The sequence below is a fragment of the Sphaerodactylus townsendi genome, linkage group LG06 (assembly GCF_021028975.2).
Source record: "Sphaerodactylus townsendi isolate TG3544 linkage group LG06, MPM_Stown_v2.3, whole genome shotgun sequence".
Classification (NCBI taxonomy): Eukaryota; Metazoa; Chordata; class Lepidosauria; order Squamata; family Sphaerodactylidae; genus Sphaerodactylus; species Sphaerodactylus townsendi.
Window position 1 is genome coordinate 131,901,008 of NC_059430.1, and position 60,948 is coordinate 131,961,955.

The following is a 60,948-nucleotide window of genomic DNA, read 5'->3' on the forward strand; positions in this document are numbered from 1 at the left end:
GGAGATTGCTAGGAAGGGAAGAGGAAAACAGGAAAACAATGCAAATCACACACGCCAAGACATTAAGATACTGACAGGCATGGTCCTGACATTCCGCCCCCCTTAAGACCTCCCCCCCATTTCGGTCAATCAGGTTAAGCCCGGTGAAACGCCTTCACCAAGCGAGGGGCTCCGACATGTTCGGAATCGACCCATTCATTGTCCCCAGCCGGTAAATGGGTCCAAGCGATCAAATACTGTAGCCGGCCACAATGCACCCGGGAGTCTAAAACCTTTTCCACCTCGTGGTGAGGCTTGCCCCTCACCGCAACAGGGGCTGGCGCCGCCGGACGAGGGTGCCAGTCATCTGGGGGAGGCGCCTTCTTGAGGAGGCTGCAACGAAAAACAGGATGTACCGACTTCAAGTTTTTAGGCAACTGTAACTTGGCTGTCACATCATTAATCAAATACATCCAATCCCCAACCGCAAGGTTGAACGGCTGCCGTTACTTATCGGCCTGCCACTTGTACTCCTGCTTAGTCTTCTCCAGGGCTTTCTGCATCGGCCCCCATGCTTGCTGGATGGTCTGCACCCATTCCTGCATTTCCACAGGCCCCTGCTGGACCTCCCCCAGGAAAGGAAACGGCTTAACCGACTGTCCCAAAACAACTTCAAAGGGTTTCCCCCCGTGCTGCTATGCACCGCATTGTTGTAGGCAAACTAAGCAAAAGGCAACAGGTCAACCCAATCGTCCTGATGGAAATTAATGTAGCACCGTAAATATTGTTCAAGAGTCGCGTTCGTACGTTCGCTCTGACCATCGGTCGCCGCATGAAATGCTGATGAAAGAGCTTGTTCCGTGCCCAGCAGCTTCAGAAAGTGCTGCCAGAACTGCGAAATGAACTGTCCACCACGGTCGGATATGATCTTATCAGGGGCAGCGTGTAGCTGGTAGACATGGGTTACAAACATGCGGGCCAACTTGCTCGCTGTCAGCAACAATGCGCAAGGGACGAAGCACGCCTGCTTCGAAAACAAGTCCACGACCATCCAGATCACCGACTTCCCTCTGCTGGATGGGAGATCGGTAATGAAATCCATGGAGATCACCTTCCAGGGTGCAGAGGGTGCTGGCAGGGGCTGGAGGAGGCCCACACCTTCCCTTGCACCCTCTTGGCCATTGCACACATGGGGCAACCTTTAACATAAGCCTCCACATCCCCCCTCAATGTCCTCCACCAAAACTGTCTACGGGCCAAATGCAACGTTTTCACAAACCCAAAGTGACCTGCTGATTTTACATCATGACAACCCTGCAAAGCTAGAAGGCGCGCCGCTGGAGGCACATAGAGTCGATCCCCCTTCCACCAGAACTCCCCCCCCCATTTCTCCAGTTGGTCGCCACCCTCATCCTGCGGCACTTCAAGGGCCCCCGCCCCCCCGAAGTCCTCCTCCAGTGATGCGGGCATGGGGGACTGGGGTGACCCGCCGCTTGACTACGTGTGATGACCACCAAGCCCAGTTGGGATGGGGGAAGGATCGGGCAACCGAGACAGGGCGTCGGTCAAGCAATTCGACTTCCCGGGGAGGAAGCGCAGCGTGAAGTTGAAACGGGAGAAAAAGTCAGCCCAACGAAGTTGCTTGGCGGACAATTTCCCCGGCGCACAAAGCACTGCCAAGTTCCTATGGTCCACACCTCGAAAGGGAGGGCCGTGTCCTCCAGCCAATGGCGCCAGGCAGTCAAAGCACATTTGATTGCCCCGTCTCCTTGTCCCCAACCATCCAGTGATGCTCTGCCCCCGAAAACTTGCGGGATATATAGGCACAGGGATACAACCTTCCATCCTCTCTCTTCTGCAGCAGGGCAGTGCCCATAGCATTGTCCAAAGCATCAACATGAACAATAAAGGGTTTGGAAGGGTCGCCATGGCATAGGATAGGTTCCAATGTGAAGCCGCGCTTAAGCGCCTGGAAGGCTGCCCTGCACTCTGGGGACCACAGCAGCGGAGCCGAAGGCTTGGTTGCCACCGGCGCCTTCTCCTTCATGCGCAGCAAATTAGTGAGGGGGAGAGCCAGCCGGGCAAAGTTAGGAATAAAGTCCCGATAGAAATTGGCAAAGCCCAGGAACGACTGCAACTGACGTCTGAAATTGGCAAAGCCCAGGAACGACTGCAACTGACGTCTGCCACTGCAACACATCCTGCACCTTACCCAGGTCCATCTCTAACCCCTGGCTGGAGATCCGGTAACCCAGAAAGTCCAGCCGCTCCTTATGAAAGTCACCACCTCTGAACATCTCTGTCTTTACCTAGCCTGATGTCATCAGATTTTAGAAGCTAAGCAAGGTTGGTCCTGGCTAGCACTTGGATGGGAGACAACCAAAGAAACCCAGGGTTGCAATGCAGAGGCAGGCAATGGCACGCCATTGGGGAGAGGCGAGAGAGAAGCTGGAATGAATGCGCAGTGCTCCCAAGCATCGTGTGTGTGGCTGAATGTGCGAACCTGACCCAATCTCCTGCAGCTGAGCTCTGTACTAGTTTCCCCCTGACCAAATGCAAGAGGTGCCTACCCCACCCTGAGCAGAAGAGGGTCAGGATGCCTGTGTGCCCCCCAACCAGAGGGGTGCAAGGGAATGCTGCCCACGGATCTGAAGGACGCATGTGCTCACCCAGGGAGTGGGTGGGGGGTGGACACACACACACACACACACACACACACACACACACACACACACACAACTGGCATGGTGGCATGTTCCCAGTTCAAATCTCACCCAGCGCTCACGAAGGCTACAGCCACAAGTCTATCTACTTTGAGTAGGTCCCATGAAACCGAGTGCATTCATTTGGCAATCAGGCAGAGGATCGGGCCCCACGCCCCACCATAAATCTCCCTCAGCCTTGAGCTATAACGTGGGCTTAACGACTATGGCCTGCCTTACAGGACTGTTGTTAGGAGAGAACTGAGGTAACACCTGCGACACCCCCTGAGCACAGAAGGGGAAAGTGCTGGGGGACTACCGGGTTGGGCTTGTGGCATTCCGAAGGCCCCACCACGCCCCTCCCCTTTGCCAAGTCGGAGAGCAGCCCCGTTTTCCTCATCTGCTCAATGGGTTTGGAGAGACCCCAGTCCAGACATCACTCTGGGGGGGGGGGGAATTCAGCAGCAGGCCCCACCCACCTGCTCTGGGCCCCCTCCCTGTGTCCCAGCTTCAGGAGACCCAGCCCTTCTCCTTGGTACTCAAGTGGGCAGAGCAAACGCCAGCTCAAGCACTCTTCTTGGTAGTCAGGTTCTCCAACGGACAGACGTGGCCTCTCCTCCCTCTTCCAGTAACTCAGAGTCCCGCTTGGTCCCTCCGGACAGCAGGTAAGCTGGGTGGGAAACCCCCTGGGGGGGCGGGCAGATTCTGGTCAGAGCAACTATGGTAGGGGGCAACGCGTCACTTCTTGGCCTGACAGATCTCCCCACCCCAGGCCACTCCGAAACTGCACCACCTTTCTTCCCCTCATCACAGGAATCAACAACAGACAAACAGGTCAGCAGATTATCACCACACTCCACAAATCCATAGAGGTCAACTAGAGTCCTTTGCATAAGAACATAAGAACTAGCCTGCTGGATCAGACCAGAGTCCATCTAATCCAGCCCTCTGCTACTCGCAGTGGCCCACCAGGTGCCTTTGGGAGCTCACATGCAGGAGGTGAAAGCATAAGAACACAAGCCAGCTGGATCAGACCAGAGTCCATCTAGTTCAGCACCAGGTGCCTTTGGGAGCTCACATGCAGGAGGTGAAAGCAATGGTCTTCTGCGGCTGCTGCTCCTGAGCACCTGGTCTGCTAAGGCATTTGCAATCTCACATCAAGGAGGATCAAGATTGGTAGCCAGAGATCGACTTCTCCTCCATCAATCTGTCCAAGCCCCTTTTAAAGCTATCCAGGTGAGTGGCCATCACCACCTCCTGTGACAGCATATTCCAAACACCAATCACATGTTGCGTGAAGAAGTGTTTCCTTTAATTACTCCTAATTCTTCCCCCCAGCATTTTCAATGAATGCCCCCTGGTTCTAGTATTGTGAGAAAGAGAGAGAAATTTCTCTCTGTCAACATTTTCTACCCCGTGCATAATTTGATAGACTTCAGGGTCAGGGGGAGTGAAAGTGTGTGTGTGCATGAGTGTTACATTTTTGCACCCTGCTGCCCAAGGGTTCTGGTGTCCATTGCAAAGCCCAGAAGCAGTGTTGGATAGTAACACAGAAACATAGAGCTTGGAGGAACTTCAAGGGTCGTCTAGTCCAACCCTCTGCACAGCACAGGAACTTTACGATGACTACCTCCCCTTCCCTAGTGACCCCTGCTGTATGCCCAGAGGAAGGCAAAGAATCCTGGATGCCAGGCCAATCTGGCCTAGAGGAAAATTCCTTCCTGGCCCCAAATGGTGATTGGCATTTTTCTCTCTTTCTCACAATACTAGAACCAGGGGGCATACATTGAAAATGCTGGGGGGAAGAATTAGGACTAATAAAAGGAAACACTTCTTCACACAATGCATGATTGGTGTTTGGAATATGCTGCCACAGGAGGTGGTGATGGCCACTCACCTGGATAGCTTCAAAAGGGGCTTGGACAGATTTATGGAGGAGAAGTCGATCTATGGCTCCCAATCTTGATCCTCCTTGATCTGAGGTTGCAAATGCCTTAACAGACCAGGTGCTCAGGAGCAGCAGCAGCAGCAGCAGCAGCAGCAGAAGGCCCTTGCTTTCACCTCCTGCATGTGAGCTCCCAAAGGCACCTATTGGGCCACTGTGAGTAGCCGAGTGCTGGACTAGATGGACTCTGGTCTGATCCAGCTGGCTCGTTCTTATGTTCTTATGTTCTTATTACCCTGGGCATGTCAGACATAGTGGCACAAGCAGACCCCTGGCTCGTCCCTCCCTGCTTTCAAACCTCCAAAGAAGGAGAGCCCACCCCGTCCTGAAGAAGCCTCTTCCAGGTTATGGACCAGGGGGTCCTGAGCGTGGCTCCTGTGGGCACTTGCTGACCCCTCCCTGAGTGCCCACCACATGTTTTTAGAAGGTGGGTGGGGGTCAGGTGCAACTTTTGCCCAGCAAGGCTTCTGATTGATTGGCTGTGCAGATTTAAAAAAAAAACGTTGCTGCAGCAGCCGTGGGCCACTGTCACGCCAGGAGCTTCCCTGTGGGGCGGAAGAGGTCAAGCAGGCCGTGGCTCGGCCCCCTGCAGCAAAATGCAACAGGTAAATTCACACTGAAGAGAACAAACCGGGTTTCAAGTCTGGGTCAGGATAAAACAGAGACCGCAACACTGGACTGGGCTCAAACACTCAACAGAAAAGGAGGTTTGGAAGACATCAGCTACAACTCAAAAGGGATGCGGGGGGAGGGGGGCGGATGGACATCCTGCAGGGAGTTCCAAGTCACGGCACCACCACTGAAAAGACCCCATCGCTAGTGCCCCCCCTCCCAGTCAGCCTCTGCAGGCAGCCGGATTGAGGGAGGGAGGCCTTTCCAGCAGACACGAGAATCGGAGCGAGTTATACCAGAGGAGCCGGTCCTTCCTTGGATTGTGGCCTTCATTCACGCATTGCTGGCGTCGCAACTTTATTTCCTGCGTGCCAAGTGGTGATGCCATTCATACTCCCCACCCGAGCCTCTTTCCCACACGGCCCCCAAGTCTGTCACTTCTGAGCCACCATCACTCGATACTGACAATGCTGCAGAAATCAGGCTGGCGATGAAGCACAGTCAGGTCACCGAGCGAGAGCTGCCCCCGCAGACCTCTTGCAGCACTGCCGAGGGTGACAGAGGGCAGCTTTTGGGTTACACAGTGTGTCACAAAACACATGAACGTGTGAAGCAACCTTATGCTGAATCAGACCCTTGGCCAATCAAAATCTGTCTGCGCCTCAGAGACGTTCATATCACCTGCCAGTGTGGTGTAGCCAGAGGTTGGATCCAGCAGGTTCTCACCGAGAGTGGGTTACTACTTATTTGTGTGTGCCGAGAGGGGGTTACTCATTGGGTCCGCTTTTCCACCTCCACGCCCTCGCCTCCCCGAGAGGCCTCCTGCCTTTGAACGTGAAGGTTCCATATAGCAATTGCGACTAATAATGTAACTCCCTGAACTGGGTTAATCCCTTTCAGGTCCTGCAATTCATGGATTCTCAGCCTTTCGTCCCTTTTATCTCGCCAGTCTCTATCAAAGAACCTGTGTGTTTCACCATTGCTGTGTTCAGATTCGTGAGTTGGGGCATTTTTTATAATGTGTGATGATTTAGAAACGACCTGGTGCAAAAAAATTTGGGGGGGTCGTGGTGGGGTGGCTGCCCGTGGGGGGGGGGCATCCAACAGGTTTTGCCCAGGGCTCAGGTTTGCCTAGGTACGCCTCTGCCCCCTTTGCTGAGGCAGGACTGGCGAGGGAACCTGTTACTAAAAAATTTTGATCCCACTACTGGGTGTAGCTGTTAAGAATGGGAGGACTCTAATCTAGTGAACCAGGTTTGTTTTCCCGCTCCTACACATGAAGCCTACTGGGTGACCTTGGGCCAGTCACAGTTCTCTGCGAACTCTCTCAGCCCCACCTGCCTCTCAAGGTGTCTGTTGTGGGGAGAGGAAGGGGAAGGAGCTTGTCGGCCACCTCGAGACTCCTGACTGTGAAGAAAAACAGGGTATAAATCCAAACTTTTCTTCCTTCTGTTGCTTGATCACTTCAACTGGAGATGCCATAGATTGAACGTGGGACTTTCTGCATACCAAACAGAGACTCTACCACTGAGCCACAACCTCTCCTCAGTCTGAGACACACTTCTGGAACTGTACACCACAGCCATGTAGAGCAGACCACGTTTCTTATCCCAGGTCAGTTCATGGCTGGGCTAAGATTTGAACCAGTCTGCCTCTGGCTGATCCGACCTCACTCTCTCTGCCTCCAGGCAACACCCAGTGGGGGCAAGGAGGTACGTGGCACTGACAAGGGGTAGAAGATGGGCCCTTCTCCTCTTTCAACAACCTCTCCTGGCAGTTGCCTTGACAGGGCAGGGGAGCATTCAAGGGGCGAATCACACAAATCCTTTTAATTGGGGCTGTTCCTGGCTGGATTTGTGTGAGCCTGTGGGACAGACAAGTCTCCTCATTTCAACCTGCCCTGAGATGCTTTCAAGGGCGGGAGAGAAATCAAATAAATAAGAGTTCAAACTCAGTATGAAAACAAAAGAACCACAACCCCAAAATAAACTTGGCCACGGAAGCTCCTGCTTGAAGAAGAACTCGTTCGTCTTCTATGAAGCCACCGGGCCTGGGATTATTTTCACTGCAACTGGTTACTCCTCTGTGACAGGCACAGTCAAATATGCTACGATAACCCAAACAAGGCTTTGCATACAGAGTGGCAGCAGCAGGTCAGACTCGATCAGGGATGACATTAAACCACCCAGCTCCACGCTGACAGCAGGAACCTCCCAAAACAAACTGAGCCAATGTGCAACTCTGGGGTGGGGTGGGGTGAAGCAGCTAGCCCACACTGTGACTGCCTGCCCTGCAGGGGCAAACAAAGGTTGTGTGCCATTTCAGCCATGCAGAAGTTCGGGGCACATGTTGTTCTGGTAGCCTTTTTGATTGAGAGACCAGCCGCTGAGGGTGCCCCAGCCCCCCCCCCCTTTGCCCCCATGGCCCCTAATACCATCAGGGCCCATGATTCTTCATTAGGAGGGTTTCGTAAGGACGTGGGACGATGCTTTAAGAGACGACTGTTGTTTTAATTATAAGTATGTTTTTAGATGACGTTTTACCTGTGCACCGCCCTGAGCCCTTCGGGGATAGGGCGGTATACTAAATTTAATAAATAATGATGATGATGATGATGATGATGATGATGATGATGATGATGATGATGATGATGATGATGATGATGATGATGATGATGATGATGATGATGATAGGTTACAGTTGAGAGACCGGCTGATAGGGAAGGGAGGGTTAACCCTTTCTGCCCTGGAACATTCTCCCCCAACCCCAAAACATCCCATTCAGATTTGGATTTGCTGGTAAGGTCAGAACGGGCCATGTCAGTAATTTATTTATTCATTAGATTTGTAGGACACCCTCGTACAACATTCAAAATAATCCATCTGCAGTCCATTTGCTAATGGGACGTAGGAGAAGCTGGATGAGGCCAGGTGGGCAAAGCCTCACTGCCATGCTCTGGGCGCACCTCTTGCTCATTTCAGCAAGGAGAACTTCCCCACGAAGAGTGTCCTCTGGGGCAGATGTCTTTGCCTCCCACTCTGATGTCAGCCACAATGTTCTGAGTCCTGGGCAGGCCAGCTATCCTTTCCCCAAGAAACATAAGGTGGTTTACACAATCTTACCTTCATCCATTTTATCCTCACAACAACCCTACAAAAACAAGAAGAGTTGGATTTATATTCCCTTTCTCTCCTGTAAGGAGACTCAAAGGCAGTGGTGGGATTCAGGTTCGCACCATTTTGGCAGAACCAGTTGTTAAAATGGTGCTTGTAAACAACCAGTTGTTAAATTATTGGAATCCCACCACTGCTCAAAGAGGCTTACAAACTCCTTTCCCTTCCCCCCACCCCCAACAAACCCCCTGTGAGGTAGGTGGGGCTGAGAGAGCTCCAGAGAACTGTGACTAGCCCAAGGTCTCCCAGCTGCCATGTGTTGGAGTGCACGAGCTAATCTAGTTCACCAGATAAACCTCCACAGTTCAAGTGGCAGAGCAGGTGTAAAGGTTTCAATGGTGTTGATGGGAAGGGCAGCCGCCTAACCTTGAGTACATTCCACAGCCCGGGCGATGGGCCAGCTTCATCGGCGGAGACTTTATCTCTGCGCGGGAGATGAGGTCTCCGTTCCCATGGGAAGCCGGGAGGGGGATGGGATGGATAGAGTTATAACCTGTGCTTCTGGCGGGAAGTGTCATTCCTGCCACTGCGTGTACTTGAGCTTTCTAAGATGTCTGAATAAACGGTCTTTTTCACCAAAGAGCCTTTTATTTCTGCTTCTATGGAATTCCTTACATTGTGGCAGGAATCTTAATTCATCTATATCCCTAGTGCAGTGGACCCTGGTGTCTCGGCATGGACGAGGTTGAATGTTTCCTGGGGAATGGGTGCGTAGCCCCCCAAAGAGGGCTCCAACCTTTCCCTTCTGGATCTGGAGGAACCGGCGGGAGAACGGGCCTCAGCTGGGTGGTTCTTCATTCCGCCCTCGTGATCAGCACGAAGTCTTCCTTTACTCCGCTGGAACGTAGGGACGGACGCACGGCCTCATGGGGATTTACATGAGTCGCTTAGCGCTGTCTATGGATCGAGCCTGTGGATCGGATTCTCACCCGCTGCAGATGGATTACAAACCTCAGATGCAACCTGTCATGGAGGAGACGCGCCTGACCACCTTTCATGCGGCAACCCAGGGAGTTCCATTGAACGATTCCTGGACTCGTATTTTGGTGATGCTCCCAAAGAACCAATCGCGTGGCACGTTAAGCACTGTGGCCCATCCGGCGCGACACTGGGACTAAACCTGGGATTGGGAGGGGTATCCGTACATTCTTCCCGATCGGACCCCCCTGATCCCGGTCAGCTGCTGCACCTGAGGTGCTCCCAGGGAGCCAACACGGTAATACGGTGTCTCCGATGTCTCGCTTCCAGACCTCCACTTTAAGAGTCCGAAGAAAGCCTGCACTCCCAGCCGGATCTGTTCCCTCTCCCATCGAAAAGAGAACTGGGATGAGGAAGTGGGCCGACTGCTAGATGCCTCAAGAAGCATTGGATCCGCGAACGCCAGCTATGGAGGAGGAGGAACGGCACAGCTGCAGCAAGAGCGCGAAAACCTGCAGAGGGACCGGGAAACAGCAACGCCAGAAAGAAGTCCAACCTCGAAGTTGGACTGCGTGCATAAAGATGCGCCCAACGCATACAATATATGCGCAGAATCTAAGTCAGTCCATGATAAGGTCCTGGAACACTCCAAACTGGATTACTTTACAGCTGCAACCGCTGCAAGCCTGCTTCAGGCCTTTAACACGCGAAAGTGAGCTTACTGCAGCTATTAAACGGACCTTAATTGGCTAAAATTCGAACGAGAAAAGCAGCTCTGCATGCTAATTCAGGATGCATTGACCCGCTAAGGAGAGAGAGAGCTGGCTGCCTTGGAGAGGGAACTGCGAGGAAGCAGCAGACCAGGAAGCCCCAAGTTGGAGTCTACGCTGTCATCACTGGATACTGCCGGGCTTCAGAGGGGCAACGCTGTTGGGCCCCGCCACCTTCCAAGCGACCAGCTCCCACCGGAACGCCAGCGGCACCGGCATTTTCAATACCCGCCACCGCATTCCCGCCCTCGCGTGCAACCGCTGCCCTTCAAACCTGCTCAACTCTGGCGCGATCCGCCGCCCCTGCAGGCGCCAAGAGCCATGGAAAGGGGTTACTACAGGCCCCCGATACCTGCCCGTTTCGATGGGACCGCTTCCAAACTCCCCTACTTCATCTTACAACTCGATGCCCACATGGAGGACTATGATGATTTATACCACCGGGTCTGAGCGCCTTAAAAAATGACGGACATCGGCTCAGTCCTGGATGGGCGCAGCAGCCGACTGGTTTGTGACTCTTTTTGGGATTTGCAAGATGAAGACTCTCGCGACGGTGCCCAAGGTGATTCCTCCAAGCCTTTAAGAGTTGCTTCCAAGATCCGGGCCGGAAAATGAAGCTATCCGCACCATCAAACTATCCAGCAGGGCAACCGCTCGTTTGCAGAATTTGCCCGTGAATTTCGTGCGGCGGCTGCTCGACTCCCTCCTGAGTGGCCTGAACGCATGAAATGCGAATACTCAAAACACATGAACGTGTGAAGCAACCTTATGCTGAATCAGACCCTTGGCCAATCAAAATCTGTCTGCGCCTCAGAGACGTTCATATCACCTGCCAGTGTGGTGTAGCCAGAGGTTGGATCCAGCAGGTTCTCACCGAGAGTGGGTTACTACTTATTTGTGTGTGCCGAGAGGGGGTTACTCATTGGGTCCGCTTTTCCACCTCCACGCCCTCGCCTCCCCGAGAGGCCTCCTGCCTTTGAACGTGAAGGTTCCATATAGCAATTGCGACTAATAATGTAACTCCCTGAACTGGGTTAATCCCTTTCAGGTCCTGCAATTCATGGATTCTCAGCCTTTCGTCCCTTTTATCTCGCCAGTCTCTATCAAAGAACCTGTGTGTTTCACCATTGCTGTGTTCAGATTCGTGAGTTGGGGCATTTTTTATAATGTGTGATGATTTAGAAACGACCTGGTGCAAAAAAATTTGGGGGGGTCGTGGTGGGGTGGCTGCCCGTGGGGGGGGGCATCCAACAGGTTTTGCCCAGGGCTCAGGTTTGCCTAGGTACGCCTCTGCCCCCTTTGCTGAGGCAGGACTGGCGAGGGAACCTGTTACTAAAAAATTTTGATCCCACTACTGGGTGTAGCTGTTAAGAATGGGAGGACTCTAATCTAGTGAACCAGGTTTGTTTTCCGCCTCTACACATGAAGCTTCCACAGTACCTTGGCCAGTCACAGTTCTTTCATGAACTCTCTCTCAGCCCCACCTGCCTCTCAAGGTGTCTGTTGTGGGGAGAGGAAGGGGAAGGAGCTTGTTGGCCACCTCGAGACTCCTGACTGTGAAGAAAAACAGGGTATAAATCCAAACTTTTCTTCCTTCTGTTGCTTGATCACTTCAACTGGAGATGCCATAGATTGAACGTGGGACTTTCTGCATACCAAACAGAGACTCTACCACTGAGCCACAACCTCTCCTCAGTCTGAGACACACAGGGAGGGAGGTTGCTTTAGTAACCCCTTCTCGGCACTCAGGAAAAATTAGTAACCACTTCTAGAGAAGTGCTGAGAACTGGTTGGATCCCACCTCTGCCTACATCTCTCCATTGTGAGAACTTCCCATTTATACCCACCCTTTGTTTCCTGTTCCTCAACCAGTTTTTAATCCATAGGAGGACCTCCCCTCTTATTCCTTCATTGCTGAGTTTTCTGAACAGTCTCTGGTGAGGAACTTTGTCAAAAGCCTTTTGGAAATCCAAGTAGACAATGTCCACTGGTTCCCCCTTATCCACATGCCTGTTTATACCCTCAAAGAACTCTAGTAAGTTTGTAAGACAGGACTTGCCTCTGCAAAAGCCATGCTGACTCTTCCTCAGCAGGTCTTGCTTTTCTACATGTTTAATAATTTTATTTTTAATGATAGAGTCTACTAATTTACCAGGAACAGATGTCAAACTGAAAGCCTGTAATTTCCTGGATCCCCTCTAGACCCTTTCTTAAAGATAATCCTAACAGTCATCCTCACTCCTTTTGGAAGCTGGTGCTATCTCAGATGTCTCCTCCCCTCTACGGTGGGAGCTTGTTGTGGGCTAATATCTCCCAGTGGCTTCTGGTCTTCTGTAAATTAGTTTGTCATACCACTATGTGCCCCTAGAGCATTAGATCTACCTGACTTCACTCTTCTAGTTTAGTGCAAAAAATTCCACATGCTTGTGGCAAATGGCATAGTTATGTTTTCTTCATAGTTTTAAAAATGTTTCTTTTGCTGTCAACTCACATTGGACTTATGGCAAACCCTGGTTGAGTTTTCGAGGTAGGAGACATTCGGAGGTGGTTTGCCATTGCCTGCCTCTCCGGCACTGCCCTGGTATTCCTTGAAGGCCTTTTATCCATGTACTAGCCAGGACTGGCCTTGCTTGGCTTCAGAGATGGCTGGGTGTGGTTGGGGGGGGGGTGTAATCAGGCTAGCCTGAGGCTGTCCAAGTCTAGGTGTTACCATAGTGATGACAGTAAACAATCTTGCATCACAATACTTCTGTTGGGTCATCCTCACTGGCCATTTGGTCTGTTCTTACTGTTCATTTGAGTTCATCACGAGAGGTAGGAAAGTCCTCAAATGGATATTAGCAGCAAAGACTCCAGCCTCAAGCCCTCCTGCCACATCGGGGGGTGGGGGTGGGGGGGTGGGAGTGAACCACATTAGCCAAACCTGCTGTTGTGTGAAGTGTGGAGGTCAAGGGTGGGAGCCCTCCCAGCTGCAAGGGATTCAGGCGGCTTGGTCTTTATTTGTCAGCTGAGTGTTGCTGAGGGTCCTTTGAAGGTACACCACTTCAATGTCCCACCCATCCATTTTCTTTTCCCTTTATAGATGAAGCGCATCTTACAGACAGGGACTTTCAAGACCACTCCCAGGAAGAGGGCTCTAACCCCTCCTCCAGCCTATCCAGGGTGGCACAAAAACTGAAACAGCTGGCTCGTGGGAGGTTTGCACCCATTCCCCCTCGAAACTTTTACAACTTTTTTTTAGCACACCTCTTGACATTGTCCATCCAAGTACTAGCCAGGACTGGCCCCTGTTTGGACCTTTTTCCAGAGAACAGAGGAGATCAGGCTTAGCCCTCAAGCTACTGTGTTCTGGGCGTTTCCATAGGAGTAAACAATCTTGGCAGTAAACAATCTCTTGCATCACAACACCCTCTGTTGGCAATCATCCCTCACTGGCCATTTATTCATAGTTAGGACTCTTCCATTTGAGCTCATCTTGGCAGTGGTAGGAAAGTCCTCCAAGGAGAGGTTCATGGACTTTCCTCTGCCCCTTCCTGCAGACAGTCCCTCTGCCGTTGGGGTGGAAGCCAGAGACACAAAATCCAGCATTCCTCCTTGTATGGGATTATGTCTTGGCTTTCTTTGCAGAATGCAAAAGCCGCACTTAAAAAGGCCCATGTTTGCCTGCTCTTGTTGTTTTCCCCCTCTCGCTTCCAGGCCAACCCTTTTATACTGGATGGAGTTTTCCTTTGGCCTTCTTGGAGCGCAGCCCCTTATTTCCCAAAAGTGTTAGCTTTTTTGGCTTCCACGGTTGCCATTTCTGGTATTTTACATGCGTACAGGTGACACCATAAGAGAATTTCATTTTTGAGATGTTGCGACCAGAACTGAACACAGTACTCCTGCGCGGTCGCTAATCTTCACTGCTTTTATATAAGGGCATGACAATCCTTGCAGTTCTGTTCTCAACTCCTTTCCTAACTATCCCCAGCATAGAGTTTGCCTTTTTCACAGCTGCCATGCATTGAGTTGACATTCCCATGGAACTATCAACTAAGACTCCCAAATCCCTTTCTGGTCTGTGACTGATAGCACTGACCCCTTGTAGCATATGGAATGTGAAGTTTGGATTTTTTGCCCCTATGTGCATCACTTTGCATTTTGCTACATTGAACTGCATTTGCCATTTCTTAGTCCAATCACCTAATTTATCAAGGTCCGCTTGGAGCTCTTCACAATCCTTTGTGGTTCTCACCACCCTACATAATTCTGGTATCATCTGCTAACTTTGGCCACCACACTACCCACCCCTACTTCCCAGGTCATTTATGAATAAGTTAAAGAGCACTGGTCCCACACGGGATCCTTGGGGACACCACTCCCTACATCTCTCTCCATTGTGAGAACTTCCCATTTATACCTCCACCCTTTGTTTCCTGTTCCTCAACCAGTTTTTAATCCATAGGGAGGACTTCCCTCTTATTCCTTCATTAAGCTGAGTTTTCTCAACAGTCTCTGGTGAGGAAATTTGTCAAAAGCCTTTTTGGAAATCCAAGTAGACAATGTCCACTGGTTCCCCTTATCCACATGCCTGTTTATACCCTCAAAGAACTCTTAGCAAGTTTGTAAGACAGGACTCTGTTGCCTCTGCAAAAGCCACATGCTGACTCTTTCCTCAGCAGGTCTTGCTTTTCTACATGTTTAATAATTTTTATCTTTAATGATAGATTCTACTAATTTACTCAGGAACAGATGTCAAACTGACTGGCCTGTAATTTCCTGGGTCCCCCCCTAGATCCTTTCTTTTAAAGATTGGTGTGACATTGGCCACCCTTCCAGTCTTCAGGGATGGGAGGCAGATTCTCAGGATAAGTTGCATTATTAAAAGTAAGAACATCAGTAGTTTCCCCTATGGCTTGAGCTCTTTTAAGAACTCTTCCTATGGGTGAATGCACCCATCTGGGCCAGGGGATTGGTGGTAGCATTTCTTGAAGGAATTATCAATCGGCTTCGCCAGAACTTCTCTCTTCCCTTTGTTCTACTTCCAATTTATCTCTTTGGCGTAGGTTCCTCGGATTCACCCTCCTAAGAAGCTTGGTTCCAGGTGCATGGAATTTTCTACCCACCTCCTCTTGGGTGAAGACAGATGCAAAGAATTCATTCAGCTTCTCTGCAATCTCCCTGTCATCTTTTAGCACACCTTTTGTTCCTTCGTCATCTAATGGGCCTACCGCTTCCCTCAGCTGGCTCTTCTGCTTTTGATGTACTTGAAGAACTGTTTGTTGCTGGTCTTGATGTTCGCAGCCATGCATTCCTCATAATCCTTTTTTGCCTCCCTTACAGCTAACTTGCTTCTCTTTTGCCACCATTTGTGTTCTTTCTGGTATTCTTCATCAGTTGGACTTCCATTTTCTAAAAGACATCTTTTTTTTCCTAATAATTTCCTCAACCTCTCTTGTTAACCATGGTGGCTTTCTTTTGGACTGGGCACTGCCTTTCCTAACCTGCGGAACACATTCCAGCTGAGCTTTTAAGACTGTGTTTTTTTTGTCCATCCAAGTACTAGCCAGGACTGGCCCTTTCATGGGGGTCTCCAAAGACTCTCTGCATCAGTGTTCTCCAACTGTAAAATGGATAAATGTTAGGGTTGGGGGTCACCTCAACATGAGGAACTGTATTAAAGGGTCGTGGCATTAGGAAGATGAGAACCACTGGCCTAACCCCTCCTCCAAACAATCTAGGGTGGCGCAAAAAACTGTCAGCTGGCTTGGGAGGCTTGTTCCCATTCCCCCTCGAAACTTTACACCTTTAGTACACTTGACATTGTCCATCCAAGTACTAGGCAGGACTGGCCCTGCTTGGCTCCAGACATCAGAGGAGAGCAGGCTAGCCCGGGACTACTGAAGTCTGCGCATTTCCGTAGCGATGGCAGTAAACAATCTTGCATCACAACACCTCTGTTGGGTCATCCTCACTGGCCATTTGGTCTGGTTAGGACTTTCCATACTGTTCATTTGAGCTCATCTTGGCAGGTAGGAAAGTCCTCCAAGGAAAGGTTCATGGACTTCTCTGCCCTTCCTGCAGACAGTCCCTCTGCCATTGGGGGTGGAAGCCAGAGACAGAAATCCAGTATTCCTCCTTGTATGGGATTATGTCTTGGCTTTCTTGCAGAATGCAAAGCGATGAAAGAGGCCCATGTTTGCCAGCTCTGTTGTTTTCCTCTGCTTCCAGGCCAACCCTTTTTTATACTGGATGGAGTTTTCCTTGGCCTTCTTTCAGTGAGATCTTGGCTCTCAAAACTGTTAGCTTTTTTGGCTTCGACGGTTGCCATTTCTGGTATTTTTACATGCATATAGGTAACACCGTGAGATAATTTCATTTTAGGTGTCCATGTCACCCTTCGGGGGTGTCCGGATTATTTTTCTTTCTTCCTGAGACAGAGCGAATGTGCATCATTCCAGTTGCCTACGTGCTGCATTTTTCTTAATGTGCCCCTTGGGAATCTGAGCCTCCTTTTTGAAGCTGGTGCTATCTCAGATGCCTCCTCCCCTCTACGGTGGGACCTTGCTGTGAACTGGTATCTATTAGCCTCGGGCTAGCCCAGGGGTAGGGAACCTGTGGCTCTCCAGATGTTCAGGAACTACAATTCCCATCAGCCCCTACCAGCATGGCCAATCTCCTCTGATCTCTGGAGCCAAGCAGGGCCAGTCCTGGCTAGTACTTGGATCGACAATGTCAAGCGTGCTAAAGTTGTGCAGTTGCGAGGGGGAATGGGTGCAAGCCTCCCAAGCCAGCTGACAGTTTTTTGTGCCACCCTAGGTAGGCTGGAGGAGGGGTTAGGCCAGTGATTCTCAACCTTCCTAATGCCGCAACCCTTTCATACAGTTCCTCATGTTGTGGTGACCCCCAACCCTAACATTTATCCATTGTACAGATGGAGAACACTGATGCAGAGAGTCTTAGGAGACCCCTGTGAAAGGGTCGTTCGACCCCCAAAGGGGTCCCGACCCACCAGCCCTATCCAACACTATTGAACACCTACAAAAACTGAGTGCAACATGCAGTACCTCAAAACCAAAACAAACTGTTGCACTCAAGCTGATGTGAAATAAAATGTTTTTTACTATTATGTATCCAGTTTTGTCATCTTATTTCATTTCATATATCATCATATTACATACATAAATCCATAATCCATAATTCATAAAGGATATCCATCCATATTTCATACTTCCAAATTCATAATTCATAAGAACAAAAATCTATTTTTTCAGTCATATATGTTCTATTCCATCATTATCCAATTTTTTGGCAGTCCACTTAAAGTACCATATCAAAACAAACAGGAAACACTTTGCGCATAAGCAGCGTTTTTCGACTACTTCTTCAGCAATATATGATAATATATATAATTTTTATAGGCTTCCTACGAGTAATAATCTCTCCTCAGTGCTGTCACTCCCATCCTGCCTTCGGTTCTGTTCATTTGAGCTCATCATGGCAGGTAGGAAAGTCCTCCAAGGAAAGGTTCATGGACTTCTCTGACCAGTGGTCTAAACACTGCATTTTTCTTAAGGTGCCCCTTTGGAATCTGAGCCTCCTTTTGGAAGCTGGTGCTATCTCAGATGCCTCCTCCTCTCTACGGTGGGACCTTGTTGTGGGCTAATATCTCTTAGTGCAGGGGTAGGGAACCTTTAACACTCAAAGAGCCATTTGGACCCGTTTTCCATGGGAAAAGAAAACACTTGGAGCCGCAAATAATTTTTGACATTTAAAATAAAGATAACACTGTATATATTGGTTTTTTTTTACCTTTTACTCCGCTCATTCTGAGAAGCGCATGGATGCATCCGCCCTGCTGCCTGCAGGGTGGGCAAGGATGGGGCCAGCTGCTCGGCCTCGCTGGCCGCCGAGAAAGCGCCCACCCCGCTCCAATGGGGCAGGCGAGAGGGAAAACCCGCGCCGCAGCCCAGCCGGCTGCAGGCAGTTGGTGCACCTGCCCTGCTGCCTGCAGGGCGGGCAAGGATGGGACCAGCGGCTCGGCTCGTGGAGCCACAGTGCAAGGGCAGAAGAGCCGCATGCGGCTCTCGAGCCGCAGGTTCCCTACCCCTGTCTTAGTGGCTTCTGGTCTTCTGTAAATTAGTTTGTCATACCACTAGGTGCCTCCAGAGCATTAGATCTACCTTGCTTTTCTCTTTTATTTCAGTGCAAAAAATTCCACATGCTTGTGCCATACGGCATAGTTATGTTTTCTTCACAGCTTTTAAAAATTTTCTTTTGCTGTCAATTACATTTGACTTATGGCAAACCCTGGTTGAGTTTTCAAGGTAAGAGACATTTGGAGGTGGTTTGCCATCGCCTGCCTCTCCGGCACTGCCCTGGTATTCTTTGAAAGCCTTTCATCCAAGTACTAGCCAGGACCGGCCCTGCTTGGCTTCAGAGATGGCTGGGTGTGGTTGGGGGGGAATCAGGCTAACCTGAGGCTATCCAAGTCTAGGTGTTACCATAACGATGACAGTAAACAATCTTGCATCACAATACTTCTGTTGGGTCATCCTCACTGGCCATTTGGTCTGGTTAGGACTGGTCTTACTGTTCATTTGAGTTTATCATGGCAGGTAGGAAAGTCCTCAAATGGATATTAGCAGCAAAGACTCCAACCTCAAGCCCTCCTGCCACATCATGGGGGGATGAACCACATTAGCCAAATCTGCTGTTGTGTGAGAGCCCTCCCAGCTGCAAGGGATTCAGGCGGTCTTTATTTGCCAGCTGAGTGTTGCTGAGGGTCCTTTGAAGGTTCACCACCTCAATGTCCCACCCATCCATTTTCTTTTCTCTTTGTAGATGAAGCATATCTTACAGACAGGACTTTCAAGACCACCCCAGGAAGAGGGCCTAACCCCTCCTCCAGCCTATCCAGGGTGGCACAAAAAACTGTCAGCTGGCTTGGGAGGCTTGCACCCATTCCCCCTCGAAACTTTACACCTTTAGTACACTTGACATTGTCCATCCAAGTACTAGGCAGGACTGGCCCTGCTTGGCTCCAGACATCAGAGGAGAGCAGGCTAGCCCGGGACTACTGAAGTCTAGGCGTTTCCATAGCAATGGCAGTAAACAATCTTGCATCACAACACCTCTGTTGGGTCATCCTCACTGGCCATTTGGTCTGGTTAGGACTTTCCATACTGTTCATTTGAGCTCATCATGGCAGGTAGGAAAGCCCTCCGAGGAAAGGTTCATGGATTTCTCTGACCTTCCTGCAGAGAGTCCCTCTGCCGTTGGGGGTGGAAGAGACACAGACACAAATCCAGGATTTGTCCCCATTTGTGATTATGCCTTGGGTTTTTTTTATAGAACACAAGGCAATTAGGGAAGCCCATGTTTGCCTGCTCAGTTCCCCCGCCCCCCGTTTTGTTTATAGCTGGTTGTTGATCCTTTCCTGGCCAATCTCAGTGGTGGGATCCAAAAATTTTAGTAACAGGTTCCCATGGTGGTGGGATTCAAGCAGTGGCGTAGCCCCAATGGGGCTGGGTGGGGCATGACGGGGGCGTGGCCGGGCATTCCGGGGGTGGGGCGTTCTTGGGCGGGGCTGTGGCAAGGGCACAGGGCATGTGCCCCCCAGGTGCAGTTCGCTTTAAGGAGTCTCCAAACAGCTAACAAACGCCCCCCCTCCTTTGCCTCTCCCCACAACAAACACCTTATGGGGCAGCAGGTGGGACAGAGAAAGTGGGGAATCAAACTCAGTTCTCCAGATTACAGCCCACAGCAAAAGTTAAGAAGCCAGGTGCTTCATGCCCCCCCCCCCCCAACAAGGCCATTCACAACTGCAAACAAGATTTTAGGGCTAGAAGTGCAGTTTGGATTTGCACATTACCTTTAAGGAGTCTCCAAAGAGCTAACAATGCCCCCCTTTCCCTCACCCCACAATAAACACCTTGCAGGTGGGGCAGAGATTGCCTCCCTAGCCGGCCTATGGACCTCCTGTGCTGTCCGGCGCCCGTCTTCTGGGGAGAAGGCTTGAGACTGAGAGCAATGGCAAGGACTTAGTGGAGAATAAGGCACTGCACTCTGGGTGAGAGGGAGGGGAGGCGGAGCTCCCCAGTCCTCCTCCTGGGAGCACAGTGGTATTTCTCCCCCGCCCTCTGGACACTCAGGCTTCCTTAATTCTTGCAGCAGCCAGCTTCCTCAATTCCAGGCTTGCTGGGGCTTGCGAAATCAGTCTGTGTGGGGGGACATTTTGGCGCCCCCCACGTGACTGCAATGGATGGGGTACCCCTTATCCCTAGGCAAATACGCCACTGCCTCAGAGCCGAACCAATTAGTAACCCCTTCTCGGCACACACAAATAATTAGTAACCCACTCTCGGGAACCTGTGAGAACCGGCTGGATCCCACTTCTGATTGCAAGGTAGGATAGGCTGAGAGCGAGTCACTTGGAGGTCTCCAACAGGGTGCCCAGGGGCGCCAGAGTGCCTTTAGGCAGTCGGTTGGGCTAAGCAGGGTCTTTTGCCCCACAAAGCTTCTCACTGACTATTGGAGATTTTTTTTAAAAAAAGTTGCTTTGGCAGCAGCTGCCAGCACAGCAAGAGGACCTTCGCAGCGTTAGTGTGAGGTTGTGGTTTAGTTGACAGGTTGGTTTGGCCTTGGAGGAGGTTCCTCAGCTGCGTTGGGATGACTGCCCAGTATTATTCTTATCATTTGCTAACCTTGCTTTCTGTCTGTGTGAAGCTGCTTCTGTCTTGTGGGAATGAGTAAGTGTTTATGTCCCGTTCTGGGCGGGAAGGAGAGACCTGCATAAGCGGTTGCCCGGCGGAGGGGGGGTTAGATTCTGCATGTCCTGTAGTGTGATCATGAAAGCCAGCTATTAAAATGAACTGTTAAAGTTACTTTTGGTCTGGACCGTGCTGATTCCTTACAGTTACTGAAGCTAAGCGGTGGCAATCATGCCGTGCCGGGCTCAACCTCCTGCGTCACCTATTTTGTTGCTGCGTCCACCACATCATGGCAGAATTCCCAATGTGCCTGCAGGCTCAAAAACGTTGGGGGCGCCTGCAGAAACCTATGATTCAAGGTCATCCAGTGAATGCTTTTTTTTTTGACTGATTAGGAATTTAAACCTGGGTCTCCTGGACCTAGTCTGACTCTCTAACCACTACACCATACAGTCTTTAGGTCCAGGATGTTTGCAGCTGAGCCTGCCAAGCTGCAGTATTGTCCCAGCAGAACCGAATATTGTCAGCTATTTGGATTTCCACCCGTGAGTGACACCTGCCAGTTTCCATGTTGTTCAAAGGTTCCCCAATATTTTGCATTCATCTATCTCCATGATTTGCTTCATTTGACGTGGCTATCTCCATAATCCGTAAACAAACCCTGCAGGGTAGGCCAGTAATGCAAAGCAAGGGTGGGGGCAGCCATAGAATGCCTAACTAGCTGCCAGCTCAGTAGGAAATGCGCTCGTGTCCAGAGGCGGAAGCCGGTCTGAACATCTGGCAATTGGAATGCTTCCAACTTTTGATATTTGTTCATACTTAAGCAATGGCCAGTTTTATCTCTTGAAATGGTATCCAGGCGAGATCTGGCAACGGGAGCACTTCAAGCCACGATCACCAGAGCAACAAGCAACATATTATTTGTATAATCATTGGCAGGATAACTGGAAAAATGGCTGAGTTTTTACTAGAAGTGCTCAAGTCAAAGACATAATGGAAGCTTGATCACCTCTTCTGTACCAACCGTATGCACTTTGTCCAGTTTTGGGCGATTCCGCACACGAGTAAAATAGGTTCGACCCAGTTCCCTGAGAAGGGTACTAACCTAGGTCGAAGCCATTGTTGTTCCCCACTGCAACCAGCTTGATCCCAGCTCGGAGGGCGGGATCATCCTGTGCCTCTTCGCCGCTCCGTTCCGATTGGCTACTGTTCTACAACCATGTTCTGTCTATCCCCACACACGTTATAAAAAACTGCCACAGGAATGGAGGGACGAAGGTGGCGTTTTTTGATTGGCCAGCTGTATGCATGCCCGAAACACTCAGCTGTGATTGGCTGAATGGGGAACTCCTGGCACCAGAGATTCCGCACTTTGCTGGAATCGAGCTGAGTTCGAGCGTGGTTCCCTGAAAAAGTAGTCGTTCCCAACTGGAGTCAGAAATTTGACCGTTACACGGGGCGAAGCTGGTACAAAACCACGTTGATCCCAGTGGTTGTGCGGAGCACTTAGGTTGAACGCAGCTCGAACTTAGGTCGATAACGCAAGTGCGGAATCGACCTTTATGTCCTGTTTTAATACCCATTCTGTCCTGCATTTTGTTTTATTGATATTCCTAATAAAGGCCGGTTGAAGTTGAAGTTATTTGTATAATCAAATGTTTTTGACAGGGGTGGAGCGAGGGGGGACGATGCCACTGGGTTTTGATGAAGGACAAGCATTAAATTCATCACAGTTGGCTTAATGACTGGACGTCTGCTTGATGCTTACTACTGATTTGCAAGGATTTTCACTGAAGGGATATTATTTATACAGAGGCTTATTATCTTTCGTGTATTTTCTGGGATCTCTTTTCTGTCTGTTATATGTTATCTGTGTACTGTATTATTTTCTGATGTTTACATTTGGGCTGTTTGATACAGTACTTTTTAATCATTTCTATTAAAGGTTATAGTTCTACTGCTGTTTCTTTTTAGCCAGGCAGAGTAATTTTTCTTGCAATATCCATATGGTCTCTGGCTCATTCTTTATATTACGCTGCAGTATTGTCCCAGCAGAAGCAAATAGCTGCTTGGATTTCCACCCGTGACACCTGCCAGTTTCCGTGTTGTTCAAGGTCCCCAATATTTGGCATCCATCCATCTCCATTATTTGCTTCATTTGACGTGGCTATCTCCATAATCCGTAAACAAACCCTGCAGGGTAGGCCAGTAATGCAAAGCAAGGGTGGGGATGCCTAACTAGCTGCCAGCTCAGAGGGAAATGGACACGTGTGCTCGTGTCCAAAGGCGGAAGCCGGTCTGCTAATTGGACTGATGCTGATCAACTATTCCCTGAGATAGCGCTTGAAGAACGCTGGGTTGGCAGCTGCCCAAGTCATACAAATGACATTCCAGTTGCACAGATAGCAGTTTCCATCTGCATTTCAACCCTTTCTGCCCCCTAGGGGCGTACTGCCCAGGGGGACATATAGGGTCAAATGTCACCAGGGCTGCGGCCATTTAGACACGTGGGGGGGGGTGATTTGACCCCTCTTCCTTTCCCCTGGAAGAAATGACCTGGTGCAAAAAAAATTGTTTGATTTGGGTGGGGGAGGGTGGCCACCCATATGCCCCCCCCCCCCGAAAACTCAGATTCTGCACCGGGCTACATTTCCCCTAGATACGCCTCTGCCCCCCTTCTGTTTAGGAGGGGAAACAGAAAAGATGGAGGGTGTCCAAGAGAAGAGGCCTGCCAGGTGATTTTGATGACATAGTTTGATGGTTTCCGACCAAGGAAGCTTTGACTCTCAAACGCTTCAAGTTTTTATTCTTTGATTAGGCTCATATGTAAAATGCTTGCCATTTTTTTGGAGTAGATCACAGGGGAGAGAGAGAGAGCTACTTCATCGAGCCCAAAACTGGCAGCATATTCCTCGGTCATCCTTGACCTTCTTTCCTTTGAAGGAGAGGACTTGGCGTGTTCCAAACATGTAGCATACACGATCTGGTTCACAACCACCTTATGAGGTAGGCCAGCGCGACTGCCTCTATTGATTTAAATGTATATTTGAAAGGATTTGTCCCCCACCTTTCCCTACCTGGCCTTTGGACAGATGTAGTGCAGGCAGGATGGCGTGGCAGAAGAGAGGCCACAGGGTACGGAGGGAGCTGCGTTTTTCGACTACTCCACCTCCATCCCACGGGGGCTCCACACAAGCTAGTTTTGAACTTCTCCCCTCTGGCAGCATTTGGGAGGTCGTTACTGAGAACAATTTTTGTGCAAAGTGCCTATATTTTGTGGGGCCAGGATCGCGTTTCTGGTCCTACACCGCTGAGTTAGTTTTAAGAAAAACTTAAAATGAGCAAACACCCAAGAAGCAATTTTGAGAAAGATATGTTAGAAATAAATTCCCAAATAATCATTTCTAACCCAAAAACCGAAAGTTATAAATTGCATTTGTCTTTTGTCACGTAGTAGCCTGTAGTTACAAGATGTCAAAGATGTTATCTAGCTTGCTTGCATAGTCACTAGCAAGCTGGTAACATGCCTTTTTGACCTGCTGCAAAACTGCAGGCTTTTGGTCACTTACACAGAAGCTCCCATTTTGATTCTTTGCTTCTTTGGTTCTATAACTTAATCAAATACAAATTTATACACATTCTGGCCTGTTCCCACAATTTCAACAACAATCCGCAACATTTAAATTGATTTTCCACCTCTGATCTCCCCTTTCTTGATTATTTTCAGTTGTAACCATCATTAAAACTGAAACGTAGTTTTCCTTCTATCTTCTTCTTCCTTGGTTCCCTATCATTCTTTCTCTGTGTTAACTTATCCAGTTGTACTGAGGCCACTCCATTCATGTCTCCCATAATACAAATACTGCTATATTCTTGTTCTTTCAAGATTTTTCCTATCTGTTTATAAAAGCTGCTTTTGTTTTCATTTGGACCATACAATCCCACCAATAATGTTTTCTGATTGTTCCAATTAATTTCTACCCCAATGAATCTTCCTTCTTTATCTTCAAATATCTGTTTTGGGTTATATTGGTTTTTCACATACATCACAATCCCCCTTCCCCCCCCCCCCTCCCCTGCAGTAACAAAACTTATACCTAACTTATTCTTCTGAATTAGTCCAATGTCTTTTTTCCTTATATGCGTTTCTTGTAGACATTATCTAAGGAAAGTGCAGGAGACATTATCTCAGGAAAGCTGCCTCTTTGGAACCGGGCACCCTGTTTACCCACACGGGCATCAGTGAGATGCAAGAACAGAGAAAGATGCCAACTTGACAGCCCCAGGGACAAACTGCTTGGCTGCAGCCAAGGAACCCGTCTCACCGACAGAAAGGCTAGAGATGACATCTGACTCCCGTAGGAGCGCCAAAAGGCCAATTACAGGCTAAGCTAAGAAAAAAAAATCAGGTTTGGCTGGATCCCGAGATCTGGCGGGTTCAGCCCCAAAGCCTGAAGTTATGCCAAAGGACAGACTGCTTCTGAGCAGGTGAAGACTGCCTTTCCCCCACTCGCAGGACAGGGAATTGCAGGCCGCCCATCCCAAGATACTTAGTCACTGATTCCTGTGCTTAGAGCCGGGCTCTTCCAAAGCCACAACTAATTTCTGAGTCAGGCCTCAGCAGAGCCGAGTCTTCTGAACGCAGCAGGAAGAGGGTCGAAAAGATGGAGCCGACAAAAGAAAAGGACAGAACTGGGACGGCCCTGCTCAGCGCATCTCATTGCCCCGGGCGGCCGAAGGCATGATCGCTGTCATCGCCATGGGGAAACTGAGGAAGTGATTCAGCCACCAAACAGGTGGGCGGGACCTGCTGTCAGCACCTTTGCAACCTGTCAAAAGGAGAACAGCTAGCTAGGGAGCCCAGGAACACAGTCTGCTCTGCTGCAACCACTGCGCCCTGCTGCCTGCCTGAGCTGAGAAGAGGCCCTTGGAACCGCCCGGCTTTAGTAACCACTTTGTTGCTGGAAGGAGGAGGCGGAATCTGCGGCAGCAGCTCAGAGGTAGGTCCTCACTTTGGTCTGTGGTGGAGGTGGCCACGAGGTCAGGTTTTGAAGAAGGTTCTTCCCGCTGCCAAGAAGCGGAGGGTGGGGGAGTTCAAGAAGCACTTGATCCTCTCTGGCATGCACTGTTTGAAGGCCCGCAGGAAAGGATCAAGCACAAAAACATTGCTCATAACAATTACTTGGATAGCTAAACAGAACCTCCAGGTTCAAGGGCAGCCTACCTGGGAACTTCAGTTGCCTGAATCCTGCTTTAACAAAAATATGCTGCCCAGAGTGACTTGCATTGGTAAAAATCATACCAACATCAATAAACTAACAGAAGCACCAGAAACTACGCTGCAGAAAGTCAGGAGACAAACATCAGCGTAAAAAAGACACGCTCAGCCACAGGCAACAGGACAGCTGCATGAGAGAGATTCAACAGCAAAGTCAAAACAGGAACAAGAACATTGCTGTGTGGTTGGCTTTGCTCCCAAATGCCAACCAGGAGGGTCAGTGACAAGTCTCCTGAAGAAGAAAAGTCAGTGTGTGTGTGTGTGTGTGTCTTTCTTCATCATGGGGCTGATTCTGGCCACGGTTCTGCTTGCTTTTGTGAACCCAGACGGACCCAGAGCGGAGCTCCAATGGTGGGCCAGGTGGCCACATTCCTAGCCCACCTGGCTGGCTGCTTGCTTTATTGCCCTTCAAAGTCGGCAGAGAACAAGCGATGGCCCCCGGTCCCACTGGGCTAATTTTAGCAGCTCTTGAGCTTCTGCACAACGTTTTGGGAGTGGCGGCCACGGCCTGCTAAGTGACACTTCAGTCCAGTGGGCTGATGATCCCATTAAATTGGTTGAAATATTACTTTTTGTGAGTATAAGTGCACATTGATGTAATTACTTTGGTCTTTACCTGTTGTACACCTGCATTGATTACTGTGGTAAATTCACCTCTGGTTTAGAGCTTTCTTGGTCAAAAGCAGCATGTTGAACTGGATCAGCGGGTGCTGATCCCGCAAACAGCTGGTTTTGTAAAGGTAAATCCAATTGGGTAAAGGGAATTCAGCTAAGAAGCATTTTTAATGTATTTCGTGTTTTCTTGTTAGCTGCTTTGGGGGTGGATTTTCTAAAAAGTGGGAACAAGTTAGTCCCTTGCTTGGCCTATCTGCACTCGGGCTTGGCTGCAGTTTCTTCTCCTCAAAGGCAGCCCCGCACAAAGCAGTTTTCAGTAGTCTTGCCTTGCCTGGTTCACAGAAGCCAACCGGAAGGTCCCAGATAGCAGGGCCTGGTTCACAGAAGCCAACCGGAAGGACCTGCATGGCTTTGGGGGATGAGGTGGGTCTTTGGCATAGTGTGGCATAGCAGTCATAAACTTTCTGGATAACCTTCTGTCAGTCCCTCTCTACTTAGTCTACTTTATCCCACCTCACAGGGTTGTTGTAAAGACAGCATGGGGTAGGGAGAATCAGATACGCTGTTCCGGGCTCTTTGGAGGATAGGCAGCATACTTGAGAGATAGGTCCAGTGGAGTTCTCTTTATGAGTGACAGATCTAGAACAATACAAAGAAAGTTGATTAATAATATTAAAACTGCAAATCAGTTCTTAATGTTCCGATTATGAAAGCATTTTGGGAGAGAATTCAGACACCTGAGAATTTGGTCGCCCCTTTTTTAGTTACCTAAATAAAATCAGGTTTCTGGGTTGCAGTGTGTATATAGGTGGGGAGCAAGAGAAATCACATTTTCAGGGGCTGAGAGGTTGGAATCCCAGAGTCCCATCCTTCCAAATTGATGCAAACCAGATTTGTTTGTTTCCCATTAACTGTCACCCACCCACCCACACACACACACGCAGAATCTTTTGCTTGGAATTTGGATGCGTTTTTCCTTTTACAAAATGGGCCTACAGCTGTAAAGGAAGCCTGAGTATCCTGTCTGATGGAAGTGGGGGCAGAGAGCAGAAAGAAACAGAGAAACGCAGAGCTGGAAGGAATCTCAAGGGTCATCTAGTCCAACCCTCTGTACAGTGCAGGAAATTCACAACTCCCCCCACCCTCGCCCCTTTCCCAGTTGCTCTATGCCCACAGAAAGGCAAAATAAGATTTTTATATTCTGAGTGCAGTGACAGAAAACAGCCTTCCTAGGAAACCTTACAAGCAAGGGGTGGAAGGATGCTATAACTGGAAATCTAGTTGAAAAAAACTAGGCACGCAATGGGTATGCAGGCCAAAAGCCAGGAGCTTCTTTTATCTGCTTATATAGCAGTTCTGCTGTTCTTTAGGAGATAAACCTTTCTCCTTTTGCAACTCTGTCCCAAAACTATTAATCTGAATTCCTGGAATAATTTTGACTGAAAACAAAACACGTCAGTTGCCAGCCCTCTTGGTCGTCGAAGGAGGCCTGCAGCTGGCATGTGGACGAAGCCTCCACATCTGGACACAGTCAGAGAAGAGAGGAGGGAGGCTGATTTCCCAGGAACACATCCCTGCCTGGAACCCTGCCCACCTGAACTCCATGAACTCACCTGGTATTGACTGCTAGATAGCCGCTCAGTAGCATCTTACAGACAAGACAAGATTTGGGAGGGGTAGGAACTTTTAGAGTCACAACTCCTTTTGTCAGATATCCCCCCCCCACACACACACAATACTTGTTGGTCTCAGTGTTCTCACACACTGTCACGCAGTCTTTGACAACAACCAGCCAGGTAGGCCATTAATTCCCCTTCAGCGGTGTAAAGGCAGTGTTTTGCCCTAAGGCAAGACAAGATTTAAAGTGCTGGTCTGGTAGATTAAATCACAGGTGGGTGAGAACCAGATGCTAAATTCCAGTTGCTGAGTTAGCAAACATGGATGAGAGAATGAAACAGAGAAACTCACCTGTCAGGTTTCGATCGCAACTTCCTCTGGGTGACAGGCAGGGGGTCTGTGACCCTGCTGGATCTCACAGCTGACCTCGCCTCCCCTCGGCCTCCCTGGGCAGTTTTCTGGAAGGAGTACCAGGCGAAGCCTCTTCCGGCAGCTCCATCCCCACCTGGCCAAGCAGTTTCCAAGGGGGTGTTGGGGGATGCTTTCGCATGCACACACCTGTGAAGTGTGCGTGTGTGTGTGGGGGGGGGGGGAGATGCTCCACCAGGTTCTGTTTTGTCTCCTGTGCTATCGAAGGGGCATTCACCGGTTGAGCCATCTCCACACATAGAAGAAGAAGAGTTTGGATTTATATCCCCCCTTTCTCTCCTGTAGGAGACTCAAGGGGGCTTACAATCTCCTTGCCCTTCCCCCCTCACAACAAACACCCTGTGAGGTGGGTGGGGCTGAGAGAGCTCCGAGAAGCTGTGACTAGCCCAAGGTCACCCAGCTGGCGTGTGTGGGAGTGTACAGGCTAATCTGAATTCCCCAGATAAGCCTCCACAGCTCAGGCGGCAGAGCTGGGAATCAAACCTGGTTCCTCCAGATTAGATACACAAGCTCTTAACCTCCTACGCCACTGCTCCACATAAAAAACAGGCTAGCTCAGTGGTGGCGAACCTTTGGCACTCCAGATGGAGTGCCAAAGCTTCGCCACCACAGGAGCTGCTGGGCAAGGGGGCAGTTCAGCTAGCAAGGGGAGGTCCCAGATAGCAGGGCCTTGCTGGAGGAGGCCCCCAGGGACAGACAGTGGGAGGTGTCCAACAGAGGCTGGCGGAGTCCTTTTATAGCAGAGCAAGTCCTCCAAAGCCTGCTAGGCCCTGCCTCCCCAGCATAAGGTCCGCCTTCTTAAAGGGCCACCCCTTCTATTTGGAACCTTGCAATGTTCTCTGGCAAGCAAGGGTCGATGTTTGCAGGCTCTGGCACTAGGGTTGCCAACTCAGGGTTGGGGCTTTCTTGGAGTTTTTTTTGGGGGGGAGCTTGGGGAGGGGGGTTGGGGTGGAGGGACTTCCAGGGGATTTAATGCCATGGCGTCTGCCCACCAAAGCAGCTATTTCCCCCGGGGGGAGCTGGTCTCTGATGTATGGAGATCAGTTGCAATCCCATAAGATTTCCAAACTATACCTGGAGGTACAGTTGTGAAATCCAGTTTGGAAAATCCCTGGAGATTTGGGGTCGGAGCCTGGGGAAAAGTGGGTTTCCAGGAGAGGGACTTTCGTGAGGCAGAATGCCACAGAGTCCACCCTCCAAAGCAGCTGCCTTCTCTGTCATCTGGAGATCCACTGTAATCCCAGGAGTTCCCCAGACCCCACCTGTAGATTGGGAACTCTACCTGGACAAGACTTGAATCTGCCTGGGCTTGCAAGGTGCAGCATGCTCTTCCCCATTGGTTTGGCCTGGGGGGTCATTCCTGGCTGCTTCATCCTCCCAGGGACTTGGGTCCACATTCTGGCTGGGGTGTTGTGTGTCTTGCCCTCTGCAGGAGCTTTCCTGTGTCTATGCAACAGACTGAGACCATGCCCAGTTCCTCTGAGCATCCAACCCAGCTGAGACAGAAGCTGGTGTGCGCCCATTGGCACAGGCTCACTCCAGACAGGGTCAAGTCACTAAGGGTTGGCGCTGGAGCCAGCTGGCTCACCTAGGACAGATTTACAGATGGTCCCCCCGGGTAGTCTGGGCCATGAAGCCACCTTTTTGCCAGCCTTGGTTGCTTCGTAAGCATTTGCCCTTTCTGGACAAGCACCCATGGGGCTGACTGGTGAGCAAGGCTTCTGAGGGGCCACCGGAGATTTCATGGGCTGTGCAGATTTTTTTTTAAAGGTTGCTTTGGCAGCGGCTACCACCACAGTACAAGGATCTTCGCCATGTGACAGAAGGTACGCTCTATGATGTCATGGCAGTTAGATCATGGTGGTCATATCCTATCCAGCAGAGGTATGAGTCAGCAAGAAAGGAGTGATCTGACAGCTAGAAGAACAGCAAGCAGACCAGTTCAATCCAGTTGCTAGTGACCTGTACAGTGATTGGTGGAACCATGTATGTAAGCAACAGCAATGTACTGTATGTTTGTTCCTTAGGGAAACAAGTGCCTGGTGGAGCACTTATTTATTTATTATTTTATTTTATTTTTTAGGCTTATATACCGCCCAACCCCCAAAGGGCTCTGGGCGGTGAACAACATAAAATTCAGTACAAAAAGCATAAAATCGAATATAATTTAACCACTAAATGCATAAGTTAAAAGCAGCAATTCATACATAATACAATAATGCAATATAACAATGCCCGCTAAATCCCTCTTAGACCCTCCCGAGAGGGGAGAGAAAAAAGGGTGGGTCCTACAGGTGGTAGTGGACCCTGGACCCTTAATATACTCTGTATATAGTATCATGTACATATAGCAACTCTACGGTAAAAGCCTTCTTTTGAAATAATCTGCTGTGTGGAGTATTTCTTCTTCTTGAAGGTGGGAGTTTGCTGTGTATGCCCACTTGTCTACTTTGAGTAGTACCACTCAAGTCTGCTATCATATGACGGCCATCTCGTGGCTGGCTCTGCCTCCTCCAGTGGCCACTGCACAGCTGTGCCCACCAGGCTGTGTCAGAATCCCAAAGGTGCCTGCGTGTCAGAGGCGAAGCTGGGCCAAACTGCACCCGGGGTGGATCCTATGTTTTCCACACACACCCCAACCCCCCACTTTCCATAGTTCAGGCAGAAAAAGTTCACACCTGTTCAGTTCAGGCTGGAAAAAGCCTTGGTGGGAACTACACTACCCAGGAGACCTTGGGGCTTGCAAGGTCTCCTGGGTATTGTAGTTCCCACCAGGGCACTTTTCAGGCCCCTTTTTAGCCTGAACTTTTTCATACTGAGCTAAGGTAAGTGGGAAGGGGGAGGAGTTGAAACAATTTTCCGCCCCATGGCGCTTACCCGGTGCAATGCACACCCCTCCGTCCCCTTGTAGCTCCGCCACTGCCGCAGGTTCAAAAAGGTTGGGGGTCTTTGCTGTAGGGGCCCTAAAAAGGGCCGAGTCTCATCAGAGATGGCCGTTCCTTTTGGCTATCTCCAAGCACAGAATCTGCATGCATGCATGACAGCCCTTGGGGTCTCTTCCAACTCTATGATTCTATAAATCCACCTCTGTCTTTTTCCACGCAGGTCACCAGCCATGGGGAGGAAAATGGAGCCCTTGGGCCCTTTGTATCGGTGGTACATCTACGCCCTCCATGGCTACTTTGCAGAGATCATGTTCACAGCCGCGTGGAACTTTGTTGTGCACCGGGACTGGAGGTTCTTGGGCGTCACCAGCGTGTGGGCCCTTTTCATCTATGGCACTTTCGGCATGATCTTGGAGCAGCTTTACCTCCTGCTGAGGGTCCGGTGTAACTTCCTTGTCCGGGCCGCCATCTACACCTTGTGCATCTATGTCTGGGAGTTCTGCACGGGCTACATACTTCGCTGCTTCAACGCTTGTCCCTGGAACTACAGTGGGTTTCGTTACAACTTCATGGGCCTCATCACCCTGGAGTATTGCCCCATCTGGTTTGTTGCGTCCCTCTTGTTGGAGAGGGTCGTGGTGTACAACGCACTTCGCCTCCGCCTGGATGAGGCTTGGAAACCCAAACAGTGCCCCTCTGAACTTAAAGACGACTGATCCAGGGAAGGGAAAGAGAAGGATACGATCGACTGCCTTCCCTAGAACTCACTCTGGGGTTGCCACCCCAAACTCTGCCTTTCTTCGGATTAATTCTCCTGTGCACTGCTCACTCCAGAAGGCGAGAGGCGGGCGCTGGGCAAACAGGCAGGGGCGGGCCTTTGCCCTCGGGGTAGAATCAGTGGGCAGGGCAGGCGACAGGGACAGACCTTAGGGGACGGGGAAAGGAGATCCGTCTATTATTTTGACCTGAGCTCTGCAGAGGAAGTGTAGGAATCAAATGTGGTTGTTGTTGTTGTTATTATTATTATTATTATTATTATTATTATTATTAGAACATTATTATTATTAAAGGCTCTGGAAGCCTCTGTGTTCTGGCATACAGTGGTGGTTATTATTGTTATTTATTAACTTTCTAGACCTCCCTTCCCCTTTTGGCCCCTTTGGCCACGTAAGCAGACTCCCCCTTGGGAGCAGCTCTGTTGACAGCCACCGCACCCTGCTCTTTGGCCCCACAGAACAAATCCTCCCGCAGCTCGTTGCAAGTTGCAATTGGGGGAGGCACTCCGTTTGTCAGAGACAGGTCCCCCCCTTATTTTAATTTTTTGATACTTACCTCATCTATTTGGCAAAAGCTGGATCCCCGCCCCCCAACGTGAAATGCAGAAAGGTTCAGATTACATGGGAGAGCCCATAGATCACAGCTCATGGGCTTCACCTCCTTTGGCCACCCTGGTCCAGAGGCAGAACTGTGGGGTGGGGGCAGGCAGAGCTTTGCGTTTCCTCTTCTGGGCCCTTTCATGGGCTTTTGCTTTTTCCCAGCTTGTCCGCCCTGCAGCATTCACCTCTCGCCCGGAGCTCTAACGCTGGACTCCCTTAGTTGAGCAAAAGGGGGTGGGGGGTTAGACGAGGCTTCTGAAGCTACTTCAGCCCCCAGGGGCTCAGTGCTAGTGTTACCGCTGCTGCTCGGGTAACAATGATTTCAGCTCAGCAACGTATTGAGGTGCAGGAAGCCAGTGTTTCTTCAAGGCAAAGTATTTTATTTGGAAGCGGTGGTGACAGCTCAGGCAGGAGAATCGCACTTTCGTAGCCAAGCGCAAGAACTTTTATACATAAACATCAAAGAGGGCAAAGGGGCAGGTAAAGGGGGCAGGTAGGGGGCAGGTCCCCTACCGAACACCAATAAAGAAACATCAATACAAAAGACAGATACAATTTCAACTTTTGTGAATGGGATCACGAAATCCCGCTGTCAAGCGTCTTCCCGCGAGACTTCGCAATGGTGCTGAAAGGAGAGCGGAGAAGGTCCATTTAGAGAATCTGGGTGGGCTCGCTACCGCACCCAGTTCTCTATCAGATGGCTGTTTCCTTGAGTTATGACCTGAGGCTCCCGCGCTTCAGTCCCGTAACAAAAGAGAGTTTAAACAGTCCAATGATGATCCCGACACATTCTCCAACAGCTGGGACCTCTGGGCGCTGTCATCAGACTCGATTTGCAAAACCAAAGAGGGTCTTTGTTTCAGCTGGGAAGTCGGCTGGGAGTTGGCTCAAACTGAATTCCAGAGCCAACTTCTTTGTGCCTCTAATATTCACCATTCTAAGCCATTACATTTTCTAATACAGTTTACCTAAAATGACATTTTACTTAACTTAACCAAGGCTAAACTTAAGCAGGGCATACTAGACCTAATACAAGAAACATAATACATATTTAACAGAGCAGATCAGGGGACAAAACCTATTTGGGAACATCAATAAAATCACATTTGTGGGACATATGAGCTTCTGGGCTACACTGGTCTCTGCATCTTGACCTGGAGCCGGGTAACTTGACTCAGGAAAATATTTTGGCTATTTTCCTGGGCAGTATCACTAGGACTCTGGCTGACAAATAAAGCAAGGGCCAAATTAGGGTTGCCAACATTCAGGCTGGGCTCAGAATTACAAGGGATGTCTAGATGACAGAGATCAACTCCCCTGCAGGAAAAGTGGCTGGGGGTGGGGGGGGGACCCTTCAGCTGAGCTCCTTTGCTGAGCTCCTTCCCTTCCCCAAACCCCACTCTCCCAAGGCCCCCCCCCAAATCTCCAGAAATTTCCCACCCAGAGTTGGCAACCCGAGGCCAAGCCTAGTTTCACTGAATCCACCCAAGTGCAGCACTATGTCACTCTTACACCTACCCCCCCAACCACAACTCTATTTTCTCTTCAGATGCGTAGCAAACACAAGCATTCGTTTATTATCCAGCTACTCATTTTTGTTTTTCAAGCGGAAACATTCTGTTAAAAACTGCTCCAGGAAGATTTCTGGGTGACTTCACAGGCTCCAGCCCATCAGTTCCACACTCTGCCAGGGAAGCTTGCTGGATGACTGTGGGCCCCTGATACAAGCTCAGCCTAACCTACCTCACAGGGTTGTTGTGAGGAGACGCAAACAATATAAACTGCTTTGGGAATCCCACTGGGGAGAAAGGGGGGAGATAAATGAAAGAAACAAATGAAATTATCTCTGCCTTCACTTGCCAATGTCACCAAGAGGCTGATGGGAAACTGGGGAAGAATCCGGGGGGGGGGGGGAATGCCCCACATGCCTCCGCAACAGATATGAAGAGATTTATTTCAACACACAGTATGGGGGGAGGGAATTTTGGGAAGGTTCCCCATTCAAAACTCAGTCAGTCAGTCAAGTATTTATTGTTTGAGCCATTGGCTATATTTAACAATACAGAGATACATGCAGTTAAAACAGTAACTTAGTTAAAACAATAATTTAAATTAAAACAATAACTTAGTTTTACATTAAAATATAAATTATTTGTATTCACAATCTCTAAATTAAAATGCCCCATCAAATACTTTCCACGTCAGATGTTTTTGCAGCTTCTTCAGCTAGTCTAAGTTAACCTCCAGTACTTTGGAACATCAGTTCAAACAGCGCTTTAAATACTTTGCTCGTAGTTTCCTAGCCGCCAGGGCAAAGAGAGCCATCTTGTAAGAAACATAGGAATCAATATCAGATAGTAAGAAAATCAGTTTCTCATCATCGGACAAGAAAGCTGTCCTAGGTAGTATTGGCTCCAAAAACCATTTCCTTATTTCTGAATATAAAGGACAGGAGAGTATGTAATGAAAGAGATCCTCATGCTCTTGTTTTCCACAGATACAAAAGCGCTGAGAAAATGGTACTCGTGTGTATCTACCACTAAGCACTGCTGAAGGCATTGATTGAAATCTAATAGAAGTATAAGCTATTCTTGGATTTCTTCAAAACTCAGTAGTCCTGACCCCAGTTGTTGTCTCCTGTCCACAGCAACAAAAAACAATTTCAGCTACTGCTTATCACCATGGTCATTTTTAGCTCCACACCTGCCAGAAACAGTTTTTATGCCAGGGGGGCCCTGTGGCTCAGTGGCAGAGTATCTGCCTGGGGTGCAAGGGTTCGATCCTTGGCACCTCCCGTTAAAAGTACCAGGCAGGAGGTGAGGGCAAAGACCTCAGCCTGCAACCCCGGAGAGCGGCTGCCAGCCTGAGCAGGCAATACGGACCTTGATAGGCTGATTCCGTGTGAGGCGGCTTCATGTGTTCCTGTGACTCTTCCCCCAGCGGTCTCCTGACACCCACCTCAGCACTGGACAGTCAGTTTGAAGAGTGGAGAGTTTGGGGAAGGTCGCTTGGCAAACAGCACCGGGAGATTAACATGAGGACAGGCAGCATCTTTGACAGGTGGGGGCAATGGTGACTTGTCCCTAGATCCAGGACCATAGCCTGAGGAGCCCTCCCTCCCCCATGATGAAAGCTTTACTGTATCCACCTGCTGCCACCCCTAGGGGCCTATGCAGGGGGGGCTGAAACTTGAAGACCTTGAGCTCACCTGGGCGTCCTCAGCCTCAGGGTCCGTGTGAAGAAACTAAACCAGCCCCTTGGTCCATCAGGGTCCGTATTCCCTACTCCAGCGGGCAGCGGCTCTTCAGGGTCTCCGGTCTTTCCCATCACCTGCTGATTCCTCCTTTTAAGCGGAGGTGGTTGGGATCGAACTTTGGACCTTCTGCATGCAAAGTAGCAGCTCTTCCACTGAGCCAGGGCCCCGCCCCTCAACACCATTGGTCAGTCCCTGGGGGCCTCAGGAGGTCTCACGCCCCCTACAGGTATTCATTTGCAGCCTTGCAGGGGCCTTTGAAACACACAAACAAGACTTTCCAAAGGAACACCCTATACCAGTGATGGCGAACCTATGGCACAGGTGCCAGAGGTGGCACTCGGAGCCCTCCCTGTGGGCACGTGCAAACAGAGTCGCCACCCACATCTAGGCTGGCCTGGGCCACTGGGCTCGATTATTAGCATTAAACCTAGTTTTGGGGAAGCAGGGTAGGTAACCCTGATAAGCACTGGTAACCCGCCACTGGCGTAGCTCCAACGGGGACAACCGGGGCGTTCCGCCCCGGGCGGGCTCCTGCCAGGTCACGTGGGGGGCGGCAGCGTCGACTGCCGGCTGCAGCTGGGCTGCTGGGCGTGCCTGGCCTTGCTGGGGCGGACCTGCAGCAAAAGCAGGCCTCCTGGTGGGCCCATGCGGCTGGCTGAGGGGCGGGGAGTTTGAGGGGGCGGGCCCACAGCTTGAACAGGCACCACATGTGTCCTGTGGCTAGCATACGGCCTGAAGAGGAGCGACGGAAAGGCTGCTGTAACGGGAGCCCTTTCCACTTCTGTGAGCCGCCAGCAGTCCCCAAGCGCCTGCCTGCCGGAGCCTGAAGACGAACAACAGGTCAGGTAAGCAGCACGCAGGCACTGGCTGGCAGGCAGCCAGACTGGCCTTGGATTGATCCGGCCGGGCGGGCGGGCGGGCGGGGGGGGGCAACGACTACCCGCTGTTTGGGAGGGTGGGGGGTGGCCTGGGCGACTCTCTTCCTCCCCTCGGCTGCGTTTGGTATTTATGGTTCTCTGGCCGGGTAGGGCCTTTTGCAAGGATTTTTCTCCTGTAAGAGAGCCTGCAAGAAAGTCTCCAGCTCTCTTACAGGAGAAAAATCCTTGCAGAAGGCCCTGCTGGCCATGGAGCGCGCCAAACACCCCCAGAGCAGCCGAGGGTAGCCCCAGCCAGGTCTTGATCCGAGGGGGTGGGGGTGGGGGCGAGCCGCTGTTTGGGAGGGTGGGGGGTGGCCTGGGCGACTTTCAGTTGTTTGATGCACTCGATGGCCAGTAGGGCCTTTTGTGATTTTTTTCTCCTGTAAGAGAGCTGGAGACTTTCTTGCAGGGTCTCTTACAGGAGAAAAATCCTTGCAGAAGGCCCTGCCGGCCAAGGAGCGTGCCAGACACCCCCAAAGCAGCCGAGGGCAGCCCCAGCCAGGTCTTGATCCTGTGATCTCAATTTGTGAAGAGAGGTCCTTGAAAGATGGACTTGAGTGTGGAGACAGGACCTTGAAAAATGGATTCTAGAGTTTAGTATCTGTATTATGCAGTATGTTGTGAGAGAATCCTCAAGATGGGAAATCTTGGTGTTTTTACTGAAATGTTTATGATTCCGAGAATAGTTCCCACAGTATAAAGATAATAAAGGCATGTGACTGTAAATAAATCTATACCATGTAAGACTAATTCCCAATGTATTGTACAGAAATATTTGTATTTTATTTCCAAGTTAAGTTATTTTTATAAAGAATAATTTATTTTTAAGCTATTCCAAGTTTTCTAAGTTAATGCTATTTCTAAAGACTGTGAATTCATGTTAAGGTAAGTGCCTTTCTTACATTGTTATTGTTAAAATTCGCCCCTTTCCTCCCTTCCTTTCCTTCCTGGCTCTTGTACTGTATTTCTAATGCTGGGGGGCAACTCAGTGCTGGATATAACATCATAAAACATTTCTCATAGCAGCAATAAAAAACATTTTGAAAGCATTCTTGAGAATGTTTTCAACATTTTTTATTTCCTCTTGCTGTGTGGCATTGGCTCATTGCTGTGTTCTTGTTCAGATTTGTGAGTTAGGACATGTTCTATAAATGAGATGGTGACTTTGAGATGACCTGGTGCAAAAAATCATTCATATTGGTGGTAGTGGTGGAGGGCAGCTGCCCATATAGCGAAAAACTCAGGGATTTCGGCCCCGCTACATTTTCCCTAGCTACGCCCCTGTAACCCACTGATTTTCATGCGAAGAACTAAAGCACGATCCTTTACCTGGGAGCAAACTCAGTTGCTGTCAATGGGGCTTGCTTCTGAGTAAACCCTCCTAGGGTCGTGATTCACCCGTTGGAAGAGCTGCATGGTTGCTTCAAAGCAGTGCCACTGACTACCACGGAAGCTTACTCCCCGAAAATGTACGCTCTCGGAGCCAACTGTTTTTAAAAAAACTAAAACCTCAGTATTCAGGTTAAATTGCCGTGTTGGCACTTTGCGATAAACAAGTGGGTTTTGGGTTGCAATTTGGGCACCCAGTCTTGAAAAGGTTCGCTAACACTGCCCTATACATACAGGGCAAGGGGGTGTTTGTATTAAGTGCCATCAAGTTGCTCCAACTCTATGAATTCATGACCTTCAAATAAGGTTTTCCCAAGGAAGACCACATATGGCTTGATTTGATCTTTAACCCACTGACTGGCCTTGGGGGGGGGGGGGGGTTCCTACAGTATTTGTAAAAGTCCCCTCCAACACCACACTTCAAAGGAACCCAGCACAGGGACCTTGGTCCAGAGTCAAGGGGGGCGGGGGGCTTCCTTGAAAAGAAAATTGACTGCAGCGGCGCTGCTGCTTGCAGCCAGCAGATGGATCTAAAGCTGCATTTGGTCAGCAGAAGACGGATGAATAATCTGGTTCAACTGAATTTTTGCCGGGACTTCAGGATTCCAGAAGCATCAACTAGGAGCAGCAAATCTGAACTGGAGTCTTGGGGCTCTTTCAAGGCAAAAGTGTTTCCTTTTCTCCAAGAGCTCCAGTCCACAGACGCTTCTATTAGATGAAGAACAGGCTGGCCAAGATTTATGTCTCTTCTCCCCCCCCAGCCCCCCCCCCCAACTAATTCTTAGTTCCCTCAATGCGTTAACAGGGTCTTAGAAGCGGCCAGCTATTCCCTTGGAAAACCAGAGCAGGACCGGTGCCGGTTGGACCCTGCTTCCAACAGTTTGCTGAGAAGCCTCTTCCGTCCTGCTGTAGCCTCTGAACATGTGCAGATTCTGCATCTGGCTTACATATTCAGTATAGGATTCTGGCTACTTCTTCACTTCTCTCCCAGTCCATCTCTAGCCACAGTCTGTCAGGACCTCCATGCCTGTCAGTGCCTAGATGTCTTGCTGTGTGTGAATTGCAAATGTTTCCCTCTTCCCTTCCTGGCAACCTCCTGGCGCCAGCCCATCTTCAAAGATGGTGTGAACGGTTCCCAGGTTCTTTGAAGCTCTGTAGTGCAATTGTTGTAGAAACTGTAGTGGACATTTGGTGTGGGGCGAAACGGCGGCGGCGGGGGGTGGGGTTTGAAGGATATAGGTCCTGGATCTGAGCTCTCTAGCTCAGATCCTGCTTTCTATTGTTACTCTTCGTGTTGCCAGAAATAAACTGCTTTAGGACGGTCTCTGTTATTTCCACGTTCGAGAGTCTGACACAGTTAGGAAAGCCCCAGCTGGCCAGCAACTTTTTTGTACCAGCAGCAGATTCCTCTTGAAGCCCCGCCCCTTTTAACAGCAACAAAAGAGCTGCTCCTTTTTTTTATACCAAAGAAAGAGATGAAAAGGAACCCCTGCCCCGTGACATGCTGAGAGTTACACCCCATAATGCCCCCTCCCTCCAGTACATATTTTCATAAAATCACAAAACAGAATCACAAAACTCTCCAGGCCGGCTAGCGCAGGAAGGGTTAAACACAAAAGAGACCTGCCCTTCAAACAAGGGGTCTCCCAGACTTTCCCACAGCCAAAAAAGGGGTGCTAGGGAAGTGAGATAGCAAGCAGAGTCCCCTCCATAGATGGGTGGTTTTCCTAGCCAAAAGGTGCTGCCACTGTGTGGTTGGCTGAGCTACATGCAAAGAGGTCAGGTCACAAATGGTCTCCAATGAATACTTCCTTTTTAAAAACATCAGTACAGCTGCTGCTCCCCACAACTTGATGGCCATATTTAAAAGGATGTCACACTGAAGAGGGAGCAAGTTTGTTTTCTGTTGCTCCAGAGACTAGGACCAGGAGTCATGGGTTCAAACTATGCGAAATGAGATTCCACCTAAACATTAGGAAGAACTTCCTGACAGTAAGGGCTGCTTGACTGCCTCGGAGGGTGGCGGAGTCTCCTTCTTTGGTGGTTTTTAAACAGAGGCTGGATGAACATATGTCGGGAGTGCTTTGATTGTGTGTTCCTGCATGGCAGGGGGTTGGACTTGATGGCTTTTGTGGTCTCCTCCAACTCTATGATTCTACAACAGGAAGAAATTCAATTCCAGTCTCTATATAGGAACCTGAAAAGCTGCGTTTTGCCAAATCATTGTGCTCAATATTACAGTTCTGAATTCTTCCTTGACGCCTGCTTCACAGATCTGGACAGCTCTCATGCCATAGGAAGGCAGGGCTTCCCAAGCAAAAAGTTGGACATCCAAGTTGGACTTTTCAGAAGTCTGCCACTGTTTTGATAAAAAGAAATGTTAACTCCTGCAGTTTTAGCAGATACCGTTCACACAACTTCCATTCGAGACGAACTGCACTGTCAAACTCTGGGTTTTGCTGAGGAGCGGGTCACACAACTGGCACTGTAGCCACTCCAAGGAATTCTTGACCCATTTTCTAGAAGACGACATTTAAAATGCATATGATGAAACAACAACCCCTTCACGCACATGACAAGAATACACAGAAACCTATCATACATCAAGGAGGAAATGGTAGCTAGAAATCATAGAGTTGGAAGAGACCACCAGGGCTATCAAGTCCAACCACCTGCCATGCAGGAACACACAATCAAAGCACTCCCGACATGTTCATCCAGCCTCTTTTTCAAAACCTCCAAAGAAGGAGACTCCACCACACTCCAAGGTACTGCATTCCACTGTCGAACAGTCCTGACTGTCAGGAAGTTCTTCCTGATGTTTAGGTGGAATCTCTTTTCCTGCACCTTGAACCCGTTACTCCTGATCCTAGTCTCTGGAGCAGCAGAAATCAAGCTTGCTCCCTCGCCAACATGACGTCCCTTCAAATATCTAAAGATGGCTTTCATGTCACCTCTTAACCTTCTCTTAAATTCTCATGAATTAGGAGGAAAAGTTTTCCTGGATACATTCAGACAACAACCCAGCAGGTACCACATACTTTCCTTACCATGATTCAGACCTTCACTAATGGCTTCCAAAACAGGACTGGGGAATTCCCAGAGATGTGAGGGGCACAGCCTGGGAACTTTGGGGTGGGAAAGGAGCTCAGCAAGCACGCCCTGATGTTCATCCGTCCACCTGAAGCTGCTGTTTCCTTGAGGGGGAGCAGATCTCTGGAGGTTAGTTGTCATTCTGGGGGAATTCCAGGCCCCACTTGGAGGCTGACAGACCAGCTGTTGAAGACTGAAATCAATCAACCAATCATTGCCTCTCACAGCAGCCCATCTTGAGTTCCATTCAAGGTGTAGGTGCTAGTGTAACCTGAGCTTGTGGGTTCTGTGGGGCAGAACTTGGAATGAGTTTGCAACAACAATTTTTTAAAACAAAATGGTTTACTTTTTTAATATATAACATCGAACATCAACATTTAACATCACACTTCAAGGTCCTGTTCAGGTTGCATTTTCAAGTCCTTATATTTACAGTCTACTGATACTGCCAAGTCCAATTCTTCTTTGCAAGTGGGTTGGCTCCTGAAGACTCCAAGGGCTTGGTGAACAGGATTCAACATGATGAAGGTTTCCAGGAGAACTCTCACCCATTACGACCACAAAAAACCCTGAAACAGTAAACTCCAACATTTACAACATAGCAAAAAATAAACAACTACCTTCCCAGTAGTTCCCAACAATATTTCAGTTACCTTAACAAGGTGTTAAGGGCTTATACAACCAAGGTCCGAGTCTGGTAGCCTTGTCTCCTCCAACTACATGAGGTCTGCTGCAGCCTCTTGCTGGTTTGAGTCTCCACCCCTTACTGGGTTAACCCATTTTGAGCATGGGTGTTACAATAGCCCTTAAAAAAGCCTCCACGCTCTGGGAGTCTCATACCTAAAGGGCCACACCTCTTCGTGTGAGCCCATCTGCATTTCCAGCTGCAAAGTGTTTACAGCTGACTCCTGACTCCAGCAGCTCAGCTGGGTCTTCTTGGTGGAGAGAGCTCCACATAGAGGTACAGCAAACAACTGCACTATTTTGCTTTTGCCAAAGGTTTCAATAACTTTCCTAAGTGAGCTTTTAACCTCTGAAAAGAGCAGCTTTGCCTTGGATCCCACAAACGGGCAGTGCGTGCTTTGATAGCTGAAGCACCTGACAACTGCTGGAAAGTTTATTCCCAGAAATAAAAGCTGCACTCGTCAGGCAGCTGACAGTCGTGGCTCTTAGAACATGTGTGTTCTGCAACTCCAAGAATAAATGTTCCCCCAGCTGAAAATGGTGGGTAGGAAAATCTGCTGTCTGCTGTCATTTTGTTCGCAAGGTCCACGTTTACAGCAGATCTTTCTGGGTTGCTGCTTTATGGCATTTGTAAATGTCTGATTCATTTTTTCGATTTAATACGTTCAAAATCATTGTTATTTAATATTGTTCAATATTAATGTCGGCATTTAATCACAGCTCAGTTCTAAGAATTTAATTTTTTCTTGGAGTACATCTTTCATAGAATCATAGAGTTGGAAAAGACCCCAAGGGCCATGCAGTCTGACCCCCAGCAATGCAGGAACACACAATCAAAGTACTCCTGACAGTTAGCCATCCAGCCTCTGTTTCTACAAGAGGTTGTCTTTTGTGTGTGTGCGTGTGGATGTATGAAGACAGAATCCAAGCAGATCTGAACACACTGGAACAGCAATCAGATGTGAACAAGATGCAATTCCACAAGGGCAAGGGCAGAGTTCTACATCTGGGTGACAAAAATGAGAAGCACACATGTAACCCCCATGCTCAGAATGGGTTGACCCAGAAAGGGGTGGAGACTCAAAGCAGCAGGAGGCTGCAGAGCTCATGTAGTTTGGAGGAGACAAGGCTACCAGACTCGGACCTTGATTTCTATAAGCCCTTAACACCTTGTTAAGGGTTTCTTTTTTGTGTTTGTAATGGGTGAGAGTTCTCCTGGAAACCTTCATCATGTTGAATCCTGTTCATCAAGCCCTTGGAGTCTTCAGGAGCCAACCCACTTGCAAAGAAGAATTGGACTTGGCAGTATCAGTAGACTGTAACTATAAGGACTTGAAAATGCAACCTGAACAGGACCTTTGTAGTCGTGCCCTTCAAGGAGTCAGCGCCGTGAAGAACGCTTGAGACAGGATCACGAGGAGATATCATCTGGTGGGAGAGCGCCAGCAGGAGCCGCTGGGGGTCCGTGATCCCTACAGCGACTCTGCAGCGTGCTAGCAATTCTATATCACCTTTTATTAGGAGGGTTCCACAATGGGGGCGTGCAGAAGAGGCCAGGAAGCCAGGGGAAGCGGAACGGGAGAAGCGAGGAGACCGAAGAGATCATCATGGCTGATGCATGAGGAGTCTCCACCCTGGCTGCTAATGCGTCTGCGGGAGGAGAAACATCAAGCTGTCTGGGTCCTGAAAATCCTCACCTGGGGGCAAAGGCCCATTGTCCCTTTGTCTAGGACACCTGGTGGCTGTGAGCCAGGTAGTTCATGACCTGTGACTCATCGGGGGGTGAGGGGCGGGGGAGCGGTGCGACCAGAAGATCGTAGGAGCGCTGGCATCCCAGCGCTCTACTTACGGTGCTGCTGGATCAGCGGCTCATCCCTACAGACCTTGAAGTGTGATGTTAAATGTTGATGTTATATGTTATATGTTAAGAAAGTAAACCATTTTGTTTTTAAAAATTTGTTGTTGCAAACTCATTCCAAGTTCTGCCCCACAGAACCCACAAGCTGAGGTTACACACACACACTGCAAGGGGGGGATACACTTCTGGGTAACACTGTGTTCTATTACCCACTGAGGATTAGATGTGTGCTCGTCACTCCAAATATCCAGGTTTCCTGCAGAATTCCCACTTCACCAGCGCAGAACGTGCATTCATCCTGTTTCTGGTGCTCCCCCCGCCCTCCATCACGTGTTATTTTAGAACCTGGACGAAAGTAAACCTTTTCGAAAAACGCGTGGGCAATCTGGAGCAGTGGGGAAGTTGGTGTGTGTGTGTGTGTGTGAATCCAGATTCGAACTATCCGCCCTTGTGAGTGACGTGGAGCCTCCCATCCAATCAGGGACATGGGCAATATACCCCATTAAACTTTCCCTTCTCACTAGACACAGTGTGTAACAGACTTCCCTCTGTGATACACCTCTGAAGATGCCAGCCACAGATGCAAGCAAAAAGTTAGGAACAAGATCCACCAGACCACGGCCACGCAGCCCGGAAAACCCACCACAACCAGTATGACTGAACTTTTTTGGGGGGGGGGGATTATGGTGAGATTAGTTCAGCTGTAGAATCGGCTGCCTAGGGCGGAGGTGAGCTCCTCCTCTCTGGCAGTTCTCAAGTAGCAGCTGGTCGGGGTGCTCTAGACTGATCCTGCAATGAAGAAGAAGAAGAAGAAGAAGAGTTTGGATTTATATCCCCCCTTTCTCTCCTGCAGGAGACTCAAAGGGGCTTACAAGCTCCTTGCCCTTCCCCCCTCACAACAAACACCCTGTGAGGTAGGCGGGGCTGAGAGAGCTCCGAAAAGCTGTGACTAGCCCAAGGTCACCCAGCTGGCTTGTGTGGGAGTATACAGGCTAATCTGAATTCCCCAGATAAGCCTCCACAGCTCAAGCGGCAGAGCTGGAATCGAACCCAGTTCCTCCAGATTAGATACACGAGCTCTTAACCTCCTACACCACTGCTGCTCTCCTCTGGGGGTTGGACTAGATGGCCTCTATGGCCCCTTCCAACTCTATGATTGTATGGTTCTCTCTCTCTCTCCTCTCTCTTCCTCCCTATCTAACCTTCTATAAATGCCCCCACCCATAATCCCAGCAAGAGACAAGGGTGCTTGGAGTAAGGCAGTCAAAAGGAAATGCTTCTTGACACAACAAGGGATTCAGGTGTGGAATTGGCCGCCAGCGGATATAGTTATGGCCACTGACATGCACAGCATTAAAGAGGATTAGACATATTCCTGGAGGGCAGGTTTATCAGTGGCCACGAGCCATGGAGACTGAAGGGAACAAGCGGTGAACCTCCGAATCCCAGGGCCAGGAAGAGCATCGAGCAAAGGCCCCAGCCTGTATGCCCTATTGTGGGTTCTCCAGAAGAAACGGCTGACCTCGAATGAGAGAGGATGAGGGCAAAGATAGCCCACTGGTCTGATTCAGCAGGGCTCTTCTGATGTTCTGAGATGCTTGGGGACAATCTCTCGCTTTTCGTTGCCCAGAGTGGTGAAGGTGGTTTAAAAGAGGAAACAGGAGCAGCAGTGGCGTAGGAGGTTAAGAGCTCGTGTATCTAATCTGGAGGAACCGGGTTTGATTCCCCGCTCTGCCGCCTGAGTTGTGAAGGCTTATCTGGGGAATTCAGACTAGCCTGTACACTCCCACACTCGCCAGCTGGGTGATCTTGGGCTAGTCACAGCTTCTCGGAGCTCTCTCAGCCCCACCCACCTCACAGGGTGTTTGTTGTGAGGGGGGAAGGGCAAGGAGGTTGTCAGCCCCTTTTGAGTCTCCTGCAGGAGAGAAAGGGGGGATATAAATCCAAACTCCTGCTCTTCTTCTTCTTCTTCTTCTTCTTCTTCTTCTTCTTCTTCTTCTTCTTCTTCTTCTTCTTCTTCTTCTTCTTCTTCTTCTCCTCCTCCTCCTCCTCCTCCTCCTCGTAGTCGTCAGGCATGTTCCCTCCCCCCTCCTGCTTTCACCCTCTGGGGACTACACAGATCAGTCAGGTTTTCCCAAAGCCTTCTGAAGCTATTTGGTCAGACCAGCAGACACAGGAAAAGTCTGTACACACAGACCAGAAAGGTCTGGGGAAACGAAGCTTCCCGCTAGCCTCTTGTGGGTCAAAGTCCGGTCTCTTCTTCATGTCTGTGAGAAGAACAATTTGCCAGCTTCATCAGCTGAACAGCCAGTGATTGTGGGAGGGGTGCGTGTGTGTTTTCATATCACATCACACAACAGCATGTGCTCGCTAGAGCAAGAGACAGGGGAAAAGCAGGGGCAGGGCAGACCACAGGGGGAACCTAACGTTCCTTCTCGACAGAGCAGAGGTCTTTCAAAGACAGGGTTGCCAACTCCGAGTTCAGAAATTCCTGGAGATTTGGGTGGGGATATAATTCCATAGGATATAATTCAGTGGATGTAATTCCATCGGGACCGCCCTCCAAAGAAACCACGGCCTCCGGGGCTCATGCTCTCTGCCAGCTGGAGCTCATTTGCCATTCCAGGAGGTCTTCAGGTCTCGCCTGGAGAGTGGCAACACTGTCAGGGGAAGTTTGTACCCAGCCCCCCGTTTTAATTTGAACGGCAGTCACAGGACACGAAATAAAGCCACAGAGATACCTCCAAACCCTCCCTGATCTAGCCTGAAAAATCTGGCACAGAGAGAGGCCTCCTGTATGATCATCCTTGGGCATTGAGACCCCCTTTCATTCTGCAGTTCCCTGGTGGGTTAAAGAAATCTTTGTGATTGGAGGGGAAAGAGCCCAGAGGAGGAAAAGGTCAAGCAGCGTAGTGGTTAAGAGCAGGTGCATTCTAATCTGGAGGAACCGGGTTTGATTCCCAGCTCTGCCGCCTGAGCTGTGGAGGCTTATCTGGGGAATTCAGATTAGCCTGTGCACTCCCACACACGCCAGCTGGGTGACCTTGGGCTAGTCACAGCTCTATGGAGCTCTCTCAGCCCCACCCACCTCACAGGGTGTTTGTTGTGAGGGGGGAAGGGCAAGGAGATTGTCAGCCCCTTTGAGTCTCCTTACAGGAGAGAAAGGGGGGATAGAAATCCAAATTCTTCTTCTTCTCTTCTTCTTGAGGAACGGAATACCTTGGTGACCAACCAAGGCATAGATGTCAAATTCGCGGCCCTCCAGATGTTATGGACTACAGTTCCCATGATGGGAACTGTAGTCCATAACATCTGGAGGGCCGCGAGTTTGACACCTGTGAACCAAGGCATCGGAGAGATCTCCAGCTAAAGGATCTGATGTGAAAAACCTTCCTTTGCCTGAGAGATACAGTCTTGCCAACAGGTACAGTTGGGTTGCCAACCTTCAGGTGACGCCTAGAGATCTCCCACTATTATAATGGATCTTCAGAAGACCAAGATCCATTCTCCTGGAGAAAATGGCGGCTTTGGAGGGTGGATTCTTTGGGATGACAACACTCTGCTGAGGACTCCCCCTCCCCAAACTCTGCCCACCACAGGCTCCACCCACCAAATTTCCAAGTATTTCCAGTCTCAGAGCTGGTGTAACCCCCATGCTCAGAATGGGTTGACTCAGAAAGGGGTGGAGACTCAAAGCAGCAGGAGGCTGCAGAGCTCATGTAGTTTGGAGGAGACAAGGCTACCAGACTCGGACCTTGATTTCTATAAGCCCTCAACACCTTGTTAAGGGGTTTTATGTTTGTGATGGGTGAGAGTTCTCCTGGAAACCTTCATCATGTTGAATCCTGTTCATCAAGCCCTTGGAGTCTTCAGGAGCCAACCCACTTGCAAAGAAGAATTGGACTCAGCAATATCAGTAGACTGTAAATATAAGAAGAAGAAGAAGAAGAAGAGTTTGGATTTATATCCCCCCTTTCTCTCCTGCAGGAGACTCAAAGGGGCTGACAATCTCCTTGCCCTTCCCCCCTCACAACAAACACCCTGTGAGGTGGGTGGGGCTGAGAGAGCTCCGAGAAGCTGTGACTAGCCCAAGGTCACCCAGCTGGCGTATGTGGGAGTGTACAGGCTAATCTGAATTCCCCAGATCAGCCTCCACAGCTCAGGCGGCAGAGCTGGGAATCAAACCCGGTTCCTCCAGATTACATACATGAGCTCTTAACCTCCTACACCACTGCTGCTGTGCTGCCCTAACCATTAGGGATCACCATTAGGGCCGCCCTAACCATTAGGGATCACTCTTTTGCAGCACAGGACTTGAAAATGCAACTTAACAGGACTGTAATGGGTTAAATGTTAAAAGTGTTATTTGTTAAGAAAGTAAACCATTTTGTTTTAAATTTTGTTTCTTTGCAACTCCTTCCAAGTACTGCCCCACAGAACTCACAAGCTGAGGTTACAGTGGCACTCTAAATACCGGTAGGTCAGACAGGGGCCCCTTCCGCACATGCAGAATAATGCACTTTCGAGGCACTTTGCAGGTGGATTTGACTGTGTGGAATAGCAAAATCCACCTGCAAACAATTGTGAAAGTGGATTGAAAGTGCATTATTCTGCATGTGCGGAAGGGGCCAAAGAGTCACATTCTAGATGGGGTCCAGTGGGGTAACCAGAATGCATGTTCTTATTTGTACCCCACCTTTCTCCCTCAATGGGGATCCAGAACAGCGTACATCATTCTTTGCTTTATCCTCACCACAACCCTGTGAGGGAGGCTAATCTAAGAGTCAGTGTGGCTTATTGGTTAAGAGCAGAGGACTTTAACACGGAGAACCAGTTTCATTTCCCTGCCCCTCTACATGAAGCCTGCTGGGTGACCTTGGGCCACTCACAGTTCTCTCAGAACTCTCAGCCCATGTGGAAGCAAGAACGGAAAACCATATCTTTACACTTCTTGCCTCAAAATCTGATGGGGTTATCATAAGTCAGTTGTAACTCGATAGCACTTCCCGCCATTCTGCAGCCGAGGGGGGGATTCGAGCCTTGGTTTGAACCTGGTTCTCCCAGTTTCCAGTCTGACACTCTAACCACTGTGCCACACTGGCTGTCAGATTAATGGAAGCGTGCCTTTTTATATTAAGTCAGGGAAGGGAGAAGGGATCCAGAGGCCTCCTGGATTTCCCCCCAGAACTTGCCTAGCAATGCTAGAACTCCCCCTGGGAATTTATGAGACTTTTTGAAGAAGACAGTCCCTCTGAGCAGGTGCAGAGTGCCTTTCTGTCGTCAGTGAGGGAAAGGGCAGGGCAAAGCAAGACTTGTGGGCAGCCTTTGCCGCAATATCTGTGTTTACCGCTGAGATCCTCCCAAGCAACAGATAATTTCCGAGGCGCATCCCTGCAGCCCCAACCACAGCGGAAAGCAAGTCTTCTTCTGACTCGGGTTTTGTTTTGGCAAAAGGATCGAGGAGAAACGAGAAGGGTAGGATGGCCGGTGAACTCCCTGCCTTGGCATTTAATTATGCCTTCCACAGAGGTTGGCTGCCTCTTGGGAACACACCTCGGATGGGGAAATTGAGGCCGGGAGAAGCGGAAACGACTCGCCTACAGCATCGAGGGTGGGAACTCTCTGGGACCAGGTGTTCAGTTTTCACCAGGCCGCCCTAACCATTACGGATCACTCTTTTGCAGCACAGGAAGAGGATCCAGAAGTTTCCTCTCTTGAAGAGCCCTGTTGCTGACAGAAGCTCAGAACAACGAAGGGCCCAGGGACTGGCAGCCATCCAAAGGTGAGAACCTGGCTTTTGGATTTGACCAGGCAGGGGGTGGGGGGTGGGGGGGAGTAGACCAAGGTCTTAAAGAGTTCCTTCCAAATGCAGCCACGGAGTCTTTGCAGTCACCCTAAAAGAATCTTGGAGTCTATCCTCGTGTGTCGTTTATGCACCTGACTATATGATCACCCAGATGCCAGATTCTTTTTCAAACATGACAACAGACATTGTCAATCTGTTTATTTGATTGGATTTTCTGCCCTAATAGAGATTTTTAAACATTTCTGTCCCACTGTCTCAGGTCGGTTAAAGCCAAATATTGCATGGAATAAAACCGATGCTAAAAAATGAACCCCAACAATACTGGGCAAGAGATCTTCAGACTTAGAAATTGGCAGAAGATGCTGTGTGTTTGGGGCGGGCGGGCGGGGGGGGGGGATGAACTGGTAGCTGATTCGGTGCAGGCCAAAGAAAGGACTTTCCCTGTATAATGCATAAACTGGGGAGGGGCGGGGATCGGATGGCCAATGTGTGGCCACTGGGTTGCTGGAATTTAAAAACATAAGAACTAGCCTGCTGGATCAGACCAGAGTCCATCTAGTCCAGCTCTCTGCTACTCGCAGTGGCCCACCAGGTGCCTTTGGGAGCTCACGTGCAGGATGTGAAAGCAATGGCCTTCTGCTGCTGCTGCTCCCCCTGAGCACCTGGTCTGCTAATCTGCAATCTGAGATCAAGGAGGATCGAGATTGGTAGCCATAGATCGACTTCTCCTCCATAAATCTGTCCAAGCCCTTTTTAAAGCTATCCAGGTTAGTGGCCATCGCCACCTCCTGTGGCAGCATATTCCAAACACCAATCACACGTTGCGTGAAGAAGTGTTTTCTTTCTTTCTTTCTTTCTTTCTTTCTTTCTTTCTTTCTTTCTTTCTTTCTTTCTTTCTTTTTCTTTCTTTCTTTTTCTTTCTTTCTTTCTTTCTTTCTTTCTTTCTTTCTTTCTTTCTTTCTTTCAAACATTTCCCAGCCGCCTTCCTTTCTTACAGAGCTCGAGGCCGCTTGCAATCATAGATAAAACACATGGAATAAAAGACACTAACAACATAAACCCATAATTCAGAAACGCCCGTCAGAACTGCTGCTGAACTTTGCCCCATGCCATCGTGAATAAAATCGTTTTCAACCGTCTCCCGAAGACCCAAGTACCTCCCTGGGAAGGTGGTTCTGTAATTGTGGGCTGGCCCCCCTCTTGTGTGCCCCCCAGAGGTGAGCATCTGGGGTCAGGAGGACCCCTGCAGAGTTGCCAACTGTGGGTTGGGAAATTCCTGCTGATTTGGACATGGAGCATATGCAGAGTAGGGTTTGGGGAGGCAAGAGACCTCCGTGGAGTATAATATTATAGAGCAGTGGTGGCGAACCTTTGGCACTCCAGATGTTATGGACTACAATTCCCATCAGCCCCTGCCAGCATGGCCAATTGGTTCCGGCCGTGAAAGCCTTCGACAATACAGAAAAAGGATATTTCACACATGCCCATAAATAGACATATATGTCTATAAGCAATCAAAGTGTGACTTGTACAAAATACCCAATGTCAGAAGGGCCGAGTGCCATCGTTGTTTTCTTGTAAGTCACAAAAAGACAATTATGGCACTTGGCCTGTTTGACATTGGGAACATTGTACAAGCCACACTTGTCGTACACACCCCGGAGTATCCTGTCCCACTTGGACTACACCACACTGATGCTGTGGACCCCCACTTTGGGCACTGGCCCTGTGACTGTGGCAATCCTTCTTGCCGTGTCCGCTTCATCAGATACTGGACAGGGTGTCCTTCCGTTGGCAGAGGAAGGGCTGGGGGTGGGGGGCTATTACCAGGAAGGACCTTGAAACTCCAGAAGGAGGTGGGTTACCTCATCTGCAGAGTAAACAAGCTAGGAGGGGACCCTGCCCAACAGGAGTGAGATAAACAATATATGCAAACCTCTAGTGACAAGCAATTATTTTCCCTAGGGCGCTAACTGCTGCCAGTTGAGCTTGATGGGACTGGTACATCAGTTAGAGGGTTGAGCTAGGCTGCGGGAGAACCACATGCAGATCCCTGCTCTGTTGTGAAATTCTGTGGGTGACTGTAGGCCAGTTGCCTTCTCTCAGTCTAGTTCACCTCACAGGGTGGTCAGGAGAGCATAATGCAGAACCGGGAGGTCGGGTGGGAGAAAATGATCCAGAGGTAGATTATTTATTTATTTATGTATTTGTTTGTTTGTTTATTTATATCCCACCTTTCTTCCCTGTGGGGACCCAACACGGCTTGAAACATTCTCCTGTTTGATCCTCACAACAACCCTGTGAGGTAGGCCAGGCAGAGAAAATACAACTGGCACAAGGTCACCCAGCAAGCCTCCATGACAGAGTAGAGATTCAAACCTGGGTCTCTCGGATTGTAGTGCAACACTCCAACTCAGCCGTTCCACACTGGAGTTTGTTTTTCTTGCGAATCTTTTTACAAGTTCTTCCATCTGTCATGGAATATCAGAGCTTCCATTTTTGACGGGAGAGGTGTGTCCATTTCTTCCCTTTCGTGTTGGCAGCTGCTCAAGGTAAACAGCTGGCGGACACTCCTGGCACATGATAAGATAAGCTTCAAAGAGATGAAGAAACGTGTTTGGGGAATACATTAGCATCCTCAAATAGACCTCTGCTCTGATGACACCCGTTGGTCAAGCTCAGGTTGGAGGTCAAAATCTCGACGGTTAGGAATGTCAGCTTTTTCAGGAGTTAAAACATTCAAGCTTCTAGTCCTCGTGTCTGCATAGGTAAGCTTGGGAACAGATAGGCGACAGCTGGCGTAACACTGTCTGAAACCATCATCAAGATTTCTGTGGCAATCACTCATGCCGTGTTCACTTCATCAGATACGTAACAGGGTGACCTTCCGTTGGCAGAGATGGGGATAGAAACATAGGAAGGGGTGGGGTGGGGGTCACAGGCTGGGTCTATCGTGACCTCCATGTTTATATCCCAGCAGAGTCATGGTCAGAGTGTCAGACTAGCATATGGAAGACCCACAATCAAATCCCCACTTTGCCATGGGCGCTTGCTGCATGATCCTGAGCCTCTCAGCCTGGCCTACCTTACACGGCTGTTGTGAGGAAAAACTATAAGCCACTTTCGGTCCCCACTGGAGAGAAAGTTGGGGTACAACTGACCTGAATAAAATAGAAATAAATATCCCAAACTTATAACTTAAATTCTCAAGCTGGTTAATAATATTAAAAACATACACAGACTCCTAGAACTGGAGGCACAGAGAACAGAACCTCCAATAAGACCCTCCAATACTGGTGAGGATCAGAATTAGGGGCCGACAGAAGGTCCTGATGGGAAGAAAATGGTACCAGAGCGGGTGGTTTTGTGGGAAATGCACATCTTCCTCTGGCGTGGCCACTGTGGTTGGCAACAGGAAGATGAACATGCAGCTCAGAGACCCCCAAAATCTGGCAGAGACCCAGATGAGGCCGTCCCACCCAGAGGTGGGATCCAGCAGGTTCTCTCCAGTTCCCGAGAGTGGGTCACTCATTATTTGTGTGTGCCGAGAGGGGGGTTACTAATTGGGTCTGCTTTTCCGTTAGAAATTCCATTAGGTCCAAAAATCATAAAGTTCTGTTGTCTCCTATGTGGCTGGTTAGCGAAGGTAGAAAACGGGATCATTCTCCCTGTTGGGCTGTTTTAAAAACATATTTTAGAAATATGGTAAAGTTCCTGGTTTAAGGAAAGTCTCCTTCTTTTGATTTCTAGAAACAAAATTAAGTATTTGAAAGTATTAAGTATTTGACAGGCAGTCAAGTGGAGAAGAAGTCGTTGTTTCTGTTGGCAGTAGACGATAGGACTTGCTATAATGAGTTTAAATTATGGACAGAAAGATACCAGCTGGAAATTAGGAACTTTTTTTAACAGTAAGAGTTTTTTACAGTAACAGAGAAATTATTAATGCCCCGCCCCTGGAATGCCCGGCCACGCCCCCGTCGTGCCCCGCCCCATTGGCGCTACATCACTGTTTGAATCCCACCACCATGGGAACCTGTTACTAGAATTTTTGGATCCCACCACTGGTCCCACCCCCTCCCTCAGTGGCCTCACAAGACAGTCCCGTGGGTTCAAGCCTGGCTGCTTTTAGAGTCCCTTCAGCCCCGAGCGTACGCAGGGCACCTGAACCCCACCATCTCCTTCCTTGCAGGTTGCAAGCCATGGGGAGCCCGCCCGAGCCCCTGCCGCAGCTGTGCCGGGGCTACATCTACGCCATCCACGGCTTCTTCTTGGAGAAGATCTTTGCAGCCATGGTGGGCGAAGACAGCCCTTTCGAGCGTGCCGGCAGCCTGGGCTCCTTCCTGGCCTACGGCTTCTGCGGCCTGACCTTGGAGCGCATCTACCTGGCTCTGCGCAATGACTGCTGCCTCCTGACCCGCTGCCTCCTCTACATCCTGTGCATCTACTCATGGGAGCTCGGCACGGGCGGCCTCCTGTCCTGCTTTGGAGCCTGTCCCTGGGACTACGGCGAGTACAGCTACAACCTGATGGGCCTGATCGCCTTGGAGTATTTCCTCTTCTGGTTCGTGGGCTCCCTTCTGCTGGAGAAACTGGTCATCTGCAACACGCTGCGGATCCTGCTGGCCGAGCCCTGGAAAGCCGAGAAGAAACCTATGCCCAGATTTGAACTGAAAGACGACTGATCTTGGTTGGGCCGGGAGGGGGAGGGGAGAGGGGTGTCAGTTGGAGTTGGAGATCAGCTGCGTCCTTCTCTCAAACCCAGCTTCCTTTTTAACAAAACACCCTCCCTGGGAGGGTTTCCTTTCTTTGCAATCCCTCTGGTCCCTTTCTCCCTCTTCTGGAAAGCACAAGAGGAAGGAACAACCAGGAACATCTTCCTGCCTCTATGAGCCAACCTGGGGGAACCGCCAGAGATCTGAACTTGGTTGAGGGTCACAGACAAGTCCCACCTTCCATATTCTCCTCGTTTGGGTCCTCTCCACGAGCTGCACATGAAAACTGCTAAATAGTTCAGTGGTAATTTTAAAAAACTTCCCAAGGGGAAAGGACCATCACCCCCCTGCTCTTCCATCCCTGGATTTGCCACAGAGCAAGATCCTAAAAACAAGGCAGAGGTCTGATTGAAGGCTGAGAACTCCATTCTTTTCAGGGTTCCTTCCCAACAAACTGACTTGTAGCAACTCCGTTTATTTTGAATAAAATATTATTAATAAATTATTTGTTTTTAAGAGTGGATTGATATTCCTGCTTTCCGTGAACTGTACCTGGGCTGGGACCCGAGGAACCGAGGACACCTTTTGGCCCCTGTGAGCTTTGTGGGCAGAAGGAGCATTTCCCTAGCATCTTTATCTTTATTAACCTTTAATAGGCATAGATAGATCAAGATTTACACAGACACATTCTGCAGTCTCAAGTATAGTTCAGTAGCAAGGAAATAGTCCACATAACTTGACTTCGAGGGATTCAAATCACTTCAGATTTTTTTTTCAAGGAAATAGCCAGAGCAAATGACAGTAAATACCCCTACACATCAATGTATGATAATATGTAGAAATACAAGTATCCCCTAATATAAGAAAATTACTGCAATAGAAATAGATCTGTTTAGCAAGTTAAAAGCAAAATAATACAGCAATAGGTATCCTACCATGCCGAATATTAGACAGATTGGAGAAGATACCTATCTTTTATAAGAAGTTCTACGTTTGTTTTATGTATCATATTTGATATTTAAAAATTTGATTCTGTGCCAAATAATGAACCAATTTGGTTTAGTGTACTGGTATATATATATATATATATATATATATATATATATATATATATATATATATAAAATACAGTTAAAAGTAATAAAATGGGAATAAATTAGCACTTTAAAATGGTTGTCAAGTATAGAGCTACCATACGTGTTGTATGAGCATTGTAATCTCCAAGAAGAAGAGATTTCCCTAGCATTTGGAACGCCCTGTTTCCTGGCGACCCCCCCTTGCCCCCTCGTTCCTGGCTTTCCAAACCCACAGATCTGTCCAGCCAGCAGACATGCTTCCTGCCAGCCGAAGGCACCTTCCGTAAAGCACACGTTTTCCCAGAGAGCTTCGGGCAGTGGTTGGTCTGATGTGCATTCCTGCTGGTTGGTTGAGGGCAGGGGTCAGCAACCTGTGGCTCCGGAGCCGCATGCGGCTCTTCCGTCCTTGTACTGCGGCTCCACGTGGCTTGGGACCTGAATAGCCCATGAAAGGGCAAAGCAACATAAAATGGGAGGAGGGAATAGAAGGCATTGCAGACAAAGAGCCTCCAAGCCTAGTCCCATTTTATTTCCACTTCATACGCAATGCTTTCCCTCTTTCCTTCGGCCCCGCATTACCGTGTCTAATGGGAACCCGAAGTGCGCACTTGCGTGGAACTCTTGTTATTCGATCTCTTTGCACAGAGAGGGTTTGTGCGGGCAAAAGTGACGTTTTCGGCTCCAAATGTTTTCTTTTCCGTGGAAAACGGGTCCAAATGGCTCTTTGGGTGTTAAAGGTTGCCGACCCCTGGTTTAGGGGGAAAACATTCTCCTGATAGGGGGTCTTAGCTGTGCTTCTTGCTCCTGAAAGATGTGGCTGTTTATTGGCTTAGTGTCTTGCAAGCACGGGCCCCGGACGGGCAGGCGCACCAACAGCAGCGGGCAGCTTGGTTTGATTCCCTTTCCCCCCTCTTAGGTATTCTCTCCTCCTCCTATTGGTTTGGAGAGATATTGGGAGCTGCAATCTCCCTGCTCCACCTGCTGCATACAACATACTATAGCCCCCTAGCCACATGTAGCAAGCCCACTACCAGAGTGTGTTAATTAAAAACACAATTATGCCTCCCCCGGGGTGGGCGAAGAAGATGATATATGCATCTGCTCATTACGACTGCACATTTAATCCACCTCCGTGACCTTTGGTAAAACTTAACTTTACTTAATGCCATAGAGGCCCTCCAAAGCAGGAAACCGATCTCTGTAGTCTGGAGAGTCGTTGGAATTCCAGGAGATCTCCAGACACCACCTGGAAAAGGCAACGGCCACCACGTGACAGCACGCAAACTGGGCTGCTGCAGCTGCATTTCTTACATCTAACCGGTGAGGCGTCCCGCCACCTCAGCTTCTTTATTTCAACAAAGTCTCGCCAAAATTGCAGGGCTCCGCCACAGTTTGCCAGCCGAGTGAGCCAGAAACGATTTCTTCACTTGCGCCAAGCATTGCCCCAGCTAGCACTACGCACGTGTGTAAGTGCCCGCACTTGGGGAGGACAGGGGAGAGATTGTCACAAGGAGAAGACAGAAGACTCAAGCATCCCAAGCTACAGGCATGTTATATTGCATGATTGAGCCTAGATAAAAATCAGGGTCCTCCCAAAATGATCCACATGACCCCATCAGAGTGGGTGGGGAACGTCCCCAACTGTTGATGAATTGGAACAGTCAGCTGACTAATGCGCCATCAGGGTATTTAAACTGTAGCAAACCACCCACTCCAATTCCCTCTTAAGTTGGACTTGGGAAACCCAGGTTTGAATGCCATGGAAGCTTGCTGGGCGACCTTGGGCCAGTCAGCCTAAATCTCAGCCTAGATCAGTGGTGGCGAACCTTTGGCACTCCAGATGTTATGGACTACAATCCCCATCAGCCCCTGCCAGCATGGCCAATTGGTTCGCCACCACTGATCTAGGCTGAGGTTCGCCACCACTGATCTAGGCTGAGATTTAGGCTGACTGGCCCAATTGGCCATGCTGGCAGGGGCTGATGGGAATTGTAGTCCATAACATCTGGAGTGCCAAATGTTCGTCACCACAGGCCTAGATCCTGACAAGTATTTGGATGGGAGACCTTCAAGAGGCAGGCAGTGGCAAACCACCTCTGAATGTCTCCTACCTTGTAAGCCCTACAGGATCACCATAAGTCAGCTGTGACTTGACAGCAAAACACACACACACACACAGAGTAAGCCCAGGCCGAAACCAAACAAGGTCAAGCAGGAATTCTCACCCGATATTGCAGAGCGGGGGCTGCATTAGCCTGCTTGAAACACAACCCATCATCACGAGCAGGACATTGCGTATGGATTCTAATGAGCATAGATTGCAAATTTCCTCCCCTCTCTTATCAGAAACATAGCTAGGACTTTAGCTCATAGCCTTGCATGCAATCCCGCTTGGATTTCAACATTCCTGGGTATTGCATGTTAGCAATAACTCCCACCTGGACTGGCTGGTCCACACAAGAAAATCCAGTTGGGAAAATGACTGCTGTTCTTGTAACCACAAGAATGCTGTTCTTGTAACAACACAGCAACAGCCAATGAGGAGCAGAGACAGCCTAAAATTATTTCCAGATATATATGTGAAACCATGGCGGGTCACTGAGATTGTGGTATGTGGTTTCGAGCTGTATGATAGCAGCATTCTCTCCTGACGTTTATGCATCTGTGGCTGGCATCTTCAGGATCCTCCACCAGTACAGCCACAAATATCCTTCTAATATGACCGAAATACAACCCCAGTATTTCCAGATGGATGGGTGAGTAAGAGCCTGTTTTTGCAGTATTTGTTATCAGTCCTTATTTTGCTAAACTTCTTACATTATATTGATTCTTGACTTGGATGACATCTGATTATTGAAATTGAGGAAAAATGCCCATATTCAAGTTGCATCACTATGAAATAAAAATATTGGGACTAATCACATGCACTGTGACCTTTATTGAAATTGACCAAAGAATGGGCCCAACTAATTTTCCCATTCAATCTCACCAACTCCTCTCTTTACTAACTATGCAAAACTGAACTATTCAAGAGGGCTCTTCTGCACTGGCAATAGGGTAGCCACTGAAGAGACGATGTCACAAAATACTGGCAACTTTGCTCTGTACTATGTATTGTCGAAGGCTTTCATGGCCGGATTCAACTGGTTGTGGTGGGTTTTCCGGGCTGTGTGGCCGTGGTCTGGTAGATCTTGTTCCTAACATCTTCAGAGGTGTATCCAGAGGTGGGATCCAGCAGGTTCTCACAGGTTCCCGAGAGTAGGTTACTAATTATTTGTGTGTGTCGAGAGGGGGTTACTAATTGGTGATTTTGCCACGTAATTTTTGCCTTAGTTACGCCTGTTTGCCTTAGTGGTCGCTGCTGCTGACTCAATCACTTTGCCCAGAAGGGTAAATATGAGACTGGGTGATAATTGGCCACATCATTTTCTGTACTGATTTTTAAAAATTACTGTTTATAGTTTGTTGGCCCAGATAGCCCCAGGCTAATAAGCAGGATCAACCCTGGTTAGTATGTGGATGGCACCTCCAAAACACACCAAAATTATCTATCTATCTATCTATCTATCTATCTATCTATCTATCTATCTATCTATCTATCTATCTATCTATCTATCTATCTATCTATCTATCTATCTATCTATCTATCTATCTAGCTAGCTAGCTATCTAGCTATCTATCTAGGGCTCATGATGTTGAGGCAGGCAATGGCAAAACACCTCCAAATGTTTCTTGCTTTGAAAACCCTACAGGGCTGCCATAAATCAGCTGTCACTGATGTCACACACAAATTCCACAGCCCCCCCCCCCCAAAAAAAAACTCCTGGCATTTTCTGCACTGTTGTCTGGAGAGCACTTGTAATTCTAAGAAAACTCCAGGCCCCACCAGGAGATTGGCAACCCCGTGTGCATACTCTCTTTTCTGCAGGGAGCTCTTTGATGTGATAGAGCAGGGGTGTCAAACTCGCGGCCCTCCAGATGTTCATGAACTACAATTCCCATCAGTCCCTCCCAACATGAGCATTGGCTGTACTGGCAAAGGCTGATGGGAATTGTAGTTTATGAACATCTGGAGGGCCGCGAGTTTGACACCTGTGTGATAGAGGCTCTACCATCAGTGGCAAGAAGTGGGATGCTCCATTCTACCATCTCCCACCTCAGAGCCTCCTCCACCCCAGGTATGAACTTGAGGTCGTAGAGAAAGTGCCGATCCAGTGTGAAAAAGGCAAACGTTATGTCGGAGGTTGAATGAATTGAAAATAAAATGGCCAATATTATAATGTCCCTGCGTAGATCAAAGGTGCAGTCTCATTTAAAATATTGTGTCCAGTTCTAGTTGCTGTATTTCTTACCCCCTCCCCTCCAGGGCCCAGCTGGCAGTGATACAAGCCCTGGAGAGGGAATGTCAGACCCCCATTCCAGGTACTTGGGGGGGGGAGGGTGCTGAAAGGCCCCAGACTCACTTCTCACGGTGGCCCTCTGAGGTTAGCGACCTGGTGACGAGACATCTCAAGTTGGCCAAAGGCATCGCATGAACACAACATCGCAGCAGGGTCTTTCAGGCTGTTTATGGGTAGGACCTACCTCGCAGGGTGGTTGTCAGGGCAACATCTATTTGCCAGGTAGATGTGCATCTAGGGCAGTGGTGGCAAACCTTTGGCACTCCAGATGTTATGGACTACAATTGGCCATGCTGGCAGGGGCTGATGGGAATTGTAGTCCATAACATCTGGAGTGCCAAAGGTTCGCCACCACGGATCTAGGGTTTTCACCTCAGCAAACCCAGCTGTGTCGCAGTTTCTGAGAGCATGAGCGGTCACAGGGCACCCAAGAAGTTTCCATGGCAAAGATGGGGGGTTGAAGCCAAATTCTAACCTCTCCCCTCCCCCAAAATACACACACACTGCCCCAACCCACACTGGTTTCCAATTGTTACCCTGGAGCTGGGTCCTGGTTTTATCTCCAAGAGGACCATATGTTACAGGTCAATACTCCCGTTGCCCAGGAAACAGATAGAAGACAGCAGGAAGGAAAGCAGGCCAGCGTCTCCCCCCCCTCCCCAATCACTAACAATTTAAATGGAAATTTCCACACTCTCTGCTGCCGCTGCATGCCGACACAGACAGAGGCCTCCGGACCCCTCTCCAAACACAGCCGGCCACAAACG

General features: G+C 49.3%; 2 protein-coding genes across 6 annotated transcripts; both read left to right on the plus strand.

Moving 5' to 3' along the window:
- Positions 1-31,844: 31,844 nt before the first annotated feature.
- LOC125435748 (transmembrane protein 229b-like) lies at positions 31,845-32,330 on the plus strand. Its single transcript, XM_048502115.1, has one exon. It carries the CDS (start codon positions 31,845-31,847, stop codon positions 32,328-32,330), a length of 486 nt encoding a protein of 161 aa, XP_048358072.1.
- A 4,606-nt stretch (positions 32,331-36,936) lies between these two features.
- LOC125435749 (transmembrane protein 229b-like) lies at positions 36,937-55,221 on the plus strand. 5 transcript variants are annotated; one of them, XM_048502116.1, is made up of 3 exons: positions 36,937-37,091; positions 49,872-49,969; positions 54,183-55,221. In XM_048502116.1, the coding sequence occupies exon 3, from the start codon at positions 54,193-54,195 to the stop codon at positions 54,673-54,675; it is 483 nt and encodes a 160-aa protein (XP_048358073.1). In that variant the 5' UTR covers positions 36,937-37,091; positions 49,872-49,969; positions 54,183-54,192; the 3' UTR covers positions 54,676-55,221. The 5 variants fall into 5 exon arrangements, with proteins under 5 accessions (XP_048358073.1, XP_048358076.1, XP_048358074.1 ...); XM_048502119.1 differs by having other exon boundaries at positions 49,877-49,969; XM_048502117.1 differs by having other exon boundaries at positions 36,937-37,086.
- Positions 55,222-60,948: the final 5,727 nt, after the last annotated feature.

Bases quoted from the DNA above. Each gene is read 5' to 3' on its own strand.
- LOC125435748 (XM_048502115.1), top strand. From the start codon at position 31,845: ATGGGGAGGAAAATGGAGCCCTTGGGCCCTTTGTATCGGTGGTACATC.
- LOC125435749 (XM_048502116.1), top strand. From the start codon at position 54,193: ATGGGGAGCCCGCCCGAGCCCCTGCCGCAGCTGTGCCGGGGCTACATC.